At 48.3% G+C, this 72089-nt stretch overlaps 2 protein-coding genes across 2 annotated transcripts; one reads left to right on the forward strand and one right to left on the reverse strand.

The window, feature by feature from the left end:
- Positions 1-19222: 19222 nt before the first annotated feature.
- On the forward strand, positions 19223-23222 carry LOC125545649 (BTB/POZ and TAZ domain-containing protein 2-like). Its single transcript, XM_048709666.1, has 5 exons — positions 19223-19461; positions 19692-19843; positions 21142-21457; positions 22148-22455; positions 22555-23222. Exons 1-5 carry the CDS (start codon positions 19357-19359, stop codon positions 22709-22711), a joined length of 1038 nt encoding a protein of 345 aa, XP_048565623.1. The 5' UTR covers positions 19223-19356; the 3' UTR covers positions 22712-23222.
- An 8410-nt stretch (positions 23223-31632) lies between these two features.
- On the reverse strand, positions 31633-35407 carry LOC125545650 (BTB/POZ and TAZ domain-containing protein 2-like). Its single transcript, XM_048709667.1, has 5 exons — positions 35161-35407; positions 34812-34963; positions 33218-33533; positions 32281-32588; positions 31633-32181 (listed from the first exon to the last, which is right to left on the reverse strand). The coding sequence occupies exons 1-5, from the start codon at positions 35275-35277 to the stop codon at positions 32010-32012; spliced, it is 1065 nt and encodes a 354-aa protein (XP_048565624.1). The 5' UTR covers positions 35278-35407; the 3' UTR covers positions 31633-32009.
- Between the last annotated feature and the right edge of the window lie 36682 nt (positions 35408-72089).

Here is a 72089-nt window from a genome sequence, read left to right on the forward strand (position 1 = left end):
CAAATCATCTGTGAAGTTCAGAAAATAACAATACTTGCCGTGAGCCTTAACACTCATCGGACCGCATACATCAGTATGTATTATTTTCAGTAAGTCAGTTGCTCGATCCGGAGAACGGAGTCTTAGTCATCTTGCCCATGAGGCATGGTTCGCAAGCATCAAGTGATTCCAAAATCCCATCAGCATGGAGTTTCTTCATGCGCTTTACACCAATATGACCTAAACGGCAGTGCTACAAATAAGTTGCACTATCATTATTAACTTTGCATCTTTTGGTTTCAATATTATGATTATGTGTATCACTACGATCGAGATCCAACGAACTATTTTCATTGGGTGTGTAACCATATAAGGTTTTATTCATGTAAACAGAACAACAATTTATTCTCTTACTTAAATGAATAATCGTATTACAATAAACATGATCAAATCATATTCATGCTTAACGCAAACACCAAATAACACTTATTTAGGTTCAACACTAATCCCGAAAGTATAGGGAGTGTGTGATGATGATCATATCAATCTTGGAACCACTTCCAACACACATCGTCACTTCACCCTTAACTAGTCTCTGTTTATTCTGCAACTCCCGTTTCGAGTTACTAATCTTAGCAACTGAACTAGTATCAAATACTGAGGGGTTGCTATAAACACTAGTAAAGTACACATCAATAACATGTATATCAAATATACTTATGTTCACTTTGCCATCCTTCTTATCTGCCAATCACTTGGGGTAGTTCCGCTTCCAGTGACCAGTCCCTTTGCAGTAGAAACACTTAGTCTCAGGCTTAGGACCAGACTTGGGCTTCTTCACTTGAGCAGCAACTTGCTTGCTGTTCTTCTTGAAGTTCCCCTTCTTCCCTCTGCCCTTTTCTTGAAACTAGTGGTCTTGTCTATCATCAACACTTGATGTTTTTCTTGATTTCTACCTTCGTCAATTTCCGCATTACGAAGAGCTTGGGAATCGTTTCCGTTATCCCTTGCATATCATAGTTCATCATGAAGTTCTACTAACTTGGTGATGGTGACTAGAGAATTCTGTCAATCACTATCTTATCTGGAAGATTAACTCCCACTTGATTCAAGCGATTGTAGTACTCAGACAATCTGGGCACATGCTCACTAGTTGAGCGATTCTCCTCCATCTTTTAGCTATAGAACTTGTTGGAGACTTCATATCTCTCAACTCGGGTATTTGCTTGAAATATTAACTTCAACTCCTGGAACATCTCATATGCTCCATGACGTTCAAAACGTCTTTGAAGTCCCGATTCTAAGCCATTAAGCATGGTGCACTAAACTATCAAGTAGTCATCATATTGAGCTAGCCAAACGTTCATAATGTCTGCATCTGCTCCTGCAATAGGTCCTTCACCTAGCGGTGCATCAAGGACATAATTCTTCTGTGCAGCAATGAGGATAAACCTCAGATCACGGATCCAATCCGCATCATTGCTACTAACATCTTTCAACACAATTTTCTCTAGGAACATATCAAAATAAACACAGGGAAGCAACAACGCGAGCTATTGATCTACAACATAATTTGCAAAATACTACCAGGACTAAGTTCATGATAAATTTAAGTTCAATTAATCATATTACTTAAGAACTTCCACTTAGATAGACATCCCTCTAATCCTCTAAGTGATTACGTGATCCAAATCAGCTAAACCATGTCCGATCATCACGTGAGATGGAGTAGTTTCATTGATGAACATCACTATGTTGATCATATCTACTATATGATTCACGCTCGACCTTTCGGTCTCCGTGTTCCGAGGCCATATCTGTATATGCTTGGCTCATCAAGTATAACCTGAGTATTCCGCGTGTGCAACTGTTTTGCACCCGTTGTATTTGAACATAGAGCCTATCACACCCGATCATCACGTGGTGTCTCAGCACGAAGAACTTTCGCAACGGTGCATACTCAGGGAGAACACTTCTTGATAATTAGTGAGAGATCATCTTATAATGCTACCGTCAATCTAAGCAAGATAAGATGCATAAAAGATAAACATCACATGCAATCAATATAAGTGATATGATATGGCCATCATCATCTTGTGCTTGTGATCTCCATCTTCGAAGCACCGTCATGATCACCATCGTCATCGGCGCGACACCTTGATCTCCATCGTAGCATCGTTGTCGTCTCGCCAATCTTATGCTTCCACGACTATCGCTACCGCTTAGTGATAAAGTAAAGCATTACAGCGCGATTGCATTGCATACAATAAAGCGACAACCATATGGCTCCTGCCAGTTGCCGATAACTCGGTTACAAAACATGATCATCTCATACAATAAAATTTAGCATCATGTCTTGACCATATCACATCACAACATGCCCTGCAAAAACAAGTTAGACGTCCTCTACTTTGTTGTTGCAAGTTTTATGTGGCTGCTACGGGCTTAAGCAAGAACCAATCTTACCTACGCATCAAAACCACAATGATAGTTTGTCAAGTTGGTGATGTTTTAACCATCGCAAGGACCGGGCGTAGCCACACTCGATTCAACTAAAGTTGGAGAAACTGTCACCCGCTAGCCACCTTTGTGCAAAGCACGTCGGGAGAACCGGTCTCGCGTAAGCGTACGCGTAATGTCGGTCCGGGCCGCTTCGTCCAACAATACCGCCGAACCAAAGTATGACATGCTGGTAAGCAGTATGACTTATATCGCCCACAACTCACTTGTGTTCTACTCGTTCATATAACATCAACACATAAAACTTAGGCTCGGATGCCACTGTTGGGGAACGTAGTAATTTCAAAATTTTCCTACGCACACGCAAGATCATGGTGATGCATAGCAACGAGAGGGGAGAGTGTGATCTACGTACCCTTGTAGACCGACAGCGGAAGCATTGTGACAATACGGTTGATGTAGTCGTACGTCTTCATGATCCGACCGATCCAAGCACCGTTACTCCGGCACCTCCGAGTTCTTGGCACACGTTCAGCTCGATGACGATCCCCGGGCTCCGATCCAGCAAAGCGTCAGGGAGGAGTTCCGTCAGCACGACGGCGTGGTGACGATTTTGATGTTCTACCGTCGCAGGGCTTCGCCTAAGCACCGCTACAATATGACCGAGGTGGAATATGGTGGAGGGGGGCACCGCACACGGCTAAGGAACGATCACGAAGATCAACTTGTGTGTTTAGAGGTGCCCCCCTGCCCCCGTATATAAAGGAGCAAGGGGGAGGGGGCAGCCGGCCTAGAAGGCGGCGCACCAAGGGGAGTCCTACTCCCACTGGGAGTAGGACTCCTTCCTTCCTTGTTGGAGTAGGAGAAGGGGAAAGAGGGGGAGAGGAAAAAGGAAAAGGGGGCTGCGCCCCTTGTCCAATTCGGACCAGAGGGGGGCGCAGGCCTCCTTCCTTTTGGCCTCTCTCCTCTATTCTCGTATGGCCCAATAAGGCCCATATACTCGCCGGCGAATTCCCGTAACTCTCCGGTACTCCGAAAAATACCCGAATCACTCGGAACCTTTCCGATGTCCGAATATAGTCGTCCAATATATCGATCTTTACGTCTCAACCATTTCGAGACTCCTCGTCATGTCCCCGATCTCATCCGGGACACCAAACTCCTTCGGTACATCAAAACTCATAAACTCATAATATAACTGTCATCGAAACCTTAAGCGTGCGGATCCTACGGTTCGAGAACAATGTAGACATGACCGAGACATGTCTCCGGTCAATAACCAATAGCGGAACCTGGATGCTCATATTGGCTCCTACATATTCTACGAAGATCTTTATCGGTCAGACCGCATAACAACATACGTTGTTCCCTTTGTCATCGGTATGTTACTTGCCCGAGATTCGATCGTCGGTATCTCAATAACTAGTTCAATCTCGTTACTGGAAAGTATCTTTACTCGTTCCGTAATACATCATCTCACAACTAACTCATTAGTTGCAATGCTTGCAAGGCTTTATGTGATGTGCATTACCGAGAGGGCCCAGAGATACCTCTCCGACAATCGGAGTGACAAATCCTAATCTCGAAATACGCCAACCCAACATGTACCTTTGGAGACACCTGTAGAGCACCTTTATAATCACCCAGTTACGTTGTGACGTTTGGTAGCACACAAAGTGTTCCTCCGGCAAACGGGAGTTGCATAATCTCATAGTCATAGGAACATGTATAAGTCATGAAGAAAGCAATAGCAACATACTAAACGATCGGGTGCTAAGCTAACGGAATGGGTCAAGTCAATCAGATCATTCACCTAATGATGTGATCCCGTTAATCAAATAACAACTCTTTGTCCATGGTTAGGAAACATAACCATCTTTGATTAACGAGCTAGTCAAGTAGAGGCATACTAGTGACACTCTGTTTGTCTATGTATTCACACATGTATTATGTTTCCGGTTAATACAATTCTAGTATGAATAATAAACATTTATCATGATATAAGGAAATAAATAATAACTTTATTATTGCCTCTAGGGCATATTTCCTTCAAATACATGTGTGAATACATAGACCACAACACGTCCCTAGTGAGCCTCTAGTTGACTAGCTCGTTGATCAAAAGATAGTCATGGTTTCCTGACTATGGACATTAGATGTCATTGATAAAGGGATCACATCATTAGGAGAATGATGTGATGGACAAGAGCCGATCATAAGCATAGCTCAAAGATCGTGTAGTTCGTTTGCTAGAGCTTTTCCAAATGTCAAGTATCATTTCCTTAGACCATGAGATTGTGCAACTCCCGGATACCGTAGGAGTGCTTTGGGTGTGCCAAATGTCACAATGTAACTGGGTGACTATAAAGGTGCACTACGGGTATCTCCGAAAGTGTCTGATGGGTTGGCATGAATCGAGACTGGGATTTGTCACTCCGTATGACGGAGAGGTATCTCTGGGCCCACTCGGTAATGCATCATCATAATGAGCTCAATGTGACCAAGTGGTTGATCACGGGATCATGCATTACGGTATGAGTAAAGTGACTTGCCGGTAACGAGATTGAACGAGGTATTGGGATACCGACGATCGAGTCTCGGGCAAGTAACGTACCGATTGACAAAGGGAATTGTATACGGGATTGATTGAATCCTCGACATCGTGGTTCATTTGATGAGATCATCGAGGAGCATGTGGGAGCCAACATGGGTATCCAAATCCCGATGTTGGTTATTGACCGGAGAGTCGTCACGGTCATGTCTGCGTGTCTCCCGAACCCGTAGGGTCTACACACTTAAGGTTCGGTGACGCTAGGGTTGTTGAGATATTAGTATACGGTAACCCGAAAGTTGTTTAGAGTTCCGGAATGGTCCGGAGGTGAAGATTTATATATAGGAAGTCGAGTTTCGGCCATCGGGAAAGTTTCGGGGGTAATCGGTATTGTACCGGGACCACCGGAAGGGTCCCGGGGGTCCATCGGGTGGGGCCACCTATCCCGGTGGGCCCCATGGGCTGAAGTGGGAGGGGAACCAGCCCCTAGTGGGCTGGTGCGCCCCTCCTTGGGCCTCCCCCTGCGCCTAGGGTTGGAAACCCTAGGGGTGGGGGCGCCCCACTTGGCTTGGGGGGCACTCCACCCCCCTTGGTCGCCGCCCCCCCTTGGAGATTGCATCTCCTAGGGCCGGCGCCCCCCTAGGGGTCCTATATATAGTGGGGGGAGGAAGGGCAGCCGCACCCTAGCCCCTGGCGCCTCCCTCTCCCTCCCGTGACACTTCTCCCTCTCCCTGAGATTTGCGAAGCCCTGCCGAGATCACCGTTGCTTCCACCACCATGCCGTCGTGTTGCTGGATCTCCATCAACCTCTCCTTCCCATTGCTGGATCAAGAAGGAGGAGATGTCTTCCTAACCGTACGTATGTTGAACGCGGAGGTGCCGTCCGTTCGGCGCTAGGTCATCGGTGATTTGGATCACGACGAGTACGAGTCCATCAACCCCGTTCTCTTGAACGCTTCCGCTCGCGATCTACAAGGGTATGTAGATGCACTCTCCTCTCCCTCGTTGCTAGATGACTCCATAGATTGATCTTGGTGATGTGTAGAAAATTTTAAAATTCTGCTACGTTCCCCAACAGTGGCATCATGAGCTAGGTCTATGCGTAGTTTCTATGCACGAGTAGAACACAAAGCAGTTGTGGGCGTGGATATTGTCAATTTGCTTGCCGTTACTAGTCTTATCTTGATTCGGCGGCATCGTGGGCTGAAGCGGCCCGGACCGACCTTACACGTACGCTTACGTGAGACTAGTTCCACCGACTAACATGCACTAGTTGCATAAGGTGGCTAGCGGGTGTCTGTCTCTCCCACTTTAGTCGGATCGGATTCGATGAAAAGGGTCCTTATGAAGGGTAAATAGAAATTGGCATATCATGTTGTGGTTTTGGCGTAGGTAAGAAACGTTCTTGCTAGAAACCTATAGCAGCCACGTAAAAACTTGCAACAACAATTAGAGGACGTCTAACTTGTTTTTGCAGCATGTGCCATGTGATGTGATATGTCCAAGAGGATGTGACCAATGATATATGTGATGTATGAGATTGATCATGTTCTTGTAATAGGAATCACGACTTGCATGTCGATGAGTATGACAACCGGCAGGAGCCATAGGAGTTGTCTTAATTTATTTATGACCTGCGTGTCAACATAAACGTCATGTAATTACTTTACTTTATTGCTAAAGCGTTAGCCATAGTAGTAGAAGTAATAGATGACGAGACAACTTCAAGAAGACACGATGATGGAGATCATGATGATGGAGATCATGGTTTCATGCCGGTGACAACGATGATCATGAAGCCCCGAAGATGGAGATCAAAAGGAGCAAATGATATTGGCCATATCATATCACTATTTGATTGCATGTGATGTTTATCATGTTTTGCATCTTATTTGCTTAGAACGATGGTAGCTTAAATAAGATGATCCCTCGTAATAATTTCAAGAAAGTGTTCCCCCTAACTATGCACTCTTGCCAAGGTTCATTGTTTCGAAGCACCACGTGATGATCGGGTGTGATAGATTTTAACGTTCGAATACAACGGGTGTAAGCTAGATTTACACACGCAATACACTTAGGTTGACTTGACGAGCCTAGCATGTACAGACATGGTCTCGGTACACGGAAGACCGAAAGGTCGAGCATGAGTCGTATAGAAGATACGATCAACATGAATATGTTCACCGATGTTGACTAGTCCGTCTCACGTGATGATCGGACACGGCCTAGTTGACTCGGATCATGTTTCACTTAGATGACTAGAGGGGTGTCTATCTGAGTGGGAGTTCATTGAATAATTTGATTAGATGAACTTAATTATCATGAACTTAGTCTAAAATCTTTACACTATGTCTTGTAGATCAAATGGCCCATGCTAATGTTGCCCTCAACTTCAACGCGTTCCTAGAGAAAACCAAGCTGAAAGATGATGGCAGCAACTATACGGACTGGGTCCGGAACCTGAGGATCATCCTCATAGCTGCCAAGAAAGATTATGTCCTATAAGCACCGCTAGGTGATGCACCCATCCCAGAGAACCAAGATGTTATGAACGCTTGGCAGTCACGTGCTGATGATTACTCCCTCGTTCAGTGCGGCATGCTTTACAGCTTAGAACCGGGGCTCCAAAAGCGTTTTGAGCCACACGGAGCATATGAGATGTTCGAAGAGCTGAAAATGGTTTTCGAAGCTCATGCCCGGGTCGAGGGATATGAAGTCTCCGACAAGTTCTTCAGTTGTAAGATGGAGGAAAATAGTTCTGTCAGTAGCACATACTCAAAATGTCTGGGTTGCATAACCGCTTGACTCAGCTGGGAGTTAATCTCCCGGATGACGCGGTCATTGATAGAATCCTTCAGTCGCTTCCACCGAGCTACAAGAGCTTTGTGATGAACTTCAATATGCAGGGGATGGAAAAGACCATTCCTGAGGTATATTCAATGATGAAATCAGCGGAGGTGGAAATCAAAAAGGAACATCAAGTGTTGATGGTGAATAAAACCACTAAGTTCAAGAAAGGCAAGGGTAAAAGGAACTTCAAGAAAGACGGCAAGGGAGTTGCCCCGCCCGGTAAGCAAGCTGCCGAGAAGAAGCCAAAGAATGGATCCAAGCCCGAGACTGGGTGTTTTTATTGCAAGGGAAGTGGTCACTGGAAACGGAACTGCCCCAAATACTTAGCGGACAAGAAGGCCGGCAACACTAAAGGTATATGTGATATACATATAATTGATGTGTACCTTACCAGTACTCGTAGTAGCTCTTGGGTATTTGATACTGGTGCGGTTGCTCACATTTGTAACTCAAAGCAGGAGCTGCGGAATAAGCGGAGACTGGCGAAGGACGAGGTGACGATGCGCGTCGGGAATGGTTCCAAGGTCGATGTGATCGCCGTCGGCACGCTGCCTCTACATTTAACTACGGAATTAGTTTTAAACCTCAATAATTGTTATTTAGTACCATCTTTGAGCATGAACATTGTATCAGGATCTCGTTTAATTCGAGATGGCTACTCATTTAAATCTGAGAATAATAGTTGTTCTATTTATATGAGAGATATGTTTTATGGTCATGCCCCGCTGGTGAATGGTTTATTCTTAATGAATCTCGAGCGTAATGTTACACATATTCATAGTGTGAATACCAAAAGATGTAAGGTTGATAATGATAGTCCCACATACTTGTGGCACTGCCGCCTTGGTCACATAGGTGTCAAACGCATGAAGAAGCTCCATGCGGATGGACTTTTGGAGTCTCTTGATTACGAATCATTTGACACGTGCGAACCATGCCTCATGGGTAAAATGACCAAGACTCTGTTCTCAGGAACAATGGAGCGAGCAACCAACTTATTGGAAATCATACATACTGATGTGTGCGGTCCAATGAGCGTTGAGGCTCGCGGTGGCTATCGTTATGTTCTCACCCTCACTGATGACTTGAGTAGATATGGGTATGTCTACTTAATGAAACACAAGTCTGAGACCTTTGAAAAGTTCAAGGAATTTCAGAGTGAGGTTGAGAATCAACGTGACAGGAAAATCAAGTTCTTGCGATCAGATCGTGGGGGAGAATAGTTGAGTCACGAATTTGGCACGCACTTAAGGAAATGTAGAATAGTTTCACAACTCACGCCGCCTGGAACACCTCAGTGTAATGGTGTGTCCGAACGTTGTAATCGCACTCTATTGGATATGGTGCGATCTATAATGTCGCTTACCGATCTACCGCTGTCATTTTGGGGCTATGCTTTAGAGACTGCCGCATTCACTTTAAATAGGGCTCCGTCGAAATCCGTTGAGACGACACCGTATGAATTATGGTTTGGGAAGAAACCTAAGCTGTCGTTTCTAAAAGTTTGGGGACGCGATGCTTATGTCAAGAAACTTCAACCTGAAAAGCTCGAACCCGAGTCGGAAAAATGCGTCTTCATAGGATACCCTAAAGAAACTATTGGGTATACCTTCTACCTCAAATCCGAAGGCAAGATCTTTGTTGCCAAGAATGGATCCTTTCTAGAGAAAGAGTTTCTCTCGAAAGAAATAAGTGGGAGGAAAGTAGAACTTGATGAAGTATTACCTCTTGAACCGGAAAATGGCGCAACCCAAGAAAATGTTCCTGAGGTGCCAGCACCGACTAGAGAGGAAGTTAATGATGATGATCATGAAACTTCAGATCAAGTTGCTACTGAACTTCGTAGGTCCATAAGGACACGTTCCGCACCAAAGTGGTACGGCAACCCTGTCTTGGAAATCATGTTATTAGACAACGGTGAACCTTCGAACTATGAAGAAGCGATGGCGGGCCCAGATTCCGACAAATGGCTGGAGGCCATGAAATCCGAGATAGGATCCATGTATGAAAACGAAGTATGGACTTTGACTGACTTGCCCGATGATCGGCGAGCCATAGAAAATAAATGGATCTTTAAGAAGAAGACAGACGCGGATGGTAATGTGACCATCTATAAAGCTCGGCTTGTCGCTAAGGGTTATCGACAAGTTCAAGGGGTTGAGTACGATGAGACTTTCTCACCCATAGCGAAGCTGAAGTCCGTCCGAATCATGTTAGCAATTGCCGCATTCTATGATTATGAGATATGGCAAATGGACGTCAAAACGGCATTCCTTAATGGTTTCCTTAAGGAAGAATTGTATATGATGCAACCGGAAGGTTTTGTCGATCCTAAGAATGCTGACAAGGTGTGCAAGCTCCAACGCTTGATCTATGGGCTGGTGCGAGCATCTCGGAGTTGGAACATTCATTTTTGATGAGATGATCAAAGCGTTTGGGTTTACGCAGACTTATGGAGAAGCCTGCATTTACAAGAAAGTGAGTGGGAGCTCTGTAGCATTTCTCATATTGTATGTGGATGACATACTGTTGATGGGAAATGATATAGAATTCTTGGAAAGCATAAAGGCCTACTTGAACAAGTGTTTTTCAATGAAGGATCTTGGTGAAGCTGCTTACATATTAGTCATCAAGATTTATAGAGATAGATCGAGACGCCTCATTGGTCTTTCACAGAGTACGTACCTTGACAAGATATTGAAGAAGTTCAATATGGATCAGTCAAAGAAGGGGTTCTTGCCTGTATTGCAAGGTACGAGATTGAGCACGGCTCAATGCCCGACCACGGCAGAAGATAGAGAAAAGATGAGTGTCGTCCCCTATGCCTCGGCCATAGGGTCTATCATGTATGCTATGTTGTGTACCAGACCTAATGTAAACCTTGTCGTAAGTTTGGTAGGAAGGTACCAAAGTAATCCCGGCATGGAACACTGGACAGCGGTCAAGAATATCCTGAAGTACCTGAAGAGGACTAAGCATATGTTTCTCGTTTATGGAGGTGACAAAGAGCTCGTCGTAAAGGGTTACGTCGATGCTAGCTTCGACACAGATCTGGATGACTCTAAGTCACAAACCGAATATGTGTATATTTTGAATGGTGGGGCAGTAAGCTGGTGCAGTTGCAAGCAAAGCATTGTGGCGGGATCTACATGTGAAGCGGAGTACATGGCAGCCTCGGAGGCAGCACAAGAAGCAATCTGGGTGAAGGAGTTCATTACCGACCTAGGAGTCATTCCCAATGCGTCGGGCCCGATGACTCTCTTCTGTGACAACACTGGAGCTATTGCCCTTGCCAAGGAGCCCAGGTTTCACAGGAAGACCAGGCATATCAAGCGTCGCTTCAACTCCATTCGTGTAAGTGTTCAAAATGGAGACATAGATATTTGTAAAGTACATACGGACCTGAATGTAGTAGATCCGTTGACTAAACCTCTCCCTAGAGCAAAACATGATCAACACCAGAACTTTATGGGTGTTCGATTCATCACAATGTAACTAGATTATTGACTCTAGTGCAAGTGGGAGACTGTTGGAAATATGCCCTAGAGGCAATAATAAAATGGTTATTATTATATTTCCTTGTTCATGATAATTGTCTATTGTTCATGCTATAATTGTGTTATCCGGAAATCGTAATACATGTGTGAATACATAGACCACAACACGTCCCTAGTGAGCCTCTAGTTGACTAGCTCGTTGATCAAAAGATAGTCATGGTTTTCTGACTATGGACATTAGATGTCATTGATAACGGGATCACATCATCAGGAGAATGATGTGATGGACAAGACCCAATCCTAAGCATAGCTCAAAGATCGTGTAGTTCATTTGCTAGAGCTTTTCCGAATGTCAAGTATCATTTCCTTAGACCATGAGATTGTGCAACTCCCGGATACCGTAGGAGTGCTTTGGGTGTGCCAAACGTCACAACGTAACGGGGTGACTATAAAGGTGCACTACGGGTATCTCCGAAAGTGTTTCTTGGGTTGGCACGAATCAAGACTGGGATTTGTCACTCCGTATGACGGAGAGGTATCTCTGGGCCCACTAGGTAATGCATCATCATAATGAGCTCAATGTGACCAAGTGGTTGATCACGGGATCATGCATTACGATACGAGTAAAGTGACTTGCCGGTAACGAAATTGAACGAGGTATTGGGATACCGACGATCGAGTCTCGGGCAAGTAACGTACCGATTGGCAAAGGGAATTGTATACAAGATTGATTGAATCCTCGACATCGTGGTTCATCCGATGAGATCATCGAGGAGCATGTGGGAGCCAACATGGGTATCCAGATCCCTCTGTTGGTTATTGACCGGGGAGTCGTCTCGGTCATGTCTGTGTGTCTCCCGAAACCGTAGGGTCTACACACTTAAGGTTCGATGACGCTAGGGTTGTTGAGATATTAGTATATGGTAACCCGAAAGTTGTTTGGAGTCTCGGATGAGATCCCGAACGTCACGAGGAGTTCCGGAATGGTCCGTAGGTGAAGATTTATATATAGGAAGTCGAGTTTCGGCCATCGGGAAAGTTTCGGGGGTAATCGGTATTGTATCGGGACCACCGGAAGGGTCCCGGGGGTCCACCAGGTGGGGCCACCTATCCCGGAGGGCCCCATGGGCTGAAGTGGGAGGGGAACCAACCCCTAGTGGGCTGGTGCGCCCCTCCTTGGGCCTCCCCCTGCGTCTAGGGTTGGAAACCCTAGGGGTGGGGGCGCCCCACTTGGCTCGGGGGGCACTCCACCCCCCTTGGCCGCCACCCCCCCTTGGAGATTGCATCTCCTAGGGCCGGCGCCCCCCTAGGGGTCCTATATATAGTGGGGGAGGGAGGGCAGCCGCACCCTAGCCCCTGGAGCCTCCCTCTCCCTCCCATGACACTTCTCCCTTTCCCTGAGCTTGGCGAAGCCCTGCCGAGATCACCGTTGCTTCCACCACCATGCCGTCGTGCTGCTGGATCTCCATCAACCTCTCCTTCCCCCTTGCTGGATCAACAAGGAGGAGACGTCTTCCCAACCGTACGTGTGTTGAACGCGGAGGTTCCGTCCGTTCGACGCTAGGTCATCGGTGATTTGGATTACGACGAGTACGACTCCATCAACCCCGTTCTCTTGAACGCTTCCGCTCGCGATCTACAAGGGTATGTAGATGCACTCTCCTCTCCCTCGTCGCTAGATGACTCCATAGATTGATCTTGGTGATGCGTATAAAATTTTAAAATTCTGCTACGTTCCCCAACAAATGGCTGCTGGAAGTGCTCCATCCACTTTCAGAGATAGAGGGGGGGGGCATGCTACTGATGTCTTTGTGGCGGGTGTGGCACAACCGAAATGAGGTAACACACAACAAAGAACCACCTCCGATGGAGGCATCGAAACGGTTTCTGATGAGATACTTGGACTCCTTGTTATCACTCAAATATTCAGATGAGGAACTTCTGAAAGGGAAACATTTTGTCGCATACGATCGTTTGCCTGAACCGCAAGTGATACCATATGTAGCTCAAAACATCGCGTGGCTTTTGCCTATGGAGGGTTGGTCAAAGCTCAACATCGACGGCTCTTGGACAGATGATGGGAAAGCAGGAGCTGGTATGGTTCTCCGAGACAGTAAGAGTCAGATCATATATACATCATGCTGGGAGCTCTTTTCCTGCAGGAATGCACTGGAGGCAGAACTAAGCGCATGTATGGAGGGTCTCTCGCTAGCAATTCAGAGAACGGAGGTACCTATTCAGGTAGAGATGGACTCACGAGAGGTCTTGAACATGATCACAAATGATTCAATTGATAGATCAATCTTCTCGTCAATGGCGAAGGAAATCAAGCTTCCGAGGAATCTTCGTAGTACTACTTTCAATTATGTTTATCGTAGTCAAAATATTGTTAGTGATTTTTTGGCAAAATTTGCTAGAACCAAGAGTAGAATAATAGTTTGGCTTAACTCTGGATTAGCAGAGGTCATTGAACTTTGTAATGTAGACTGTGGACTTCCCACTTGAGTAATGCAAAGTTTCACCCGTAAAAAATAAAAACATACAGAGGCAGCAACTCTCAGCTCATCAGACAAAGCACTCTCACGTACAGACATATGCAATTCTTGGTTCCCACGGAATAGAAAAAATAGTGCAATTCTTATATCAGGAACTCGGTCGAGTAAAGTACGCACAACACAACACAACAAGGTTATTAGCACCAGCATATAGCTCTTGCGAGACCCCGAAGGACACGATGCAGGAAAAAAATGGGGGGCTCAAAATCCAGTCAGCAGAAAAAGGGCACAAAAGTGCATGTTAGTTAAGAACAGTAAATGTCCCTCTCCCTCAGAAATATTAGGGTAAATCATCACACTTGATGCTATTCCAGGCCTGTTAACAAACATTACTATCAGCAGCAGCAACCCTTCGGTTAGAAAAGAGCTCAAAATCCAGTCAGCAATGCAAAAAGAACCCTTCAAAGACTCTGGAAGGACACACAATCCAAAAAGAGCTCAACATCGTCAGCAGAAAAGTGCTCAAAAGTGCGATGTTAAGAATAGTAAACGACCCTTCAGTTAGAAAGAGATATATTACATAAATCGTCACACTCGCTGCCAGTGGTGCAACTAATAAGGCTGGTCACAGTGGGAATAACTTAGCGAGTAACATAGCACACTTCAAAAAAATTTTACTTATGTGGCAAGTAGTTAATGAGAAGTAGTAACATAATATGTTACTGTAACATAGCGCTTCCCAATACAAGATGAGTCTACAAACTAATAAATGAAGCCATCTATGACATTACTACTATGTTACTTTACACTATGAAGGTAGTAATTTAGACTAGTGTCATATGCATGACACTAGTATAAGTTATTCCCCACTATGACCAGCCTAAGACCGACTCGATCGGTCAATGGTAGTACTAGTAATAATCAATTAACCCGACATGGTACTTTAAACCCTAATCTAATCGAGGCCACGTCGGACGGATCAAGCGGCCGCTCGATCGATCCCGGCCTTCCCCGGATAGCAACGCGGCGTGAAGCCAAGACTCGGCCATGATCGACGAGCGTGGATCATTAGTAGACGGGGCCGGAGGCTGAGCTGTGACATGACTGTCGAACGAAACCGGAAGGCAGGCGGGCCACGCGTGCGGACCCGGGCGGGTCGGCCGAGCCCGGCGGCCACGTCGAGGCCCATGTGGCGCTTGCTGGTTCCAAGGGCCGTTTCAGCCTCTCGTCGCTCCCCGTCGGCGCGCGGCCCCTGGACGTCACCGCTCACCCGCGTCCGTTTCCAGCTTCGCGCATGGCCCCCCAGAGTACTGAGAAATCCGTAGCAAGGTTTCCTCTGATTTATTTTTCTTCGGTTGGCGTCTGTCTCTAGCGGCCAACAACCTGTTTTTGGCCCTACTAGTCTCGTGTCGGCCACTTGACTGCAGCCGTATCATCACTGGATCTGCGGCTGATGATATCGTTTCCTGCATATGCGCGTGATCATCGAGTTCATGAATTTCGGGAGACGGGTGATGGATATTATAATTAGCGAGCAGCTAATTGGAGAACATGCGCCGGAGCAGCTGCACATGCCTTTCTAGTACCTGAAAGAAAGAAAGAACGATAATAATAAAAAAGGAAAAAGCATTATATTACTTGGTTTCAGTTGGCATAAGCCCAAAGGCAAAGGGTTGGTTTGTTTTGTCACGAATTCCATTCTTCCAGCATGGGGTGAGGGCGCCTACAGCCGCATATGACAAATATGACCTCTCAAACACCCGCAGACAGTGATCGAACACTCCTTAAATTATCACAAACTGCATCCGGACATATTGTATTAGATCCTTAAATCCATACAAAATCTTGCAAACTATAAAAACCTGCGTACTACATAGATGATCTAGTTACTCCTTATCGGAGATGTCGACTATCTCCGTGGCCGGCTCTGGGTACATGGGCGACAGCTGCAACTCCGCTGCCTCCAGCTGCTCCGCTCCGGCCTCCTCCTCCTCCATCTCAGCATCGAGTTCGGCGAAGAGCGCGTCGGACGTCGCCTACTCCTGCCGGTTGGCCTTCACATAGGCCTCATCCTGGATGGACTCCATGATGGCCTGCTGCTCCGCTATCTCCGTAGCTTGGACGGCGGCAAACTCAGCCTCCGCCATGTTGAACCCCGGAGCAAGCTGCTCCGCCTCGTCCTCCTCCGAATCCGCCACCTCCATTGGCTCCGGCAGCTGCTCTCCCTCCTCCTCCTCCTCTGGCTCCTGCAAGTTCAAAGGCAGCCCGACAGCGATGCGAGTAGCGCGCCTCGCCTGGATATCCTCCGCAATCTACCAGTGCTCCGGCGTGAGCATAGCGATGTCGGAGAGTGTGGGAGAGCAAGGGAGAGGAGGCAGACGGGCTCAGGTGGCGGCGTGGAGAGGGAGGAGGTGGATGAGCTAAGGTTGGGGGACACCAGCCAGCTTAAACAATCAGATTTGGCCTCGAGCTGCAAGCTGAAGCGGCGCCACGCGGCGTTCGCACCACGGCGACAGAGAAGGCATCCGTCGGATAGCCGGGTTTTCGGCCGATTTCGCGTGAGACTACATCATCAGCCCTATGTGGCGGACGTGCCTGGGCGTGCCCTCATAACCGTTCCATATTTGGGCTGGATATGAGAGGTACCGGTCAGCCCAGGCATTTGAGTCCCGTTTGAGGCGTAGTCAGATTTTCGTGACCGGACGGGCCGCCCGAGCGTTTGTGGTCGATTTGGGACGCCCGGCTGTAGATGCTCTAAACACCAGGCTTGATCCATTATTTGTTGGAGCAAATATGTGTGATCCATGTGCGTGTATATTAAAATATATTGTTATTTTGGGGAGAAATACTTTTTCAACAAGTAAAGGTCTGCGGCAAGGCGACCTCTTATCTCCCCTCCTTTTTAAATACGGTGGAAAACGTGTTTACCAGGACGCTTAGCTGCCAAACGCAATTTGTTTTATGTTTTTTTCTTTCAAAAATGAGGCTTAACAGTCGACTTACTGCATCATATTAGACGTGGTTTGAACCACCGGCCACCGTCCTCTGATTTGCTAAATCTGCTTTTTGGTTTGTTAGATGCTTTCAGACGTGGAGGTGTTATTAGTCTGTAATGTTTAGGGAATATCCCCATTTCCCTAAAAATAATAATCAAGAGATGGCTTGGAATCTGAAATGGTTGTTGGCATGAAATGAGAATTAGTTTTCACAAGAGTATGATATTAAGTACTTTTGGAATTCCTTTGCATTTTAGCAAGTTGAGGAAAGAAGACCTCAAGCAAGTTTCACAAACTGGTTAACGCTTTATACAATGTTAGGTGTTTAGAGAGGTGTTTAGAAAAATAAACCGGGTTTTTCTGAAGCACCGGTATCTATTTGTACAGGAGAGACGCATAATTAAGCGTCTATCCTGTACAAATAAGCACCGATGCTTAGGAAAAAGTTTGGTTTATTTCTTCAAGCACCTCTTCCAAGTACCTTGCATTGTACACGGCCTAAGAGGCCTACGGTTGGAGAGGAAGACTACTATCTATGGTATGTAGAGTTGTGCTAACTAAATCATTCCTTGCAAGTAACCCATTTTACTTGCTCTTAATTCTTAAATGGTCCACTATATGTGAAAAGATTATGAAGGTAATAGGAAACATCACTTGGCAATCTAAGATTTGGTGAGGATGATGAACTTTTTTGGTGGTTTGGGTATCCCTAACTTTACTGTTACTGAGATAGCTAACCACTCATGCCGAATGATTGGGTATTCCTAACTTGAGAGAATGTCCTTGCTTGCTTCATGGATTCGTAGTATAACCTAAATGACCATAAGGTCGGAAAGAAATCATAATTTTTTAGTAGATTGGCCAAAGTGATTTGTTGTAGAGAGGTCTGGAAGGAGGTCCTTGCATGGCTGCAACTTGATGTAGATGTCATCCACTGGTTGAACTTTGGCACAATAAGGTTTTGGTGGGATGGAGTCCTCGCCAACAATGCGCACTCGAGGGGAGCCTTGGCCTCCGTACTACACCTTGTAAGCTGGGAGCTTTGGAAGGAGCGAAAAGCACACGTGTTCAGTACCAAGGCGGCGCCTGTGGCGGTCATAGTGCGAACTATTAAGGAGGAGGCGTCTATCTGGACAGTGACGGGCGCCAAACATTTGTGTAATTTGATGCCGCGAGAGTAGGCCTTTGCCCTTTTCACTTTGGCGGGGCTGTGATGTACTAAACCATACTCTTCTTCTTATTCAATAAAAATAGCGAATCTTTTGCCTCGTTTAAAAAAAAAAGACAAAGCCTTCCCCTTCTAGTATCTGGGCCATTTGGCTACCTATGGCTGGTGGACAATGGAAGAAGTATATTTATTCGGGAGGACCTTTGGCTTGGTTAACTCTAGTTTATGTGTGTTGGCAATTTGATGTTTTTACTTCATCTAGTTTAGTACCTTCACTTTTCCGTGATGACGAGTTGAAGCCTTTTTGCTGCCTTGTGGGGCATGTATCGTACCGTGTTGTAACTGTGCATACTGTTTCATTCCAAGTAGATAACAGGATGACGAGCCTTTTTATCTAAGAATATTTCTTTTCGTTACTCCTATTTAAACAACTGATGTTTAGTGTCCTAAAAACAGCGGGCGTTTAGGGGTTCACCACAAACTAATTAACATTTTTAAATGCACAAACTAGTCAACATGGTACTCACTCTATTTTTTTATTCCGCATTTCAGATTTGTCCGAAGTCAAACTTTGTAAAGTTTGACCAAATTTATATTAAAATTAAATATATAAAAATTTAAAAAATTAATTTCCTCAATCCGGATATGAATTTCAAATAAATATATAATTTGAAAATATATTTTGTTAAGAATTTTTGTTTGCGAGGATTTCAAGATATTAATTTTGATTGTGAATGGTAATAAGTTTTTTGTACTATCTCCGTCCGAAAATATAAGACGTTTTTGAGCATACAAAAACGTCTTATATTTTGAGACAAAGGTAGTTTTTGTAGGCTAGTTTAGCCTTTAAAACAACATAAATTTTGAGACGGAGGTAATATAAACTTGGTTAAACTTCAAAGAGTTTGACTTCAGATAAATCTTTTACGCGGAGCAAAAAAGAAACCGAGGGAGTATGAAGATTCTTTGTACCACAACCTCAAAAAAAGATCTGTTTGCCGTCAAGTACTGCACCTGACGTTTACTTGTTCGTCCTCAAACCGATCGACATGGTACAAGCAAACGGAGGAATCTTCGGATCTTTTCCAAAAGATCAGCAAACGTGCCCCGGCGCCCTGAAAATACAGTTTCTTTCGGGGGCAATATTACAAAATCACACGTTTCTGCGGGGGTCCCATTCCCCGCCGGCTTCTATATAAGGCCGCGGAGATGAGCCTCCCTCCTCCGAAACCCAGACCACACGCACGCACGCCGCGACGCCTCTGAACATTTCTTCCCCTCTCCTCCCAGATATTTTCCCCATCCTGCGCTTTTCCTCCTTCCTTCCTTTCTTCTCCGCCGCAATCTCTGCCAGTACGACATGCCGGAGGCACCTGCACGGGCCGGCGGCGCCTCCGCCCCCGCCGACGTCGACGTCGTCACCTCCAGCGGCCGCCGCAAGATCGCCGCCCATTCCTCCGTTCTTGTAAGCCATCCTTTCCCCGGCTCCTTCGATTTCTCGCCGCATTACCCTGCTCGCCGAACGCTTCCGGCTGCCGCTCGCCGGCACGCGGCGACGGCTAGGTAGGAGGACTCGGCCCGTGAATTCCGATGGTAGCGATCAGGAGACGACATGTGTATGCTATTCAGTCGTCTGAAAATTTCGGTTCTGAAGGGGATATTTATTCTTGTTTCTTTGTTGGCGTCATCGAGCAGGCGTCGGCGTCGCCGGTGCTGGAGACGATCCTGGAGCGCCGGGTGCAGAGGCTGAGGGAGAGCGGCAAGGGCGGCAGGGCCATCGTCCGGATCCGCGGCGTCACCGACGACGTCGCCGCGGCGTTCGTCCGCCTCCTCTACGCCGGCAGCAGGTACCGTGCGCGCTGTGCTCCTCTGCTGTTACCCCCCGGAATAGCCGCTAGTATTCTTTTTCGCACATGCGTTTCTTGCAACCCTGGGTAAGCCAGAGCCTGATGCTCTGTGGAGACCCAGTAATAGTAGTAGCCATTGAGTATTAGCACGAGGAAACAAAATCATTAGGAGAAAGAGCTAATATTAACGCACGAGGTGGGGGGAAAAGAACATTGACACATGCGTTTGTGCCCCACGCTGTCTGTCAAGCTGGGCGATCGGAGCTGTCTGCTCTGAAATAATGGTTTAGCTGCCATCTCGGTGGTAGTAATGGCCAGCTAAATCATGTTCTGATAATTGAATGAAGTACACCAAACAGCATGACGTTCGAGCTGTTCTAATTTGGTAGTACTATGTTTTGCTGGCATCTTGAAATACTAAGTTCGTCGGTTGGATCGAGAAACCAATCAACAGCCAAATCCAAGGCGAATTCCCCGTCGATAACTTTGAGTTTCAATTCTACGAGTGTTCAACAACCCTTTGCGGAGATGAGCTGCCCAGAGGCAGAGCATTTCCTCTCTAGTCGTCGGATCATATCAATCTGCAGATCTACCTCGTCACATGATCAAGAAGACACGACACAGCCACACGCTCTGTGAGACCCAGAACACCGGAGCCTTGCCCTAGGGCGAGCCACACAATCCTTGCCTGCGACCGGCCCGTCCGTCCGCTAGCCTCTGGAATCTCGCAGATCCAGTGAAGCTCCGCACGGATAGTCCCTGTCTGTCGCGGCGCCTAGCTAGCTCCAACTCGGCCAAGTTGCCAATTTCGCACTTGCCTCGCCACAAGAGCAAGATATACAGTAGACGAGATGACACCGCCACCGCATCATCCAAAGTCGCCACGCCATACAAAACCCCGGCAACTTGGCAGAAAACTTTGCCGCCGGAAAACCCCGGCGGCGGGCTGGAACCGCACGTACGACGGCACAGAGACAAGAAAGAAAGAAAATCAAAGTTTAGTTTGGTCTGGTTGGTGGAACCTGCGCTGTAGGGGTAGCGCCTGCCTAGTTGGAACCTCCCTTCCTGCTCCTCCATGGCCACCCGCATGTGTCGTCGCTGTCGCCGGCACCATCATCCTGCCTGCTGGCTACTACTCGTGGGTGTGGAGACAGGGCCGTCCAATCTCACAGCGCGAACTGTTCTTCTACTACTCCTAGTTGCTTGTTTGTATGTATTTTCGGTGATGGCGAATGGACACGCGGAAAAATCAATCACGAGTATCTAATTTGGTGATGGGAATTCTGGACGGCGTGCAGGCGTGCCGAGGGCGAGGTGGAGGAGGACGTGGAGAGGTACGCGGAGCAGCTGCTGGTGCTGGCGCACGCGTACCGGGTGCCGTGGCTCAAGCGGTGGTGCCAGGAGGCCATCGGGTCGCGGCTCACGCCGGGCACCGTCGTGGACGCGCTGCAGCTGGCCGACCTCTGCGACGCGCCGCAGCTGCACCTCCGCTGCATGCGCCTGCTCGCCAAGGAGTTCCGCGCCGTCGAGCGCACCGAGGCATGGCGCTTCCTCCGCGACAACGACCCCTGGCAGGAGCTCGACGTCCTCAGCCGCCTCCACGACGCCGACATGGTACGTACCTCCCTTGCCTCTGAAAAAATCATGCAGTGAAATTCGATCATGTGGCACGACCGGTGCGGGGCATGCCTGTTGGCACTTGAGGTGTCTCTCTGGCCGGTCTGCCGGTGGCATGATGATGATGCCAAAGTGCAACAAAAAGATGGCCCGCCTTGATGTCTCAATGCGCCGTGCACTGGGGAACATGGTGAGCATGCCGACCCGGACTTCCAAACTTCGGGTTCCGGAGGTGATCGGCATGTCGCGTCTGTGCGCATTAAGAAATGACGGGAGGGCCTGGTTTGGCCGGTGCGCCGAGGCCTCGTCATGGTGCACAGGTCGTTTCGGTCGGTGCGTCCACGTCCACCCCAGAGCACGCCGAGTCGAGGAATGGCCGGTGAATGTTCACATCTCCGAAACAGTCGTGCCAAACGTTGTCGTTTGGGTGGAAATTATCCAGGGGTCATGGTTATTTGCTTATGGCGACAGCATAACCCCACCAAACTTTTGATTGGACAAAAGTTAGAAAAGATATCAAGATCTCTACTAGTACTTAAAAAAAAGTTGGCAAACATGTCAAACACGTTATATTGGTTCATCATGTCAAGATCAATTTGCTCCGATAGTAATAATAAGTTTATGAATACTAGTAGTAGAATGTTAACGAGTATGATGAACTGACGGAAACTTTATTCTGGCGTGCAGCGGCGGCGAAAGTGGCGTCGGAAGCGCGCGGAGCAGAAGGTGTACATGGAGCTGAGCGACGCCATGGACATCCTGCGGCACATCTGCACGGAAGGCTGCACGGAGGTCGGCCCCGTGGGGCAGGCGCCGGCCAACTCGCCGTGCCCGGCGTACGCGACGTGCCGGGGACTGCAGCTGCTCATCCGCCACTTCTCCCGGTGCAAGAGCCGCGCGAGCTGCCCCCGGTGCCAGCGAATGTGGCAGCTGCTCCGCCTCCACGCTGCGCTCTGCCGCGTCCCCGACGGCCACTGCAACACTCCTCTCTGCACGTAAGTTCATTTACCCCAACGCACTGATCTGCTTACTCTCACACCTAAACAAATTGAACTCATGTCTGACGTTGCCATGGACCTTGTGTGATCATGCAGGCAGTTCAAGCTCAAGGAGCAGCAGAAGGAGGCGGTGTCGGCTTCGGCGGCGGCGAAGGCCGGCGACGGCAGGTGGGGGCTTCTTGTGAAGAAGGTGAAGGCTGTCAGCGTCATGTCTTCTCTCGGCAAGAGAAGCCCGCCTCCGTGCCAGTGCTGAGCGAATGGATCCCCTCTCTAGGGTTGTGCTTCAAGTGCGGCGAGCGGTGGGGGCGTGATCACACGTGCTCTACCACGGTCCAGCTCCATGTCGCGGAGTAGCTGCTGCAGCTCTTCGGCATCGACGTGGTGTTCGGCGACCAGCCAGCCGCCATTGCCCACAGCCGCTGTCTGCGACACGGGGATGGCCATCTCCGGTCAAGCTCTCACCGGCGGTGTCTCACCGCATGCATTTCAATTGCGCGCGTGGTTGCAAGGCCACGAGATGACATGCTGCTGGATTCGGCCAGCTCCACGTCTTTCGTCGATCAGCAATTCACTGCCAAGCTTGTGGGTATCGTCCCTCTGCTTCAATCTGGGCGCATCAAAGTTGCAGGCGGAGGATAGATCACATGTTACTCAGTTAGAACCGATCTCCTATAATTTAGAGGAGGATAGAGCCGAGTATCTTTTAGATGAGCATATTTGCCTTTCCACAAAAAAAAAAAGATCAGCATATTTGCCACTTTAAAGAACTGTCATTTCTATTCTAGCCTCAATATTTTTCTCCTTTTTGGCCAAATCTTACTACATAGTATTTGCACGGATATTAAATTCAAACATAATAATTAATATTCACACAATTAACGGATATTATAAATTTAAAGTTTACAAATCAAATTACTCAATTCAATTCAAACACACGAAGGGCTCAAATTTAGTAAATAGCATGATAAACACACAATTGTGAAGTGCTACGAAAATGCCACTATGCTCAACAAGGTCATATGGGAGCGGGATAGAACTTCTCGGTTCTTGATGTTGCGATGTGTTGCTAGAAATCTATGTACCCTATTTTGTATCGTGTTTCGGCTCAACAGGATCTCTATTGAAGATGTATCGAAAGTTCTCTGGCATGCCTCTCTCATCTCTCTCATCTTCAATGATAATGTTATATGCAAGATGATGCAACATGTCATGATCTTCCATAGGACCTTCAAGATCCAATACTCGACATGGCCATGAATTATTTCAAAGCACTTCTGAAACACAACGAAAGCTCTGTCGACAGCCTTCTTTGTCGATTCTTGACGCATTGCAAAGTGAGATTTCTTGTTACCTTTCGGACACGTGATTGTTTTGACAAATGTGGTCCATGAAGGATAGATATCATTTGCACGGTAGTAAGCCATCGTGTACTCACGGCCGTTGACAACATAGTTGCAAGGAGAAGCATTTCCGACAAGTAGCCTGGAGAACAATAGTGATCTCGATAGCACATTTGGGTCATTGTGATTTCTGAGAGCCAGGAAATCCAAAGAATGAATGCAAAATTCACAGTCTCCGGTGTAACAAACTCAAGAATGTTTGTCAGATATTTGAAGTGGCCTTTGTACTGACTTTTTCATCAAGAAGGATAATTCTTCCATTTCTAGTGCATGCACTCAATTGGTTCAAGCATCCTAGGCCATTCTCGTTCTTTACTCAAAGCCAGCAGCCTCTCAGTGTCTTTATTGGTGGGTGCCCTCAAGTATTCCAGCCCAAAGATCTCAATGACGGCGTTTGTGTATTTCGAACGGCCTCCAAGATTGTATCTTCTCCAACACGACGGAACAACCATAGGCGAGCATTAGAACAGTCGTGATACATGATACGGCTTCAACTTATCTACTTTTTCAGACACTTTTGCTCTTGTTTTGGACTCTAATTGCATGATTTGAATGAAACTAGCCCGGACTAACATTGTTTTCAGAAAAAAAAAAACTATTTTGGTGTATTTTTGTGCAGAAATAAAAATTCTTGGACTTGTATGAAACTTTACGAGGATTTTTTCTGAAATATATAAGAAAAACTGACGCTGAGAACTACCAGAGGGGGACCACGAGGGAGCCACAAGCTCAGGTGGCGCACACACCATGAGGCTCGTTGTGTGAGCTTGTGGACCCCACGAGCCTCCGTTTTGTTGGGAAACATAATAGAAAACAAAAAAAATCACGCCTACGATCACCCAAGATCAATATGAAGATGCATAACAGGTTGGGATCACGATCGTTACTGTCACCGAGTTGCAGCGAAAGAAAAATGTGTCGGTGTAGATCGTACTTGAAGTCCCTTGAACCGTCGATGAACGATCCCTCATACTGCTCCTGAACAATCCTTCAAACCGAATATCGAAAGCATGGCCTCTCTACTTGGTTGCAAGCATGCAACATTCACGATACGGCAGCGCTTCGCCGCCCAGAGCTAATTGTCGCCGGAGAATTAGAGGGAGGAGATTAGAACTAGAAGAATTAGAATTAGAACTAGAAGAGGCTCCAAAACTTGTATATACAAAAGAACAAATCATGATTTCCTTAAGCTTGTGACCCCGTAGGTTCGGTAACTCATAGACATGAACGAAATTGTTCATTCTATGACTGAAAGCGGAACTGTGGACGTCCATATCGATCCCTATGAGCACATGAATGATATTCGAGTGAACCTTTGGTTATTATGTGATGTTACCTTTGCTTCGCGATACTTCAAAACAATCGGGATGCATCCGTATCCTCTTGAGTCATCACCATGCTCATTATACCGAAATCCCCGTTATCGGTTTTATTCTTCTATCTTGTTATCGAGTTCTGACATCCCTGTAACGTAGTCACCTGTGTCTGGCCAGACGATGATGGATGCCATCACACCGAGAGGGCCCTAAGAATATCTCTCCATCTTTTGAGGAGCAAATCTCACTCTCGAGCTATCTAGCCCTTGTCGAACTTTCTGATGAACCTGTAAGTTGTCGTTATGATCACCATGTTACAAGTGATGTTTGAGCAACCCCAAAGCCCATCATACGGGAAGAAGTTTATAGCCGGCAAGTACAATAGTTGCATATAAATATGCACTAATTTTTTGATACATGGCCCACCTCACTGTCTCACAACATGTCTAGGAGCACGTGCTGCAGCCGGCTGTTAATCAGTAGCCCGCTTCCCTTCTCTCTCCTCTCTCTCCTCCAACTCATCCAAAATATAATATTTAAAAGCTTATAGCCCGCCTACGCCATCCTATTGTACTTGCTCTAATGACAGAGAAGGTTTTATGGCTATAGTTAAGGAATAGGCCATGAACAGAATGATGAAATATGATCCCAAGTTTGCAACTTCTCCTATTTTCGTTACTGATAAGGATTATGAATTCCCCGTTGATCCTGATCTTATTACTTTGGTAGAATTTGATCATTTTCATGGTTATGAATATGAAACCGTTGTTGCACACCTCACTAAATTGGATGAAATTGCCACCCTATTTACTCAAGAGCCATGTTCAAGAATTCGTCCAATTAACCAATTAACTTGCCATGCCTAGTCGTAGGGTCACTCAGTAGGTGATAAATTGATAAATCATCCAATTAATTCATTAATTGGCCGATTAGCCTATTAATCCCCTACTTGCCAGCCAACCGAGCAGGTACCAGTTAACGATTTCCTCAACAATGTTCAAGAGGAAAAGATTCACTATTACTATATTTTTAAATTGTTTCCTTTTTCATTAAAGGGTGATGCTAAAACTTGGTTTAATAATCTTACTTCGGGTTGTGTGCATAGTCCGCAAGACATGATCTATAACTTCACTAAAAAATATTTTGCTGCTCATAAGAAACAAGCTGACTTACAGGAAATATATAATTTTGGACAATTTGAGGAAGACCAACTCCCTCAAGCTTGGGGAGGCTTATGTAATTATTAAATGCTTTGCATGATCATCCTCTGAAAAAATGGAATACTTGACATCTTTTATAATGGACTAATCGATGCATCTAGGGACTACCTAGATTGTTGTGCTGGTTGTGTTTTTAGGGAAAGAACAATCGAGCAAGCTCACAAATTATTGAATAACTTATTGAGAAATGCTTATGATTGGACACTTTCTAAACCACCTTCGAAGCCAACTCTGAAGAAAAGATGTATTCTATTTCTCAGTCTAAATGTACGTGATGGGACATGAAATCTACATGTTGGGCTCATTATTTCAACATTAATGAGACAATGAAGAAGTTGTATGATGTGTTCTAGCTCTCTATTGTGATCAAATCTCTCCTTCAAGGAGGTCATGTTTCTTTTGAATTCAACTTCATTTCCAAACGAGGCAAAGTGACGGACACTCTCATCCATAAGGACACACCTGTAGTAACCACATGACTTGTTATTGGGCTGTCGCAAGGGGTTCAAATTGAATACATGGGTTAGCTTGGATGCTTTGTTCATCAAGTTTAGGCCTCCTTCGTGATTTTTGAACACGACATAAGCATCGGTCACTATGCTCCTCATTTCAGTGAAGTTTCGGGTGTTTCGTCGCTTCACATTAATCTATGCAGAGGAATCTAAGTAAAAAACTTTGACCCAAGACATGACAATTACTAGAAGGACCTGGTCGTTTCTACATACGCATGAGAAAACAAAGGTCCAGGGTCGTCGGCTCTAGTGCCACACCGGCAAGAGGCCTACCACAAGGGCACAAGCGCTCGCTGAACGCCAGGCCGACGCGCTGCAAGGTGTAGCCATTGCTGGGGAGGAACCTGAAGGAAATATGCCCTAGAGGCAATAATAAAGTTATTTTTTATTTCCTTATTTCATGATAAATGTTTATTATTCATGCTAGAATTGTATTAACCGGAAACTTAGTACATGTGTGAATACATATACAAACAAAGTGTCACTAGTATGCCTCTACTTGACTAGCTCGTTGAATCAAAGATGGTTAAATTTCCTAGCCACAGATATGAGTTGTCATTTGATTAACGGGATCACATCATTAGAGAATGATGTGATTGACTTGACCCATTCCGTTAGTTTAGCATTTGATCGTTTTAGTTTACTGCTATTGCTTTCTTCATGACTTATACATGTTCCTATGACTATGAGATTATGCAACTCCCGATTACCGGAGGAACACTTTGTGTGCTACCAAACGTCACAACGTAACTGGGTGATTATAAAGGTGCTCTACAGGTGTCTCCGATGGTACTTGTTGAGTTGGCATAGATCAAGATTAGGATTTGTCACTCCGATTGTCGGAGAGGTATCTCTGGGCCCTCTCGGTAATGCGCGTCACTATAAGCCTTGCAAGCAATGTGACTAATGAGTTAGTTGCGGGATGTTGTATGACCGAACGAGTAAAGAGACTTGCCGGTAACGAGATTGAGCTAGGTATTGGGATACCGACGATCGAATCTCGGGCAAGTAACATACCGATAACAAAAGGAACAACGTATATTGTTATGCGGTTTGATCGATAAAGATCTTCGTAGAATATGTAGGAACCAATATGAACATCCATGTTCCGCTATTGGTTATTGACCGGAGACATGTCTCGGTCATGTCTACATAGTTCTCGAACCCGTAGGGTCCGCACGCTTAAAGTTTTGTGACGATCAGTATTATGATTTTATATGTTTTGATGTACCGAAGGTAGTTCGGAGTCCCGGATATGATCACGGACATGACGAGGAGTCTCGAATTGGTCGAGATGTAAAGATCGATATATTGGATGACTATGTTCGGATACCAGAAAGGTTCCGGGAGGTTTCAGACATATACCGGAGTACCGGGGTTTATCGGAACCCCCGGGGAGTATATTGGGCCTAATGGGCCTTAGTGGGAGAAGAGGAGGGGCGGCCAAGGGCAGCCGCGCGCCCCCTCCCCCTCTAGTCCGAATTGGACAAGGAGGGGGGCGCCCCCCTTTCCTTCTCTCTTCTCTCCCTTCCTTCTCCTCTCCTACTCCAACTAGGGAAAAAAGGAGTACTCCTGGTGGGAGTAGGACTCTCCCCTTGGCGCGCCCTCCTCCTTGGCCGGCCGTCTCCCCCTTAGCTCCTTTATATACGGGGGCAGGGGACACCCCTATAGACACAACAATTCATTTGTTGATCTCTTAGCCGCGTGCGGTGCCCCCCTCCACCATAATCCACCTCGGTCATACTGTAGCGGTGCTTAGGCGAAGCCCTGCAACGGTAGCTTCATCAACATCGTCACCACGCCGTCGTGCTGACGAAACTCTTCCTCGAGCTCTACTGGATCGTGAGTTCGCGGGGCGTCACCGAGCTGAACGTGTGTTGAACGTGTGCTGAACGCGAAGGTGTCGTACGTTCGGTACTGAGGATCGGTCGATCGTGAAGACGTACGACTACATCAACTGCGTTGTCATAACGCTTCCGCTTAACGGTCTACGAGGGTACGTGGACGACACTCTCCCCTCTCGTTGCTATGCATCACCATGATCTTGCGTGTGCGTAGGATTTTTTTTAAATTACTACGTTCCCCAACAGAACCATCGGAAGCTCACGAAAAAGACATAGCCTTGGATCCATGGCCGCAGATCCGGGGAAGAAATGGTGTCGCTGCTACTTGTGAGCTGTGTTGGGATTTCCTCGGAGAGGGGATGATGATGTAGTGCAATAGTGATAAGTATCTCCCTCGGTTATGAAACTAAGGTTATCAATTCAGTAGGAGAACCAAGCAGCACTATGTAAACAACATCTGCACACAAAGAACAAATACTTGCAACCCAACACGTAGAGGGGTTGTCAATCCCTCAACGGTTACGAGCAAGATTAAATTGTATATGTTTTGATAGATAGATCAAACAAAAATACAAAATAAAATAAATAAAAGAAAAATACAACAAGTTATTTTTAGTTTTAATATATGATAGAAGATAGATCTGAGCCATAGTTTTCACTAGAGGCTTTCTCGAGAAAATAACATCGGTGGTTAAACAAATTACTGTTGGGCAATTGATAGAAAAACATATAATTATGACGATATCAAAGGCAATGATCATACATAGGCATCACGTTCGAGATTAGTAGACCGAAACGATCATGCATGTACTAGTATTAATCCATACTTCGACCGCTATCTAGCATGCATCTAGTGTATTAAGTTCATGGAAAAATGAAGTAATGCTTTAAGCAAGATGATATGATGTAGACAAGATAAACTTACGTAAGATATAAACCCATTTTTTCCCCTTAATTGCAACAATACATACGTGTCCTGTCCCTTTCTGTCACTGGGATTGAGCACCGCAAGATCAAAACCATTACAAAGCACCTCTTCCCATGGCAAGATAAATTAATCTAGTTGGCCAAATCAAATCAACAAATCAGAGAAGAAATACGAGGCTATATAAATCATGCAGAAAAGAGTTCAGAGAAAACGCAAATAATATTCAAGGATAGATTTGATCATAAACTCGCAATTCATCGGATCGCAACAAACACACCGCAAAAAAGAATTACATCAAATAGAACTTCAAGAACATCAAGGAGAACATTGTATTGAATAACATCGAGAGAGAAGACATCTAGCTACTAACTATGGACCTGTAGGTATATGGTAAACTACTCACGCATTATCGGAGGGGCGACAAAGATGATGAAGAACCCCTCCGTGATAGTTTCCCCATCCGATAGAGTGCCAGAAAGGGTCCCCAAATAGAATCTCTCGAGAACGGAGGCTTGCGGCAGCAGAAAAAGTATTTCGTGGACTCCCTGGTAGGTTTCCTGATTTAGAGTATTTATATGTCAAATGGAGGCTTGTGGGCCACTCCTTCGTCTTCTCGTTCCTTCCCGAAGCTTTCAAGGTCACTTATTGCCAGAAAAAAATCTCCAAAAAGTTTCATGACATTTGAACTTTGTTTGGTACTAATATTCTACAGTCAAAAACATGCAAAAACAACAACTGTCACTGAACACTAAGTTAATAGATTAGTCCCAAAAAATGATATAATATAATAATATGAAAAAATAAAAAATTATAGATATGTTGGAGACGTATCAGCCGTCACAGCCGTCACGGCACCACCAAGGGCGTCCCAAACCAGTCGAGGAGCTCTGCCACCCACATCCCGGGATCCAACACCGGTAGGAGCAAGCGACACTGAAGAGAGGGGAACATCGCCAGGATCCTACACCGTCAAAATCTGACACCGGCCATGGGGGCGGAAGAGCCAGGCCGACACCAGGCGCATGCGACAACCAGTGGCAAGGGGGCGGGATTGGGGCCCTAAGATGTGTACAACAACTGGAGGCTAGGCGACATGTGGGAGGATGAGTTGGATGCTCCGTCGGTCGCGAGTTAGGGTTCCCTGCCGCCTCCAGGGAGGGCCATGCAGGGGTCGTAGGGGGGCGGCTCGGACTGAGGACCGGAATTGCAAAACAAAACGAAATCCAGGGAACCGGTACATGAGTTGGGGAGTTGTGGTTGAATGGGAGCTGGTGTTGAACCATGGGGCTCCTCCTCAAGGAGCTGCCTGAAGGGCTTGGACGCGGCGCAAGTGACCAGAAAAGCACCGCAAGAGGATGCGTGCTTGGGTGTTGCGACAGCTTCACCAACGAAAAAGCTCCCAGTCACCGCATGTCCGTCGTCCTGATGGTGGTGTTGCTCCTGCGGCACCACCCTAGGTTCATCCTCCTCAGTGTTGCGGTCGCACGACATGCCTCTCTTGCCGACATGGCCGAAATATCGGATTGGAAGCCGTCGTTGGGTTGGGGTTCGGGAGAGGAAGAGATGGGATGACGGGGTAGATGGAGAAGCGGATGGAATTGGCTAGGAGAACGTCCCCACGATCACATGGGTCTGGGGAATGAGGCTGTGATTTGCGCAGCGATTTAGGAGAAGTTGCGTTCGTTGCAGCGGAGCACAAGTGTTGACACAGCATGACACAGCAAAGAAGATTTTTATTGTAGGACGGAGCAGAAGGACGAAAGGTCGAAGAGATCGAGCGAAACGCATGAGCAACTAGAGAGGACACCTTGTGTCCTTTTTAAGTACTCCCACCGATCAATATTAATTGTGGCTCATTTAGCACATATATGGATCAGAGGGAGTAGTTTATAAAGATATTATTTTGGTTGTCACCGATGCTCTCTTAATGTATAATCAATACGAAAACAAGATGTTTAAACAAAAATAGATACCTTGCAACTTTGTTCCCTGTTCTAGGATTGCAAAGTTTGTTGCTACGTGGACAAATCGCACACATTGCTACTAGTATTACAGATTTACAGTGCAGGCAGTATCTTGCAACAAATTTCCGCCCGTTTCCTCTCTCGCCCCACAAAAGAATAACACTACGACTGATAATATATATAACTAATGTACATTGCTCAATAGAGAGATTATACACTGGAAAGACGGGCCAAAAATAGGCCGCTTTCTCTACACTCGCACACTACATCTAGCTACCTGTCCCAGGCTGATGCAAGCTGCGATTGCACAACATTCGATCAGCTCTGAGAGGGGATCCTCAGTAACATACATTCCATACGCTCAGGCTCAGCAGCACTGAGATTGAGAGGGAGGGCTTCTCTTGCCGAGAGAAGACATGACGCTGACAGCCTTCACCTTCTTCACAAGAAGCCCCCACCTGCCGTCGCTGCCGTCGCCGGCCTTCGCGGCCGCCGAAGCCGACACCGCCTCCTTCTGCTGCTCCTTGAGCTTGAACTGCCTGCATGATCAGATGAGATCCATGGCAACGTCAGACATGAGTTCAATTTGCTTATGCGTGAGAATGAGCAGAGCCGTGCGTTGGGGCAAATGAACTTACGTGCAGAGAGGGGTGTTGCAGTGGCCGTCGGGGACGCGGCAGAGCGCGGCGTGGAGGCGGAGCAGCTGCCACATGCGCTGGCACCGGGGGCAGGTGGCCCGGCTTTGGCACCGGGAGAAGTGGCGGATGAGCAGCTGCAGGCCCCGGCACGTCGCGTACGCCGGGCACGGCGAGTTGGCCGGCGCCTGCCCCACGGGTCCGACCTCCGTGCAGCCGTCCGTGCAGATGTGCCGCAGGATGTCCATGGCGTCGCTCAGCTCCATGTACACTTTCTGCTCCGCGCGCTTCCGACGCCACTTTCGCCGCCGCTGCACGCCAGAATAAAGTTTCCGTCAGTTCATCATACTCGCGAGCATGCATAAAAATTACTACCGGAGTAGATTGATCTCGACATGACGAACCAAAAACGTGTTCGACATTTTTGCAAACTTTTTAAATAGTGGAGTATCTTTGACGCTTTTTCCTAACTTTTGTCAAATCAAAAGTTTGATGGGCATATGCGGTCATAAGCAATAACCGTGACCGCTGGGACGAAAACGTTTGGCACGACCGTTTCGGAGATGTGAACATTCACCGGCCATTCCTCCACCCGGCGTGCTGTCGGGTGGACGTGGACGCACCAACCGAAACGACCTATGCAGGATGACGAGACCTCAAGCACCGGCCAAATCAGGCCCTCGCGTCATTTCTTAATGCCCACGAACGCGACATGGCGAGCACCTCCCGAAGCCGACCGGGCCGGGCGGCATGCATGCTCGCCATGTCTCCCAGTGCACGGCGCACTGAGACGTCGAGGGAGGCGGACCATCGATCTGTCACTGCGCTTTGGAATGCATCATCTCATCTCGCCACCGCCCAAAGTGACACCCCAACACCTCTCGAGTGCCAACAGACATGATTTCACCGCATGAATTTTCAGAGGCAATAAGGTACGTACCATGTCGGCGTCGTGGAGCTGGCGGAGGACGTCGAGCTCCTGCCAGGGGTCGTTGTCGCGGAGGAAGCGCCAGGCCTCGGTGCGCTCGACGGCGCGGAACTCCTTGGCGAGGAGGCGCATGCAGCGGAGGTGCAGCTGCGGCGCGTCGCAGAGGTCGGCCAGCTGCAGCGCGTCCACGACGGTGCCCGGCGTGAGCCGCGACCCGATGGCCTCCTGGCACCACCGCTTGAGCCACGGCACCCGGTACGCGTGCGCCAGCACCAGCAGCTGCTCCGCGTACCTCTCCACGTCCTCCTCCACCTCGCCCTCGGCACGCCTGCACGCCGTCCAGAATTCCCATCACCAAATTAGATACTCGTGATTGATTTTTCCGCGTGTCCATTCGCCATCACCGAAAATACATACAAACAAGCAACTAGGAGTAGTAGAAGAACAGTTCGCGCTGTGAGATTGGACGGCCCTGTCTCCACACCCACGAGTAGTAGCCAGCAGGCAGGATGATGGTGCCGGCGACAGCGACGACACATGCGGGTGGCCATGGAGGAGCAGGAAGGGAGGTTCCAACTAGGCAGGCGCTACCCCTACAGCGCAGGTTCCACCAACCAAGACCAAACAAAACACACAGGGAAAAGAAAGAACTTGCGGTGCTCGACGGCTCGCGCGCGCGCGCGCAAGTTGCCGGGGTTTTGCTTTTGCATGGCCCGGCTTGGGCGCGGCGAGGTTAAGGTTTATCTGTGTGTCGTCTCGCCTATCTTCTGACGAGGCAGAACTGGCGAGTTGGCAAGTTGGAGATAGCTAGGCGCCGCGACAGACAGGGACAGAGATTCTAAGATTCGCCTGTTCGTGTGGAGGTTGATAGAATCTACTCCTTCAGTTCGGAATTGCTTGTCTCAAATATGGATGTATCTAGAACTAAAATACATCTAGATATATCCATTTTTACGACAAGTAATTTCGAACGGAGGGAGTACGATAGATCCCACCGGGCTAGCGGACGGAAGGGTCGATCTCAAGCATGCAAATTGTCGGGGGCGTGTGTGGCTCGGCGTCGGCCGGCGACCGGCGAGGCAAAGGGTTGCGAAACACTAGTATAGAAGAACTGGAATTCAAAGTTGTAGATGGGGAATTCGCATTGGTTTTCGTTGTTGGTTGGTTTCTCGGTCCTACAGATGAACTCGGTCTTTCAAGATGCCAGCAAAACATACAAAAAATACTAGAACAATTCTAGAAAGAAAAAAGAAACAGCGTGTACTATTTGGTGTATTCATTCAATTATGGGAACATAATTTGGCTGGCAATTACTAGGACCGAGATGATGATTGTGAACGAAAACATGAAAAAGAAAGTTCTTTTTTTGGCAGCTATAGACCATGTGAGAGGCTATGCTGACAGCGTGGGGCACACACGCATGTGGCGTGTTTGTTACCCCTCCTATTCCTAGTGATCTTTTCTCCTCGTGCTAATACTTAATGCCTACTACTATTACTGGGTCTGACCAGAGCATCAAGCTCTGGCTTACCCAGGGTCGCAAGAAACGCATGTGCGAAAAATAATAGCAGCAGCAATTCCAGGGAGGAAACAGCAGAGGCGGTACCTGCTGCCGGCGTAGAGGAGGCGGACGAACGCCGCCGCGACGTGGTCGGTGACGCCGCGGACCCGGACGACGGCCCTGCCGCCCTTGCCGCTCTCCCTCAGCCTCTGCAGCCGGCGCTCCAGGGTCGTCTCCAGCACCGGCGACGCCGACGCCTGCTCGATGACGCCAACAAAGAAACAAGAATAAATATCCCCCCTTCAGAACTGAAATTTTCAGACGACCGAATCGCATACACACACCGTCTCCTGAATCCTGATCGCTAGCATCGGAATTCACGGACCGCGTCCGCGTGCCAGCGGGCGGGGTAATGCGGCGAGAAATCAAAGGGGACGGAGAAAGGATGGCTTACAAGAACGGAGGAATGGGCGGCGATCTTGCGGCGGCCGCTGGAGGTGACGACGTCGACGTCGGCGGGGGCGGAGGCGCCGCCGCCGCCGCCGGCTGCCCGTGCAGGTGCCTCCGGCATGTCGCGCTAGGGATAACTAGGAGAAATTGCGGCGGAGGAGGAAGAAAAGCGCAGGGGCGAAATATCTGGGAAATGTCGCGGCGTGCGTGTGGTGTTGGTTTCGGGGGAGGGAGGCTCAACTCTGCGCCCGTTCGAGCGCTTATATAGAAGAGCCGGCGGGGAACGGAATTATGGGACCCGCTGCAAAACGTGCGGTTTTGTAATATTGCCCTCTAGAGAAACCGTATTCTCAGGGATGTCATGGGCACGGTCGCTGTTCTTTGTTTGGAAGATCGGGGAAAGATCGGAAGATTTCTGCGGCTCGGTTGTACCATGTCGATCAGGTTGTGGACGAACACGTAGGCGACAGGTGTGTCAGTGCTGACCGAAGAAAGAATTTGCCATGGAGAAATAAAACTCGCTGCATGTGAGCCTCATATGAACATTATTTCAAGGGGAAATTATATCGGCCTCTGCACGGTACTCACTTATTATTTTTCGAGTATTGTTTATAGTCGTGGACTTAAACCCCCCATTTCTTTAACCGGCAAGTTATTGGAACCATTATGTGATGCAGATTGATTTGTGCCTATAAGTTTTTTGTTTACTTTGTGAAGAAGCACTAAACGCCAGGTGTATCTTTGCTAGCGGAAGAAAATAGATTGTGTCCAGATGATAGAGCATTTTTGTACACCCACATGGATCGGAGGATCTCCACATATTTGCTCCGAAAAATAATAAGCAAAGCTGTGTTTTTCTTCAACGAAGAAAATAGAAGTATATTCTTTCTAGGAGATTGTTAGTTTTGTTCCATAGTAATAATAGGATTACTTACCACTAGTACATACTCAAAACAAGCAATATAAACACGCGGCACAACCAACAAGCTGCGCTACCATCAAAACGATCATTATCTAGCCTATGGGCAACCCTATTAGGACCACCGGATCCCTCCTCTGCAACCACCGCCATCGCCGCACCTTCCTCCCGTCGCCGCCGCCCGAGGCACCCACCGGCAAAGTCTGGATAGCTCCAGGGAAGGTGGTGGCGGGGCCCTTTTCTGGCTGCTCGGCGTTGGTATAGCAGCCGCGATCCATGGATCCGGTGTCGTGGCTCCCTGGTGAGGACTCCTCGTCCGATGGCCGCGTCGTGGAGGACGGGTCGATTGCAGGCGTGGTCTCTCCTCCGGTCAAATCTGATTTGGCCGAAGTGGCCTGCTCGCCGCGTGGTGGCGGAGATCGGTGGCGGTTCCGTGGAAACGGTGTGGGATGGAGGCACATCGAGCAGATCCAAGTGAAAACCCTACTCTCGACTAGTTTCCAAGGTCGGCGATTGCGGCGTCTTCTGTGTCGTCCCCTCTTGAAGGCATCATAGTGGAGAAGCTCCACACCTATATCAGATACCTTCGAGGAAACTCTAGATCGGTCGATCGGATGACAGCGGCGCTCTTGTGTCGTTCCTCCCTTGATGGCGTCATTCTTGAAGGTGTGTATTGGCTCCAGGAACTAGTGGCCGATTTCAACGGTGGAGCGGTGTTTCATGTGACGCATTGACGAAGTGGAGTCTCGACGGTGTGGCGCGGTATGGTCTCGGCGACAGATGTGTGGTGATGGACACGCGCAGGGAAGTGGCGCCGTCTGGCGCTGGTGGTGGCATCGATGGCAGGCCTGACAAAGTCGACGCGTCAGTACCTTCTCTTAAGATGGATTGGTGGAAGACGGGGGCGACGACTCTGCAGCGTGCGCATGCGAGTTTCGCTGAGAGTGGGCCGAACCGGTGTGTGACCCAGACTCGGCAATCCGTCTTGATTAGCGCATCCGTTTTTAGATGTGTGGACTTTGGTGTGAGGTCTGGGTTTACGGTCCCGACAATATGCACCCCTTCATCCAGTGGATAGGAGTAGCGGTAGTTGTTGCACAAGATGGTTGCTTCAGACTTATTGATGTATTACTTTGTAAGGTCTTTATGAATAATCAATAAAATTGTTGTATGCATCGTCCTGATGCAGAGGCCGAGGTCATCCTTCTTTTCAAAAAAATGTGCAACCCTATTATGGTGACGATCATTTTTTTTCCACGAAGACTATGGCGGGCAAAAGCTGGCCTGAACCATTTTCATATATATTCTATAAAGAACATGATACCACGTCTATAGCATGTAGGGCTCGGCATCCACAATAAGGAACATGAAAAAAAAGAGAACCAGAAAACTTAGAATCATCACTAGGTGAATCGAGAAGAACGGACACTAGCAGTGTTATATCTTTCGAAAGGAGATCCGACACAAGAAGGCGTAGAGAATTAGTGTTCCGCTACCCCTGAGACCCATGTGCGCCTTCAAGAATTAGGAGAGTTACAAACCACCATCAAACGGCTTGGCGCTACCTAGCCACGACACGACAAAAGAGAGTTGTAGACCGTGGCGAGGAGCATTGTTCCACCGATATAACCCTGCATCTCCTCTAGGACACACCACAACCACCATCACAAATAGAGAGAACCATAGCACTATGTGAGGCAACAAAACCTCAAACGACGTCGAAGGGAGCCGAACTTTGACACCTCGCCGCCACCACCATACACTCCAACATATCGACCATGCTCCAACTGAGATATCAAGCAATCAACAACGGATACACAACACCCCTGGGGGTAAATCCAATCCAGAGAAGGATTTGAGGCTTTCGCCCGAGGCACACCATTGATCGGGGTGTGGAAGCTCCACTATGATGCTTCCAAGAAGGGAAGGGACGCCGGAAGGCTTCGCCATAATCGATGTCGACAAGGGTGGGAGAAGGCTTTCGCCTGAAGCATCGCATCCCGGACCTTATTGGTTAAGTACAATTTTACTCCATTTTTTGTTCTTTGTTTCCCTTGTTTCGAACATGACATGAGTGATTTTGATTTCCCCTCTCCCTCCGTTTGCCTCCCTGTCATGGTTTGGTTGCTTATCCTTTAGTACAAAGAACTTTCATACCATGTTGATGGATTAACGCTTGTGAAAAAAAAATTGCTTGATTGATTTGCGGAGAACCACTAAAGGTGAGGTGTATCATTGCCACGAAAGGCTAAATTATTTTTGTGTAGATGTACATGGACGGTGGATCTCAACATATTTGCTTCAGAAAATTGAAGAACAATGGAAGTGTTGACAAAACAAACCAAAGCCTTTTACCTTTCCGCCGCTCATACCAACCGAAAACCATGTAACATAATGGTTCTTTCTCTTCTTCTTCTTTTGCGCGGGTGGAGGTGTTCTCTCTCTCTCTCTTTCTATACAGTTTCCTTTCTTTCGCTCAGGTAGAAAGCATCAGCTTCGGCGCATGCACCGGTAAGCTGGCCACTGACTATAATAGCCCACCGTTACCCGTCCCAAAGTACACGAACGGAATGATCACGCGCACATGCAAGAAACGGCATCATCGGCCGCAGATCCAGTGATGATACGGGTGCAGTTGAGTGGCCGACACGAGCAGGGCCAAAACCAGGGCTGCTGGCCGCTAGAGAGTACAGACAGACGGAGAGAACGCCAACAGGAAGGAAAAAAAAATCAAACGAAACCTGAGTGCATATTTGTTCAGTACTCCGAGGGGCCAAACGCGAAGTGAGCAAGCTGACGCGAGTGGTGACGTCCAGGGGCCGCGCGCCGACGAGGAGCGACGAGAGGCTGAAACGGCCCTTGGAACCAGCAAGCGCCACATGGGCCTCGACGTGGAGGCCGCCCATGGGCCCCGCGAGTCGGCAGGCCCGTCCTCATCCGCGTCTGGGGCCCAACCGCCGGACGAGACTTGCCTGCTTCCCTCTCACGTGTTCATCCGTACTCCCGCATACGTGGCTTGATTTGATTGGAACAAAATAAGACCTGAACCCACCCCTTTAAAATCAGGGAGGAGATGATTAGATTAGAAAGAAAAAAAAGACAGTCGTTGGATGAAGTGGGAGCACGGATGGGAGCACGGAAAGGGAGCAGGCAAGCCCGATCCCCAACCGCCTGCGACGGAAAGGCCCGACAGCCATGTCACGGCTCAGCTTCAGGCACACGCAAAAAAAAACAAAAAAAAACTCAGCCTCAGGCCCCGTCTACCGATCCGAGCTAGGTACGCTCGTCGTCGTCGATCATGGGCATGGCCGAGTCTTGGCTTCACGCCGCGTTGCTATCCAGGGAAGGCTTGATCCGTCCGACGTGGCTGCGATTAGATTATGTCGGTTAATTAGTGGTGCTACCGGTGACAGATCGAGCTGGCGTGGCAGTACATGGTCACCGATCAGAGAGCGGCTCTGTTGTCGGAGCCTGGGGGGAGGACGTGGCGAGTAGGGTCGGGGTTATCTGCTGCTAATTACCATGTTTGTCTGTTGCACCACTAGCATCTAGTACTAGTGTCTGTTTACATGGCGCTTTAGTTGCAGGTGTGACAATTTATGTAGTCTTTCTGACCGAAGGGTCGTTTACTAGTCTTAACATTGCACTTTTGAGCACTTTTCTGCTGAGTGATGTCCTTTCGGGGTCTCGGAAGAACTATACGCTGGTGCTAGTGATATACGTTAACAGGCCTGACATGGAATCAAGTGTGAAAATCTACTGTAATCTTGTCGAGGGAGAGGGACATTTGCTGTTCTTAGCATGCACTTTTGTGCACTTTTCTGCTGACTAGATTTTGAGCCCCCTTTTTGCATGGTGCCCTTGGGGGTCTCCGAAGAGCTATATGCTGCTCTTGGTGATTTTGTTCCCTTGTGCGTACTTTACTCGATCCAGTGCCTAATATAAGAATCGCAGTTCTTTTTCTTTTTCTAGTGGGAACGAAGAATTGATGTGTCAGTACGTGAGAGTGGTTTTGTCGGATGAGGCGACAGTTGCTGCCTCCGGTCCTTTTTACTCTGCATATTAGGTTTGTCCGAAGTCAATCTCATTCAAGCTTGACCAAGTTTATATAAAAAATTATAAACATTCACATAACAAGACCAATATCTTTAGATTCATCTTGAAATATATTTTCATATTATATTTATTAGATATTATAGATGTTAATGATTTTTAATATAAATTTGGCCAAACTTAGTAAAGTTTGACTTTCGGCAAAATCAATGTGCAGAGTAAAAAGGACCGAAGGGAGTATGCATTAATTTCACATAGATGTATGAATGCACACACGAAGCGGAAATTCAGGGGCCAGTGAGTTGGGGGGTGAAAATGAAGTGTAAGGCATACAGAGAAAGCATCTTCAATGTACCGTAAAAGAACTCTAAATATAGTGTTTTTGACTGTTAGAGCATCTACAACCAACATTGCGAATATGACCCCTTAATCATCCGCGACGCGCCCAGTCAGTGACCGGACGTGTCTGTTTTGAGCCCCTATTTATCCCTCTGCGTAAGCACACTTCTTATTTTTCTTCTCATATGTCCATCACTTGCACGTGATTGATGGAGATGAATAGAGAGAAAGAAAAGAATAAAAAAAAGGTGGTCCGAGATGGGGCCGCGTCCTATGTGGCAGAATGCCCGGGCGCGTTCGCGAGCCCTCGTATCCTCCTCCTAATTGAGATGGATATGAGGGGTCCGGTTAGGTCACGTTTTTTCTTTCTCTCCTGTCCGGTCATTGACCGGGCACGTCACGGGCGTATGAGAATGCTTTGAGGGATCCGACTGTAGATACTAGCTCTTAGCTGTACTTAACATATATAAGCATGAATTTAATGGATATTGACAAACCATTTGCTAGTTTCTTTTTGTATTTCTGTTTAACTTCTTCATCTATGAAATTATCGTAGTTTTTAGTATTTCATGTGCAACATTTTACATTTAGTAGTTTTGATTTATTAATTTTCTCAAGTTTCCAGATTCTATTCTTTTAAGAGAAAGGTAGGAGCACTACCCAATTCATTATGATAGAAAAAGTGAACGAAGGTTATTCACAAGAGATAACTGAAAAAAATGAAGAAAATGGTTATTCCCCAATTACATCCTGAGAGGGGGAAGCATCTAAGTATGCGGTGCGAAGGCCAGCCTTACGTGATTAATACCATCCATGACAAGGTACGCAACGCCAAGCACAATGAGAGAGGGGCCATTGAAGATACAATGACATGTGAACCACCGCCATGCCGTAAAAATAGCCTTCTTTTTTTCGAGAAAACTCTCGGTCTATTTATCTTCAATCATGGCAATACAACGAACATCGAAAATAATAAAAATTACATCCAGATTTATATAATGTACCTATGAAACTCTTTTGAATCAAAGGGGTCCTCACTATATAATGTAATGTGTTCTTCATCCTTTGTCGCCGTATGTGGTTAACTACGTAAGAGTGTCTAGTCACGTTCGAGTAAACATAACAAGGGGTGGGAAAGCAAACCCTCTTGGCGCGCGCGTCTCTGTCGGAAAAAAGATCTAGGTGCATGAATTTAGATATTTCTTGTTTTTGTTTTCCATCAATGAAAGTGTTTGTAGCTCATCTAGATTGATCACGAAGCGTTTGTTTCCCTCAAGTGGGTAAAAGCACTGGCGCTTGAGAAGGATGGGTGGAGATTGCTTCCATTTACCGAACAAACGCCTAGTTTGACCGTTCAAACACGCCATTTTTTTGCCCCTGCAGGAGGCTAACCCGCCCCTTGCCGCTTGCGACCGAGCAGCGTCGACTGCCGGATAGTATACTGCTCATGCTTGCAGCTTAATCATGCATGCTTGTAGTTGTACTCCATGACGATGGGGGAGTTTACTGTTTAGCAACATGCATGCAGCATGACACACGTATGCCTGATCGATCGTCTCACGCTTCACAAGTTTGGACTTTTCTCCCGGAGAAATAATTGACCAGCTGAAGAAGAAAAATAGTTATTGCTTGGTCTGTTTTGCCAGCTGCAACAACTCAACATTCCTGAATTGTGCGTGTACACTTACGCATATGACCATCCGAATTTTAAACCCAGAAACATCGTTGGTCTTATGTTTTTCTTATTGTCATTTCCCAGGTCATTCTTATCCATAATCCAGCTAGTCACTTTGACAAAAGCCGTACTCGATAAGCAAAAGAATATCCATTTTTCTGTTGATGCTATCGTTGTCGCCATTTACTTCATCCGTCTTAATATAAAAATATTTTTAACATTACACTAGTATCAGAAATGCTTTCATATTACTCCTTCCGTTTCGAAATAGATGACTCAACTTTGTACTAAAGTCTATTTTGAAACGGAGGGAATACAATTCTTTTGGACGGTGGTGGGGTGGGGGTGCATCGAAGGATCATGCATCTTTTGGTTCATAGGATAGGATTATCGTAGGAATAGGAATTTTGTAGGAAATGAGATGGCATGTATCTCAAATCCTATGAGTAGGAATATGAAACGAGATGTCATTTGGTTGACATCAAAGAAATTTTTTCATTAAGTTTAGGCTCATTTTTATTTTCCTACGAAACATGGAGGATAGGAACCAATCCTATGTAAAAGTAGGAATCTATTTCTATGAACCAAATGGCTTTAAAGGAAAAAATTCTATAAGAATTCTGGCCTCAGGAGTTCCGGGCCGGCCAGTCAGCTACAACTACAAGTATACAATATACTAGTGCTCATACGTAGGCTCGTAGCCGCGTCTTGGCTTCACGCAGGCCGGTTGCTATCCCGGGCAGGCAAGACTTAATCCGTCCGACGTGGATGCGACTAGTCTAGGGATTAAAAGACATGTCGGGTTAATCAGTAACCATGTAGAGATGGCAAATAAGTACTAGCAAGTGAGTGTTGTTCGTTGAGGGGCTTGTGGTCTAGGGAGGATGGGCGAGCCACATGCATGCATGTACATGGACGGAGTACGTGGCCAGTAGGGTCAGGGTTATCCGTTAAGTGTTAGCCATGTTTGTTTTGTTGCACCACTAGTGCCTAGTGTGCTGATTTTATTATATATGCTGCCGTCGAATTGACATTTGGGCCATTTTGTACTGCCGTATAATCTTTACTAGTCACTTCATCAAGTGATCAAGTGTCTCGGTTCTATATGCATTAGTGCTTAATGATTAGCGCAGTAGCTAACAGGTACTTTCCCGGGAACAAGATTAATTTTCAGCGCTTTTCCGAGGTCCTTTGGCTGTGCCAGAGGATATATGCCGCTGGTAATATATATTTTTTGAAAGATCCAGCTTGGCTGGCTTTGATTGATTTAGAAGAGAGCATATGGAAGACAGGGTTTGATCAAGTGATCAGAGTGGAAAAAGAAAGAACAACAGAAGGGGGCCTATGGCCTCCAGCTCCGAGCAAAACTTTAGGAATCTATCTCACACCTAAATCCCCAAACGGGGGCTCGATAGATCTTCTCCGGCTAGCCGTCAATGCTCCATCATGTGTCGGATGGCGTCGATGACATTCTTCAAAGCGGCGATCTTTTTTCTGGAGGTACAGTTGTTGCTTTCCATCCAAATTGTTCAAGTGGTGGTCATGATCATAGTATTCACTCCCCTCCTGTTTTCTGCTCTTGTTGCATCCACAATGGCCTTGACCGCTGAGGGTGTGCATCGCCGATCATGTAGAGGTGGGGCGAGCGACGAACATCCTTTTCATTCCGCCACCTTTGCACAAACTGCTCGCGAGAATGAGCAGTTCCAGAAGAGATGAGCGGAGGACTCAAGGTTTTTGAGGCAGAGTTGACAGAAGTATGAGTTTAGCCATCGTTGACGTTGCAGCCGGTCGTTACACCACACTCTGTCCCAATGAATCAGCCAAGAGAAGATTTTAATCTTGCCAGGGGCCCAAACCTTCCAAATGGACGATTTCATTCCATTGTTGGGTAGGTTTTCGAACTGGGCATTGTAAGCAGAGCTCGTGGAGTAGGATCCTTTTCCGTCTCCTGTCCAAATGATCGCATCTTCCCGCTGCTCATTGATCAATCCTCCATACTCCCTGATCTTGTGTGCCAACATGACCACATCTTGGACAATCTCTTCATATCGCCCATTGCCAAGGCTGCGGATCCAGTTGTCGTTTTGTAGAGCCTCGGCCACAGTTTTAAGCTTGCTTCTAGATCGCTTGAACAACATTGGGAAGGTTTGATAGAGTGGTTCATCTCCCAACCAGTGGCAATTCCAAAATTTCGCCGTCTTGCCATCTCCGATGGCAATCTTCGTGACTCGAGTGAAGTGGGCCCTGTCATTGCTGTCACACGGGATTGGGAAAGCTTTCCATGGCCTGTCCGGTTGCCTCCATTCCAGCCAAAGCCATCGGAGACGTAGTGCTCTGCCAAATAGATGAAGGTCCTGAATGCCTAGCCCGCCCTTTTGGGTGGGAGAGCAAACAGTTTTCCAGTTTATTTTGCACTTTCCGCTCGACAATTCTTCATCCTGTGCCCAGAGGAAACGCCGTCTGGCCTTGTCAATATCCTTCAGAAGCTTATTTGGGAGCCGCATCACCGTCATCGCAAATGTTGGTAGCGCTGACAACACACTACGGACTAGGATTCGGCGACCAGCAAGATTCATAAGCCTACCCTTCCAACCCGCAAGGCGAGCCCTAATTCTATCAAGGAGGAATTGAAGGTGCACTAAACGAATTCTACGAGTGGAAACCGGGAGGCCTAGGTATGTCATTGGAAAATCCACTATGGAGCCGCCAAAACTATGCAGCACGTCGGCGATGTCTATATTGTTGCATCTAATCATGGCCACCGAGGATTTACTTTGGTTGAGTCGAAGACCAAAGGCATCCCCGAACAGATTAAGCAGATGCAGCAGCGAGTCTACCTCCTCTTTAATCGGGTTGGCAAAGATCACAACATCGTCAACGTAGAGACTAATCCTCGTGCTGGCACCTCTTCCTGGCAGAGGAGAGAAGATGCCAAGATTTACAACGGCATCAGGAGGCGGTAGAGTGGGTCTATGGCGATGATGAATAGCAGTGGAGAGAGTGGATCGCCTTGCCTCAGGCCCTGCAAGTGGCCAATGGCCTGCCCTGCATCACCATTCAACAGACAGGAGGATGTCATCGTGGAGAGGAGAAGGAAGATCCAGTTTCTCCATCTTGCAGGGAAGCACAAACGTTGTAGAAATTCTAGGAGGTAATCCCAAGAAATGGAATCGAACGCTTTTTCTATGTCTAATTTGAAAAGCAGAGCATGCTTGTTTCTTTTGTGTAGGGATTTTACACATCCTTGGACGTAGAGATAATTGTCGTGAATACATTTTCCTTTTTGGAAAGCTGATTGCGCAAGGGATATGATCTGAGGGATGACCGCGGCCAGCCTCATAGATAGGACCTTGGCAATCAGCTTCGCCACCGAGCTCATCAAACTGATAGGTCTGAATTGCTTCACTTCCCGTGCACCCTCTTTTTTAGGGATCAGCGTGATGAAGGCCTTGTTCAGCTCAGTAAAATTTGTGTTGATCACACGGTAGAATTTTGAGAAGACAGCCATGATGTTATATTTGATGATGCTCCATCATGAACGGAAGAATTGTCCGATGTACCCATCGGGGCCTGGGGCTTTTTCATCCGGAGAACTCACAACTGCTGCCCAAACCTCCCCTTCTAAAAACGGGTTATCTAATCCCACATCTGTCACCAGAGGTAATTGAAGCTGGTCCCAGTTTACAATGAGAGGCCGGTTTTTTCTTGTCCCCAACTGATTTGAAAAGTGTCTGAAAATCTCTTGGGCCTTCTCCTGATGCTGGGTTAAGAGCTCCCCTCCTTCAGTTTGCAAAGAGTGTATGAAGTTTTTCCTCCTTCTGCTGTTGCACTTGGCGTGGAAGAATTTTGTGTTTGCATCTCCGGCCCTAATCCATAGCACCCGGGAGGCATGTCTTCTTCTAGCTCTCTCAATTGCTGCAAGGCCGAGCACTCTGGCTTTGAGCATTTTTCTTAGTGTAAATTCTTCCTGGGTGAGCTGCCTGTTTTCCTGGGCGATGTCCAATCTTAAAATGACTTCATTTGCTATATGAAACTGCATCTTGGCCTTGCTGAATAGTGATTTACTCCAGATCCTTAAATCCTTCGCAACTCGCTGCAACTTCACCTTCAGTCTGATGTAAGGACAGTCATGGGAGACAGGTATGTTCCATGCATGCATCACCGTTTCTTGGAAATGTGGGAACTTGGGCCAGTGGTTTTCAAACTTGAATCTTGCTGGTCTTGGCGGGCTAGCACAAGGGGAGAGGAGCAGCGGGCAGTGATCCGAGAAGGATGTTGATGCTGCGTTCAACATGAAACCATTATGTAGAGTCTCCCAGTCTACATTACAGAAGAACTTATCGATGCTACAGAAGGTTGGGTTCTCTCTTTCATTGCTCCAAGTGAATCTTCTGTTGTGGCATTTGATGTCTTTTAAGCCAGCAAAATCTAAAGCTTTCCTGAATCTGCCCATAAGCCTCCTGTTCAGGTTCGAGTTGCTCTTGTCTCTAGCTTCATAGATCATGTTGAAATCTCCTGTGACCAGCCATGGCTCTCCCACTGGGGGTGCAATGCTGACCATCTCGAGAAAAAACTCCTCTCTAATGGCTTCATCAGTTGGCCCATATACCGTCGTCAACCAGTACTGAACATTGTTGCTACGTTTAGTGACCTTAACCATGATGGTGAATCTACCTATGGAGTGTGATTCAATGGAAACCACTTCTTTGTTCCAGAAAATTACAGCGCCACCCCTCGCCCCCAGGGCCGGGAGAACCACACAACCCCGCAGGAGCTGTCCCCTACCTCACACGCGATTTCTGAAGACCAGGCATCGATCTTTGTTTCTTGAAGCGTCAGAATGGCTGTCTTGAGAGCAGCTGCAGTTTCTCGAATGGCCTCATGTTTGGCCGGCGCATTCAGTCCTCTAACGTTCCAAGACATTATGTTGCAATGGTTTCTAATCATTTGGACACGATGATTTGCTCCGTCGACTAACATTACTAAAGCATGGGATACAACACACCACCGATCGATCCGGGGGGCGACGACGGCCACCAACAGGCCCAAAACCCCATCGTCGTCTAACTCGCATCATGACCCTAGTACTACACATGAACAATAAACCTAGCTCGAACTGGCATAAGGCCAGCTGTCGACGAAGCCTACAAACTACATAACACATGGAGAACTACTGGGCCACATTGGCCGCACCATCAGGGCCAAGCATGTTGGAAATATGCCCTAGAGGCAATAATAAAAGCATTATTATTATATTTCCTTGTTCATGATAATTGTCTTTATTCATGCTATAATTGTGTTATCCGGAAATCGTAATACATGTGTGAATAACAGACACCAACATGTCCCTAGTAAGCCTCTAGTTGACTAGCTCGTTGATCAACATATAGTCATGGTTTCCTGACTATGGACATTGGATGTCATTGATAACGAGATCACATCATTAGCAGAATGATGTGATGGACAAGACCCAATCCTAAACATAGCACAAGATCGTATAGTTCGTTTTGCTAGAGTTTTCCAATGTCAAGTATCCTTTCCTTAGACCACGAGATCGTGTAACTCCCGGATACTGTAGGAGTGCTTTGGGTGTACCAAACGTCACAACGTAACTGGGTGACTATAAAGGTATACTACGGGTATCTCCGAAAGTGTCTGTTGGGTTGACACGGATCAAGACTGGGATTTGTCACTCCGTATGACGGAGAGGTATCACTGGGCCCACTCGGTAATGCATCATCATAATGAGCTCAAAGTGACCAAGTGTCTGGTCATGGGATCATGCATTACGGTACGAGTAAAGTGACTTGCCGGTAACGAGATTGAATGAGGTATTGGGATACCGACGATCGAATCTCGGGCAAGTAACATATCGATTGACAAAGGGAATTGCATACGGGGTTGCTTGAATCCTCGACATCGTGGTTCATCCGATGAGATCATCGTGGAGCATGTGGGAGCCAACATGGGTATCCAGATCCCGCTGTTGGTTATTGACCGGAGAGCCGTCTCGGTCATGTCTGCCTGTCTCCCGAACCCGTAGGGTCTACACACTTAAGGTTCGGTGATGCTAGGGTTGTAGGGATATGTATATGCAGTAACCCGAATGTTGTTCGGAGTCCCGGATGAGATCCCGGACGTCACGAGGAGTTCAGGAATGGTCCGGAGGTAAAGAATTATATATAGGAAGTGCTGTTTCGGCCATCGGGACAAGTTTCGGGGTCACCGGTATTGTACCGGGACCATCGGAAGGGTCCCGGGGGCCCACCGGGTGGGGCCACCTGCCCCGGGGGGCCACATGGGCTGTAGGGGGTGCGCCTTGCTACATGGGCCAAGGGCACCAGCCCCAAGAGGCCCATGCGCCTAGGGTTTCAAAAGGGGAAGAGTCCCACAAGTGGGAAGGCACCCCCTAGGTGCCTTGGGGGGGAGGGAACCTCCCTTGGCCGCCGCCCCCCTAGGAGATTGGATCTCCTAGGGCCGGCGCCCCCCCTCCCTCCTATATATAGTGGGGGAAGGAGGGCTTTTTGATCCACGCCTTTGGTTGCCTCCTTCTCCCTCTCCAACACCTCCTCCTCCTCCATAGTGCTTAGCGAAGCCCTGCCGGAGTACTGCAGCTCCATCACCACCACGCCGTCGTGCTGCTACTGGAGCCATCTTCCCTCAACCTCTCCTTCCCCCTTGCTGGATCAAGAAGAAGGAGACGTTACGTTGACCGTACGTGTGTTGAACGCGGAGGTGCCGTCCGTTCGGCGCTAGGATCTCCGGTGATTTGGATCACGTCGAGTACGCCTTCCTCATCCCCGTTCTTTGAACGCTTCCGCGTGTGATCTACAAAGGTATGTAGATGCAATCCAATCACTCGTTGCTAGATGAACTCCTAGATGGATCTTGGTGAAACCGTAGGAAGATTTTTGTTTTCTGCAACGTTCCCCAACAGTGGCATTATGAGCTAGGTCTACGCGTAGTTCTTCTTGCGCGAGTAGAACACAATTTGTTGTGGGCGTAGATGTTGTCAACTTTCTTGCCGTTACTAGTCTTATCTTGCTTCAACGGTATTGTGGGATGAAGCGGCCCGGACCAACCTTACACGTACGCTTACGTGAGACCGGTTCCACCGACTAACATGCACTAGTTGCATAAGGTGGCTGGCGGGTGTCTGTCTCTCCTACTTTAGTTGGAGCGGATTCGATTAAAAGGGTCCTTATGAAGGGTAAATAGAAGTTGACAAATCACGTTGTGGCTTTCACTTAGGTAAGAAAACGTTCTTACTAGAACCCTACTTCAGCCACGTAAAACTTGCAACAACAATTAGAGGACGTCTAACTTGTTTTTGCAGCAAGTGCTTTGTGATATGATATGGCCAAAGTTGTGATGAATGATGAATGATCTATATGTGATGTATGAGATGTTCATGCTATTGTAATAGGAATCACGACTTGCATGTCGATGAGTATGACAACCGGCAGGAGCCATAGGAGTTATCTTTATTTTTTGTATGACCAGCGTGTCATTGAGAAACGCCATGTAAATTACTTTACTTTATTGCTAAACGCGTTAGCCATAGTAGTAGAAGTAATAGTTGGCGAGCAACTTCATGGAGACACAATGATGGAGATCATGATGATGGAGATCATGGTGTCATGCCGGTGACAAGATGATCATGGAGCCCCAAGATGGAGATCAAAGGAGCTATGTGATATTGGCCATATCATGTCACTATTATTATTTTGATTGCATGTGATGTTTATCATGTTTTTCATCTTGTTTGCTTAGAACGATGATAGTAAATAAGATGATCCCTCATAATAATTTCAAGAAAGTGTTCCCCCTAACTGTGCACCGTTGCGACAGTTCGTTGTTTCGAAGCACCACGTGATGATCGGGTGTGATAGATTCTAACGTTCACATACAACGGGTGGAAGACAGATTTACACATGCAAACACTTAGGTTGACTTGACGAGCCTAGCATGTACAGACATGGCCTCGGAACACAGAAGACCGAAAGGTCGAGCATGAGTCGTATAGAAGATACGATCAACATGAAGATGTTCACCGACGTTGACTAGTCCGTCTTACGTGATGATCGGACACAGCCTAGCTAACTCGGATCATGTTATACTTAGATGACTAGAAGAGGGATGTCTATCTAAGTGGGAGTTCATTATAATTTGATTAGATGAACTTATTTATCATGAACTTAGTCTAAAATATTTACAATATGTCTTGTAGATCAAATGGCCAACGTAGTCCTCAACTTCAACGCGTTCCTAGAGAAAACCAAGCCGAAAGACGATGGCAGCAACTACACGGACTGGGTCCGGAACCTGAGGATCATCCTCATAGCTGCCAAGAAAGATTATGTCCTACAAGCACCGCTGGGTGACGCACCTGTTCTCCCTGCAGAACAAGACGTTATGAACGCTTGGCAGGCACGTACCGATGACTACTCCCTCGTTCAGTGCGGCATGCTTTACAGCTTAGAGCCGGGGCTCCAAAAGCGTTTTGAGAGACACGGAGCATATGAGATGTTCGAAGAGCTGAAAATGGTTTTCCAAGCTCATGCCCGGGTCGAGAGATATCAAGTCTCCGACAAATTCTTCAGCTGTAAGATGGAGGAAAACAGTTCTGTCAGTGAGCACATACTCACTATGTCTGGGTAGCATAACCGCTTGACTCAGCTGGGAGTTAATCTCCCGGATGATGCGGTCATTGACAGAATCCTCCAGTCGCTTCCACCAAGCTACAAGAGCTTTGTGATGAACTTCAATATGCAGGGGATGGAAAAGACCATTCCTGAAGTATTTGCTATGCTGAAATCAGCAGAGGTAGAAGTCAAGAAGGAACATCAAGTGTTGATGGTGAATAAAACCACTAAGTTCAAGAAGGGCAAGGGTAAAAAGAACTTCAAGAAGGACGGCAAGGAAGTTGCCGCGCCCGGCAAGAAAGCTGCCAGGAAGAAGCCAAAGAATGGACCCAAGCCCGAGACTAAGTGCTTTTATTGCAAGGAAAGTGGTCACTGGAAGCGGAACTGCCCCAAATACTTAGCGGACAAGAAGGCCGGCAAAACAAAAGGTATATGTGATATACATGTAATTGATGTGTACCTTACCAGTACTCATAGTAGCTCTTGGGTATTTGATACCGGTGTAGTTGCTCACATTTGTAACTCAAAGCAGGAGCTGCGGAATAAGCGGAGACTGGCGAAGGACGAGGTGACGATGCGCGTCGGGAATGGTTCCAAAGTCGATGTGATCGCCGTCGGCACGCTGCCTCTACATTTACCTACGGGATTAGTTTTAAACCTCAATAATTGTTATTTAGTGCCAGCTTTGAGCATGAACATTGTATCGGGATCTCGTTTAATTCGAGATGGCTACTCATTTAAATCCGAGAATAATGGTTGTTCTATATCGATTGACAAAGGGAATTGCATACGGGGTTGCTTGAATCCTCGACATCGTGGTTCATCCGATGAGATCATCGTGGAGCATGTGGGAGCCAACATGGGTATCCAGATCCCGCTGTTGGTTATTGACCGGAGAGCCATCTCGGTCATGTCTGCCTGTCTCCCGAACCCGTAGGGTCTACACACTTAAGGTTCGGTGACGCTAGGGTTGTAGGGATATGTATATGCAGTAACCCGAATGTTGTTCGGAGTCCCGGATGAGATCCCGGACGTCACGAGGAGTTCAGGAATGGTCCGGAGGTAAAGAATTATATACAGGAAGTGCTGTTTCGGCCATCGGGACAAGTTTCGGGGTCACCGGTATTGTACCGGGACCACCGGAAGGGTCCCGGGGGCCCACCGGGTGGGGCCACCTGCCCCGGGGGGCCACATGGGCTGTAGGGGGTGCGCCTTGGCCTACATGGGCCAAGGGCACCAGCCCCAAGAGGCCCATGCACCTAGGGTTCCAAAAGGGGAAGAGTCCCACAAGTGGAAGGCACCCCCTAGGTGCCTTGGGGGGGAGGGAAACCTCCCTTGGCCGCCGCCCCCTAGGAGATTGGATCTCCTAGGCCGGCGCCCTCCCCTTGGCCCTCCTATATATAGTGGGGGAAGGAGGGCTTTTTGATCCACGCCTTTGGTTGCCTCCTTCTCCCTCTCCAACACCTCCTCCTCCTCCATAGTGCTTAGCGAAGCCCTGCCGGAGTACTGCAGCTCCATCACCACCACGCCGTCGTGCTGCTGCTGGAGCCATCTTCCCTCAACCTCTCCTTCCCCCTTACTGGATCAAGAAGAAGGAGACGTTACGCTGACCGTACGTGTGTTGAACGCGGAGGTGCCGTCCGTTCGGCGCTAGGATCTCCGGTGATTTGGATCACGTCGAGTACGCCTTCCTCATCCCCGTTCTTTGAACGCTTCCGCGCGTGATCTACAAAGGTATGTAGATGCAATCCGATCACTCGTTGCTAGATGAACTCCTAGATGGATCTTGGTGAAACCGTAGGAAAATTTTTGTTTTCTGCAACGTTCCCCAACAAAGCATGCCAGCCGCGATCTTCAGAGCATTAGCATTCAAGTTAGTCAGGCGAGAAATGGTAGCTATGTCTTCCTCAGTCAGTGGCTCGCTGAGCTTCTTAATCAGAGCAGCCGCAACATCCGGGGTCATCTTGTCCTTTGGTCCCATCTTGCCGAGTTCTTGCACCAGCCTCAGCGCCGCCCTCTGCGAGACCGACATGGAGGAGGCAGCCGATGCCTGTCGTGCGTTACGCCTTGAAGGTGCAGAAGTAGCTCTTGACTTGGGCGGGCGGAGGTGCAGGCAGGCTTTGGGGTGGGGAGAGCAGGAGCTTGCACCGTCTTGAAGAGCTGTTGCACATCATCTTCAGAGGCTGGCTGGGGTTGTATTGCATTGCCCTCTGGACTTGCCTTCAGCTGCAGGTGGTTGACCTTCTGCGTGACAGCCTCGACCTGGAATTGAATTGCTGCAGGAGTGGGTTGGTTGATGCAGGGCAAAACATCAGGCAGCAGGGCAAGCGGCAGGTGGTCGTCCTTCGTCTTCTGCTTGATCGATTCTTCGTTATCGCTGAAGGAGACTGGGGTGGCCAGCGCCTCCAACATAGCATTCTCAAACTCCGGTTGCATGCAGTCTGACCGGGGTGGTGGGGAGAAGGCGCGTCCCAAGTCGGAGAGGGAGAAGACTGCAGTGATCGGGTCAGTCTCCGGCTGCGGGGGGTGGGGGGCATGGCTGCAGCGGCAGGGGGGAGTCGCACGCAGCACCGTCTTCGGGGATGGTGGCAGGGCAGCGCGCTCCACAGAGCAGCCGCGTCACCCCTGGAGACGACGCGAGGAAGGGGTCCTGCTCCTCCGGTGCGGCACCTCCGTGGCCGGGGCCTTGGCGCTGGGCTGCCGACCACGACCGAGGAACGTGTCCTTCCAGGACCGGCCGCGGTTGCCCCGGTCGTCGTTGCCATGGTCGCGGCGCTCTCCGAGGGAGGGGAAGCTGCTGCTGCCAGAGGAGGACACGCGGGGCGCAGAGCATCTGGCCCTGCTCTGCCCGTCCTTCACGCCGGACGCCCAGGTGCCCGGCTCCGAGCGGGGGAGGGGGCGGGTGTCTTTTGTTGGAAATATGCCCTAGAGGCAATAATAAAAGCATTATTATTATATTTCCTTGTTCATGATAATTGTCTTTATTCATGCTATAATTGTGTTATCCGGAAATCGTAATACATGTGTGAATAACAGACTCCAACATGTCCCTAGTAAGCCTCTAGTTGACTAGCCCGTTGATCAACAGATAGTCATGGTTTCCTGACTATGGACATTGGATGTCATTGATAACGAGATCACATCATTAGGAGAATGATGTGATGGACAAGACCCAATCCTAAACATAGCACAAGATCGTATAGTTCGTTTGCTAGAGTTTTTCCAATGTCAAGAAGGAGGAGACGTCACACTGACCGTACGTGTGTCGAACGCGGAGGTGCCGTCCGTTCGGCGCTAGGATCTCCGGTGATTTGGATCACGTTGTGTACGACTTCCTCATCCCCGTTCTTTGAACGCTTCCGCTCGCGATCTACAAAGGTATGTAGATGCAATCCAATCACTCGTTGCTAGATGAACTCATAGATGGATCTTGGTGAAGCCGTAGGAAAATTTTTGTTTTCTGCAACGTTCCCCAACATCTTTGTCTTCCGAGGAGGGGAGCCCGCTCTGCCCCGAGTGCTAGGAGCGGGGCGAGAGCGGGGTCCAATCTTCCACACGGTCGACATGGATCAGCAAGTCGTAGCGGTGGACGCCCGGCGGGGGAGGAACGTTGCGGTCCGGCGGGGAGAAGCCGATGATGTCATCACGCGGCCAGCACCACGCTTGAGCACCCACAGAGCCCTCTTGGTCGGGATGTGCGCCACGTCCCAGCCCCACAGCTAGCACGCGAACGTCTCTGTGTGGCCACGTTCATACGTGCGGCTGTCGAGCCGGTCGATGCGGCCGAAGTAGCCGAACGCCTCGTCCGCCCCCTCCAAGCTCCATAACTGCATGGGCAGGTTCTTGACGACGATGCGGACATGGAGGGTCAGCTTCAGGATGGCCGCGTGGTCGTCCGGGTGCCAGGCGCAGACGAAGTACTTGCAGCCGTGCACCTTGATGACGCCGCGGCGGACCGCGTTGTCATGGTGCACCGGCAGGTCGAAGTGCACCAGGAAGGCCTTGGGATGGTGGGCAGTGACGCGAAGGTGGTGCGCCGGAGTGCGGAGCTGCTCGTCGATGGCCTTCCCCACCGCCATGGGGCTTGTGGCATGAGCTCGATCCACAGCCGTGAGGGTGACCGCGTGTTGCCGGAGGATGTACTCCACGTGCTCTAGGACCGGCGTGGCGACCACCATCTTGTTGCTCTCCTGAGGCCGCCGCGCCGGATCCACATGGGAGAAGCCAGCCATGGGCGAAGCTTGGTGAAGAGGGGCTGACAGCGGCGGGGGAAGGGGAGGGTCGAAGCAGAGGCGGTCCCGCACCGGCACCCGCGCTGGCACCGGCTTGGATCCAGTGGGGGCGGCCCCTCCTAGGCCGTGGGCGCGGCTGGGACACTCTTTGGCGAAGTGGCCTTGGCGCTCACAGGAGATGCATCGCAGTGGGTCACGGCAATCCTTGCGCCGGTGGTGCTTGCTCAGGCATCGAAAGCACTTCCCACGGAAACGCCTTAAGAAGGCCTCGCGGCCAGGCGAAGGCATGGAGGTGCGCTCGCGGTCCGAGCGAGGAGCCACCGAGAGCGAACTGTTGCCCGCCGGCTCCTTGCTGGCTCGCCGTTTTTTGCGCGACTGGACCAGCACCCAACCACCTGCCTCCTCTAGAGGGGAAGAAATGGTAAGGTTTGATGGCGTGACGATGATGGATTTAAGGCGCTGAGCCCCGGAGGGGGGGCGGAGGCAGCAGATCTACCGGTCCGGAGGGTGGAACAGCGTTGGAGAACTCACCCCGGAGCAGGAGACGCAGCGAAAGGCCTGGATCTGGTAGCCGACCAGTCGGGGAGAGCTCGCTTGCAACCGGGGCACGTGACGGACCGCCGGGCGCGGGGGTGCAGGAGTCGGGCGCAGGGGGGGACATCGGGCTGGCGCTCCTACTACAGGAAGGCCTACGGGCCCGAGCCATGAAGGCTGGTGGGTGGCCGCCGCAGCCGGAGTGGCACGCGGCGCGGGGGAGGGGCTGGTGGGTGGCCGCCGCTCTCCTCTCACCACTCCTCAGATCCTCAAGGGCTGATAGAAATCTATACTGTTGTAATTCTCCCGCTGGTAATATTATACTCTTTCTGCATACTATCTTCTATATTATATGCTCGTGTCCTGAGAATTTGCATGCCCATGCCAGTTCGGGTGAGAAACATTCGTCACGTATTCGCGTTGGTCAAGAGGCGCCGTTGCCTCCAAAACTGTACGTGCCCTAGGTCCTCAGAAAGGTTCGACGTTTCTGGGTCAAGGCACTGGGCTTGAGACAACACTATTTATAGCTTCCGTTGGGCAAGCAATTGCCATGTCGTTTGAACTTTCAGTCTCCCCATTTTTGGCCCTGATCGAGCTAGGAGGTTTGTTTGGCCCTTGCAACGCAGGAGGGGCAGCGTTTCTTGAATAGTGTAGTACTACTAACAACAAGAAATCGAGTAGTTGGGGCAGGATATCACGACTCAATCATGATTGAATTTATGGTGATGATTTGAGATTTGAGGATGCATGTCACTGTAGTGTGGTGGTGTCGTTCTCACGGTTGTTGAGCGGCACATTTTATATATCTGCGTGACCAATATCGGCATATCACAGTTATGCTCCCAAATGTACTTATCCCCGCATGAAAATTTACATGTTTGACATTTTGTTGCAAATTTATCTCTTAAAACCAGGTAATTAAGCTTCACTGCATTGAGTTTATTGACCGCCACATGTTGACTTTATTTTATTCTTCAAAAACAATATTATAACATAGTGACCCTTTCGAAGCATGGTTTGCACCCATAACTTCACGTCAAATGGTTTTTGAATTATTCAGGTGATCATGACTGGTAGGTCCCACATGTCTAGAAGGCGTGGCGCCCAAACTTGACCTCAACATTGGCAGTTGGATAGAATTTGGAAACAGATCGTGAGGCTTAATCATGAAAGAGATTTATACGGGTTATCTGTTATTCGATATGCATATGCTATTTGCAATGTTGTTATTGTAATTGTTGAGCGGCAAATTTCTATTTGTGTGTGCCAAATATCCACATATAGTAATTATGCATCAAATTGTACTTACCCCCACATGGAAATTATATGTACGACTTCTTTTTTTGCATACATTGAGGGGAGGGGGAGGGTACTCTCTTGTATCTCAAGCCAAAAGTTTAGCAACATTTTATTCGAGTTCACAAACCAACACATTGGATTAATGTACGTAAGAGTTTATTCCTGTTTGAATAATGAGAAATAATGAGACCTGAAACCACATTTTGCACCAACAATTCCTCTTTAAACCACATTTTAGCGATTTAGGTGATCCTGGTTTTTTGATCCCACATGCGAGCGTGACATTGCACCAAACTTCGCGATATTGATTACTCCATTACACTTCCGACTTGGCATATGTTAGTAGATATGGAATGGAGCACATGCAGAGACAAATGTGTCCGCAATGGGTGGCGTGCAATGAGACCATGCACACTTGATTGGGCTAGACTATGACAACCAAGTGTCACCTATGCATGTGTGGACGCTACATAGTGTTGATGATCTGGACCGATGCATCGGGACCTCCTAAAAATAGTCTAGGATGAAAACGCGGCTGCAAAATGTGATTTAAAGTAAACACATGATGCAGATTAAAATAAACTACTCTACAATTAGACCAATTCACTCAGTTGCCACCTACCACAGCCTGATTCATACCATGTGTATCCACCACGGTTAAGAATTTCAGGGAAATTTCGCATATTTCGGCGGGATCCAAACTATTTTTAATCCTGAAATTTTGAACCAGATTCAAACTAATTTTAAAATAAATTTAAATTAGGTTAAAATCCAATAAAATTTGAAATCTCAAATCCGAAAAAACTGAAATTTCGCATATTTCGGTGAGATCCGAAATTGTTTTGTTTACAAAATTACAAACCTGGTTACCTACACTTGTTTGTCCTTACAAGAGCAAATAAAATTAAATTAACCGCTGATTCGTACAGTACGTGTATGGCTGCACTCAAGCGTGTGCACATAGGCATGGCGACGTGAGCTACCACTTAGTTGCATCGTTGGTCTTATGTATATACTAATCCTTTCCTTGCAGGCCCTATCCATCGTTCCATCTTGTTGCACTGACTAGATGATTTTGACAGAGATTGTACGCCATCAAGACATTAACATGACAATTTCTATGGTATTTCTGTCGCTGTCGTTGCCGTCTCATGGCCTCACGGGAAGCGCATGCATAAGTTTTGGTATATCATGTGATTTAGGAGTTCCCATTTGCCAACTCCCGCTTGCAGCTGCGGCTGGCATGGACATTGACAGGTTAGAGCGGCTTGGTCATGCATGCCTGTAGTTGTGCTCCATGTCTCCATGACAATGGGGGCGTTTACTGTTTAGCAACATGCATGCACATGATACACACCGTGTACATATACCCTGACGGCAATGTCAGGTCGATCATGGCCGAGTCTTGGCTTCACGCCGCGTTGCTATCCGGGGAAGGCCGGGATCGATCAAGCGGCGGCTTGATCCGTCCGACGTGGCCGCGGTTAGTTTACGGCTTAAAGTACCATGCCAGGTTGTACCAGCGACAGAGCTGCCGTGACAGTACCTAGTCAGCGGGTGCCTCTGTTGTTGGAGCCTGGGGGGCTGGTTGAGCCACATATGACATATCCATGCCATGCATATGAACCGATGTAGTAGTACGTACGTATACTTAGGAGGAGGAGGAGGACGTGGCGAGTAGGGTCGGGGTTATCTGCTGCTAATTACCATGTTTGTCTGTTGCACCACTAGCATCTACTACTAGTGTCTGTTTACACTATCCTGACCTCCAACTCCCTCCCACGCGTGCTTCTTGCCCGACACCAGCTGTTCGTATTCATGCCGCTGTAGAGCATATCACTCCACATTGAAGGCGGCTCGGACTGGACGCGACCTCTCACTGCCACATATCCATGCAGTAGGTGTAGATAGGACGAGGAGGAGGACGTGGCGAGTAGGGTCGAGATTATCTGCTACTAATTACCATGTTTGTCTGTTGCACCACCAGCATCTACTAGTGGCGCCACTGGCAGCAGGTGTGACAATTTATGTACACAGTCTTTCGGACTGAAGGGTCGTTTCCTATTCTTAACATTGCACTTTTGAGCACTTTTGTGCTGACTGGATTCTGAGTGCCTTTTGCATGGTGTCTTCCCGAGTCTCGGAAGAGCTACATGCTGCTGCTAGTAATAGTAGTAGTGTATTTGTTGACAGGCCTGGCATGGCAACAAGTGTGAAGATCTACTGTAATCTTGTTGAGGGAGAGGGACATTTGCTATTATTAACATGCACTTTTCTGCTGACTGGAATTTGAGCCCTTTTTGCATGGTGCCCTTGGGAGTCTCTGAAGAGCTATATGCTGCTCTTGGTAATCTTGTTGTCTTCTGCGTACTTTACTCGACCGAGTGCCTAATATAAAAACTGCACTTGTTTTTCTGTTTCGTCGGAACAAAGAATTGAATACGTCAGGACGTGAGAGTGGTCTGTCAGATGAGGTGAGAGTTGCTGCCTCTGTATTTTTCTCTTGAAATGGATGTACAAATTGTTGTCACATGGTTGTACTCCCTCTCTCTCAGTTTATAGGGCGTGCGCGTATCTCTAGATTGTCAATTTGACCAACCTAATACAAGCCATATATTACAAAAAATATATATCAATATAGACTTCAGATGTTCTATTTTCAAACGGTATAATTTTTGTATTTTATATTTATATTAGGATGATAAAATTGGCAACTTAGGTATACACGCAGGACTTGTAAACTGAAACGGAGGGGGTAAGAATGTGCACACGAGGGAAATGGAGAGAAAAGTAAGTGTCAGGCATGAAGAGAAATCATCCTCTATGCCGAATATATGCTTTTGACCGTTAGTTGCACTTAACATATAAAGAAGAATTTATGAATATTCACGGGCTATTTTTTGCAGGGTTTTCACGGACTATTTGTTACTTTTCTTTCTTGTAATTTTGTTTATAGAAATTATCATAATTTGTAGTACTTTCTGCTTAGTATTTACATTTACTAGTTTTGATTTCCCCCACCCCCTAAATTTATGGGTCATAGAAAAATTATGTTTTCTTACTTTATTTTAGAAACACAGTGCGGACACAGAGAATGACGAAGCTAGTGAGGGCGAGGGGGAGCCATGCCCCCCTCCATGTATAATGTAACGGTCAACTAACGGTGTTGGCCGTTTTATGCCATGTCAGCGCTGATAGGTGGGCCTAACTTATGCAAAATGTCATTAAAATAGGATAATGTGTGGTTAGTGTTTATTGAGAAAAATTAGTAAGGAAACCGGCAGATTTTTGGTGCAGATAAGAAATGTGGTAGCTTCCAAACTTAAACTTCGAATGCGGCGGTTTTTTGAATTCGCTCGGGAAATCTCCACCCGCGCATGTCATTGTCATGATAAAGATCTAGGTGCATGAATTTAGATATTTCTTTTTGCTTCCGATTAATTCAAGTGTTTTTAGCTCATCTAGATTCATCGCAAAGCATTGATTTCTCTCAAGTGGGTAAAGGCACTGGCGCTTGAGAAAGATGGGTGGATATTGCTTCCATTTACGTACCAAACAAACACCTGGTTTGACCTTTCAAACACGACATGTTTTGCCCCTTGCCGCACGCGACCGAGATCTTCTGCCAGCACTTGCTACTTGCTAGTACTACTATACTGCTCCTGTTTGGAATGTCAAAAAAAAAAAACTCCTGCTTGCAAGGACGTTGACGTGTTTACTGTTTAGCAACATGACGATGGGTGAGTTTACTGTTTAGCAACATCCATGCACAGCATGACACACACCGTGACCGTCTACGTATGGCCTGAGGACAATGTCTGGTCGATCTTTCCTACAACCACGTTTCACAAAGAAGAAAATAGTTATTGCTGGGTCTGTTACTGTTATGCCAGCTGCAAGTCTGCAACTCTGTACGTATTGCTGAATAGTCCGTGTGCGTGTACACTTACGCGTATGACCATCGATCTGGATTCTGAACTCATTTACATCGTCGGACTCAGCGCTTTTCTCCCCTTGTCATTTCCCAGCAGGTCATTCTTATCCATATTCCAGCTCGTCACTTTGACAAAATTCTTATCCATATTCGGTCCAGCTTTCCAAGTTGACAAAGATTGTCCGCGATCGGCAAGAGAATATCCGTGTTTCAGTTAACGCTGTCGTTATCATCTTGCCATTTACTACTCCTTTGTGTGGTGGTGGGATAAATGAGCCAAATAGTTATAAAAGATAATATATATATATATACCACATCTGAATCATAGCCAGGACGAGAGCCGACGGGGACGGATGCCAAAACCATCGCACTATATAATAATATGCAATAATGAAAATAAGAAAATTAGACACGTATCTATCTAAAGTAAGAATTTTTTTTTCTTTCAGAAGAAGATAAGAGGCTCGCCACGGTGGTGCCGGCGACGAGATCGGCGCGGGCGATCGGCGGCGGTGAGACTGGGACGGGGCGTGACGGAACGCTCAACCTAGACAAATCTCGGGGAAAATGGAGCTTGGAGGTCGATCTTCGAGAGGAGAAAGCTTAACTAGCGTGGCTTGGGCATTTCATCGAACACCTCGTGTGCATAGGAGATGAGCTAGAGCACTCAAATGCCCTCTCCTCGCCGGCCAGAAAAAACGGAGCACTGTGGAGTGCTCCGCTGTGGCGACGGGGTATATATAGACAACTCATTTGTCCCGGTTCGTGGCTGGAACCGGGACTCAAGCCCAGCCTTCTGTTCCGGTTCGAGCCAAGAACCAGGACTAATGTTTGTGGGCCAAAAACGAGGCCCATTGGTCCTGATTCATGCTGAGTCCATACGAACCGGAATCAATACCCACGAGGCTCCGACCGACCCCCTGAGCTCACGAACAGAAACGAATGCATTCATTGATCCCAATTCATGAAAGAACTGGGACTAATAGGCTGGCCAGGTTCAAACGAAAGCCCTTTTTAGGGAGCATCGAGGGATATAGGAGCCCCCGGCCGGCCAGCCAGCTACTTGTACTCCTGCTCATACGTAGGCTCGTAGCCGCGTCTTGGCTTCAAGCTGGCGGGTTGCAATCGCGGGCAGGCAGGAGTTAATCCGTCCGACGTGGACGCGATTAGTTTAGAGATTAAAGGACCATGTCTGGTTAAGCACTAACAATGAAGGGGTGGTAAGTTATTAGCAAGTGGATGTTGTTGTTGATGAGGGGGGAATGGGTGAAGCCACATGCATGCATGGACATGGACGGAGGACGTGGCGAGTTGGGTCAGGGTTATCTGCTCCTGATTAGTTGTCCCCTCATATTTTGGGTGATATTTTGACCAGAACTTTAACTAATAAAATATAAATTATATCTAGCAAAAATGATATCATTGAAAACTACATTCAAATACAAATCAAACAATACAATTTTTTGTCAACGCATCAACATTTTGCTAGTCAAATACGTGGTCAAATTTTGACAAAAATACGATGTGGACAAATAAACCCGGGCGGAGGCAGTAAGCGTTAACCATATTAGTTTTGTTGCACCACTAGACTTCTTAATGTGTCACTGCCTCCGTATGAGTTTATTAGTCCTAATCATACTTTGGATCAAAATTTGACCATATATTTAACTAGCAAAATGTTAATACATGTATGCCATCAGAAATTATGTTGCTATATTAGTATTTGAATGTAGTTTTCAATAATATTATTTTTGTTACCTATAACTTATATTTTATTAGTTAAAATAATGGTTAAAATATGACCTAAAATATAAGGAGGGGGTGTATTAAAGCAGGACGGAGCTAGAACCCCCTCCGATCCAAAATACGAGTAAGTGACATAGTTTTGTTAGTTCAAAACTACTCAATAACTACGACACTTATTTTGGATCAGAGGGAGTTGTGTATACTGCATACTATACTCTTTAGTTCATGCAGCACTTTTTTTAGGGGAAGTAGTTCACGTACACTTCTGTTGCACCACTCATTGGCTCATTGCATCAAGTGCCTTGGTTCTATATGCATTGCTGCAGTAGTTCGCAAACACATTTCCAGGGATGAGATTAATTTTCAGAGTCTTTTGGCTGTGCCAGAGGATATATGCTGCCGGTAATATTTATAATCTTTCTGCACACTATATTATTTTGAAGGGCTACACATAATCTTATCTATACCCTCGGCCTAAGAAATGTTAATACATGTATGCCATCAGAAATTATGTTGCTATATTAGTATTTGAATGTAGTTTTCAATAATATTATTTTTGTTACCTATAACTTATATTTTATTAGTTAAAATAATGGTTAAAATATGACCTAAAATATAAGGAGGGGGTGTATTAAAGCAGGACGGAGCTAGAACCCCCTCCGATCCAAAATACGAGTAAGTGACGTAGTTTTGTTAGTTCAAAACTACTCAATAACTACGACGCTTATTTTGGATCAGAGGGAGTTGTGTATACTGCATACTATACTCTTTAGTTCATGCGGCACTTTTTTTAGGGGAAGTAGTTCAGGTACACTTCTGTTGCACCACTCATTGGCTCATTGCATCAAGTGCCTTGGTTCTATATGCATTGCTGCAGTAGTTCGCAAACACATTTCCAGGGATGAGATTAATTTTCAGAGTCTTTTGGCTGTGCCAGAGGATATATGCTGCCGGTAATATTTATAATCTTTCTGCACACTATATTATTTTGAAGGGCTACACATAATCTTATCTATACCCTCGGCCTAAGAATTTGCACATCCATGCCAGTTCGGGTGAGAAACATTTGTCACGTGTTCACGAGGGTCAAGAGCCGTTGCCTTCAAAGTCCAAACCGTAGGAAAGGTTCGTCTCATCTTGGTCAAGGCTTCAAGGCAGACTGACGGTCAGGCTAGCTTGAGATAAACAACGGAGACAATTGCCATATCCTTCATTGGTTTAATTTGATAGCATGATCGTTTGAACTTTCAGACACGCCATGATTGCCCTTGATCCAGCCAGGAGGCTTGTCTGGCCCTTGCTGTGCAGCAGGGGCAGCGTTTCCCCAACAGTGTAGTACTAACAACAAGACATCGACGGGCTGGGACCAGATCACCTGGCTCAATCATGATTGAATTTATGGAGAGGGTTTGAGATTTGAGGTTGCATGCCGCTGCAGTGTGGTGTGGCTGTGTCGTTCTCGGGGTTGTTGAGGGGCAAATTTCACCCACCCGGCTAATATCCGCATATCGCAGTATGCTTACACATTGGAATTTATATGTTTGTAATTTTGTTGGAGATTTATTTCTTAAACCAAGTAATTAAGCTTCATTCCATCGAGTTTATTGACCTACACATGGGATTCATATACTCCCTCCATTCCACAATGTAGTGCTTCCTTTATCCCCGTGCTTCAACTTTGACCGTAAATTTAATTACCAAGACCGATTGCGGCGGAAGCAAAAATTATATCAGTTAATTCGTATTTGAAAGAAGTTTTCGATTATATAATTTTTTCTTCCGCCGCAATTGGTCTCATTGGTTAAATTTATGGTCAAAGTTGGACCTCGAGAAGCGCGGGCGCACTATATTTTGGAAATGGAGGGAGTATGAGTTTATTACCGAAAAAGGCTTTCGCCCCGCTTTATATATAAAGCAATGATCAACCACAACCAGGTACAAACGCACGCCACCACAACACACGCACACACCCAAGGCAGGATACATAGGCGCTGAGCGCAGCAACACCACCCCTAGCACTACAAGAGCAACACGGGGTCCTCCACCGCGAACACGCCATCGTGAAGAGATGAGGCCACATATGACGAACCGATGGCTCTAAGGCGGCGTCTTCAGAAAGGTTACGACACCATAGCACCGCCACCGCCCGACCCGAGGGTCAGGGTTTCCCCTGGAGCAACACGATGGGCAATGAGAGCCGCAACAACGCCTTCAAAAAGAGAACGAGCTTCGCCTTCGCTGGTCCGTCCGAGGAAAGATCGGGTTTTCACGCCGGCCAACACTCACCGCCATCGAACGCCACACCCCGACGACCACGCCGCCCACACGGCCATGGCCACTGAGTAGCACCAAGCCGCAGGCTCCGCCCATGAGCACCGCGGTACCACCACCAGGGTCGCCGCCCCGGAATCCAAGACCTTCACACCATCTCCCCCGACACTTGGCGCTACCCCAACCAAAGATACGAGCGGAAAGGACCCGCCTTTCGCATCCCTGGGCGGCCACCAGTGCCGTGACCCAATAAGCCTGTCAAAACTGGCCTCCGTTGACTCGTCTTGCACCGGGCGCGAGATGAGCTCGGTCCTGCCGCCAGGCGTGAGACGAGCATAGTCCTGATGCCAGGTGCGAGACGAGCTCGGTCCTGCTGCCGGGCGCGAGACAAGGTCAATCCTACTGCAGGGCGCGAGACGAGCTCGATCCTACAGCACCGGGCACGAGACGAGAGATGGACCGCAACTCGGATCGGACCGACCCCTCCGACAGATATAGCGCCCAGACGAAGGGGGAAGGGGTCGAAGGCCGACACAGACCGTCTACAAACGGGCTGACGCCGGAAAAAACTAGCAACCGATCTGCCACCACCACAACACAAGCGCATCCACGCCCTGGCCAGATTCGCCCGGAGCCCCGCCACCTCGCCCGGAGCAGCGGAGACACTAGCCGCATCACCACCAACTTATCAGGGCCGCCGGCCACCCCTGCCAACACCAACCCTCACCATCCACCAGATCTGGGCATGGAATCCCAGATCCGCAGCCCCCACCAACCACCACCATCCAGAACAGGGTAGGGGGCCAGATCCGCCACCAGCCCGCACCTAGGCACCGGGGCGCCGGGCTGCGCCCGAGCCGAGCCGGAGGGAGGGGAGGAGGCGGCGCCAGCGGCCGAAGGACGCCGGGAGGGGGATAAGGATCCGGGGCAGGGCCGGCCCGACGCCCGGCACCACCAGGCAGAGGGAAGGCGCCCTGCGGAGCCCCCAATTGCGTGCAGGAGAGAGCCGCCCCGCCGCTGCCAACGCCCCAGGGGGGGGGGGGGGGGGGGGTTGGGGCGGGGGGGGGGGGGGGGGGGGGGCGCTAGAGTTTCCTCCAGGAGGCGCCCGCGGGAGCGGCTCGGGGAGCTTTGCCTGTATTTCCCCAAAAGAAATATATGAGTTTATTGTATTCTTCAAAAGAAAAATTGGTAATATAGTAACACTTTTGAAGCATGTTTTGCACTCAGAATTTTACTTTAAATGATTTTTTTTAATGATTGAGGTGATCGTGACTAGTTGATCCCACATGTCTACAAGGCGTGGCACCCAAACTTGACGTCAACATCCATAGTTTGGATAGGAGTTGGAACCAGATTGTGAGGCTTAATGATGAAGATATTTATGGGGGTGATCTGATATTGATATGCATATGCTATTTGCGGTGTTGTTCTTGGAATTGTTGAGCAGCAAATTTCTATTTGTGTGTGCTGGATATCCAGATATCACAATTATGCTTCATATTGTAACTACCCCCATATGGAAACTATATGTTGGGGGAGGGTGGCGGTACTCTTTTGTATCTCAAGCCAAGTAATTTAGCAACATTTTATTTGAATTCCCAAATCAACACATGAGATTAATGTAAGAGTTTATAACAGTTTGAATCATGAGAAACAGTGAGACCTTAAACCACATTTTGCACCCATAATTTCTCTTTAAACCGGATTTAGCGATTCAGGTAATCCTGGTTGGTCAATCCCACACATTGGTATGACATTGCACCAAACTTCGCATTGTGGATTTCTCCATTACACTTTCAGCATAGCTTATGTTAGTAGATATGCAATGGATCACATGCTGAGACACTTGTGCACACACCGGGGTTCGTGCAACGAGACCAAGCACACATGATTGGGTTGACGGTCGCCTATGCTACATCAAAGTCTTAGCGAAGAATGGCACATCCATGTGTGAATACCACAGTGTTGATGATCGGGGCCGGTCTATCAGGACCTCCTCAATGGCCAAAATATGGTTTGCGATGGAAATGTGTGTGTAAAATGTGATTCAAAGTAAATACTTGGTTCAAATTAAAATAGACTAGTCTAGTTATACTTAGACCATTTCGCTCCTTTGCCACCTACCACTGCCAGACTCATACCATGTGTACGCACACTTGTCCATCCTTTGAAGAGCAGATAAAAGTAAATCGCTGATTAGTCTAGTACGTGTATGGCTGCTGTCGAACGTGTGCACATAGGAATGTCAATGACTTAGTTGCATCGTTGCTCATACGTATGTACTAATCCTTTTCTTGCAGGGTATTCCTATCCATTGTTCCAACTTGTTGCACTGACTAGATGGTTTTGACAAAGATTACACGCCATCACGACATTAACATGACAATACCTATGGTATTGTTGTCGCTGTCATTATCATTTCATGGCTTCAATGGAAGCCGCATGCATATTTTTTAAGGCATCATATTATTTAGGAGTTCCCATTTGCCAACAAGCACAGGTGTTTTTCTTCTTCTTGGTGCATGGTTGATCAGCAATGGGACAAGAGGATGTTGTCATTTGTTTAGATCCTTGCTACTCCTATTAGTGTTTGCTTCACTCTCTATCAAAGATCTATTAATGATATGCAACTATGCCATGAAAATAGTCTGTTCAAGCTTCGTCTTCCATTTTCCATTGTTTGCCAAGGGCATGCCTTATCTCCAAAAAAGAATTGAAACAATCATGCATACGACAGTCTTGGTCCGATATTGGTACGATATTAATTATGAGCCACACAAACTAAAAAGATGTGAGGATCCAACAGGGCAGCTGAGAGATCGCACTGAAATCAGACGGAAATGGCCGTACGGATAGCATTACTCTTTTTTTAGGACTCTCATTTCTATATTTGGCACCATGGCATTAATATGTATGGTATTGTTATCGCCATCGCCATCATCTCATGGCCTCATGGGTAACCTCATGGGCAAACTTTTTAAGGCATCACAGAATTAGGAGTTCACATTTGCCAACCAACATAAGTACTGAATTGTTTTTGTTTTCCTACGGCGTGGTTGATCTGGACCGGGAAGAGAGGAGTATGTTGTCATTCATGTAGAGGAATAGGATGTAAACCACAATGTATTGATGGGTGCATATGCACAAGTATATATAGTACATAGGGCAAGTCATATCCTCAACTATACACAATGAGGAGACTTGGAGTACAAGAATACATGTGCTAGATACATATCTCAACACCCCCCGCAGTCGAAGCGACACCAGGACTGACGCAGAGACTGGACCGGAACTCCTCAAAAAACGTCGTAGGCAAGCCTTTGGTCATAATATCGGCAAATTGTTGGGAGGTGGGAACGTGTAGAACACGAACGTGACCGAGAGCCACCTGATCCCGAACAAAATGGATATCAAGCTCAATGTGCTTGGTGCGACGATGATGAACCGGGTTGGCGGAGAGGTAGACGGCGGAGACGTTGTCGCAGTAGACTACCATGGCCTTATCAACAGGACACGAGAGCTCATGAAGAAGCTGACGAAGCCAGGAACACTCAGCAACAACGTTGGCCACAGCGCGGTACTCAGCCTCAGCGCTAGACCGCGAGACAGTGGGCTGCCGCTTGGACGACCACGACACTAGGGACGGTCCAAGGAAGATGCAGTAACCCGAAGTAGAGCGACGGGTGTCGGGGCAGCCAGCCCAGTCGGCGTCGGAATAGGCGACCAGATCAGTGGCAGTGGAGGCGCGCAGAGTAAGACCAAGATCCATAGCACCATGGATGTAGCGGAGAATCTGCTTAACAGCAGTCCAGTGAACGTCTCGAGGAGCATGCATATGTAGGCAGACCTGCTGAACAGCATACTGGAGCTCCGGTCGTGTGAGGGTGAGGTACTGAAGAGCACCAACAATGGACCGGTAGAAAGCAGCATCCGAGGCAGGAGTACCATCAGTAACAGAGAGCTTGGCCTTCGTGTCGACAGGAGTGGCGGCCGGTTTGCAATTAAGCATTCCGGCACGGTCGAGGAGCTCATGAGCGTACTTCCGTTGATGAAGGAAGAAACCATCAGGACGACGCACCACCTCAACACCAAGGAAGTAGTGCAAGGGTCCCAAATCCTTGATGGCAAACTCAGCACGGAGACGATCAGTAAGCTGGCGAAGGAGCTCAGAAGTGCATGCTGTCAGGATGATGTCGTCAACATAAAGAAGCAAGTACGCCGTGTCGGTGCCCTGGTGATAAACAAACAGTGAAGCATCGGAGCGTGTAGAGCGGAAGCCGAGTTGATGAAGAAACGCAGCGATACACTGGTACCAGGCACGAGGAGCCTGCTTGAGCCCATATAATGAGCGGGAAAGCAGGCACACGTGATCGGGACACGCCGGATCAACAAACCCAGTGGGCTGCTGACAGAAGACCTGCTCCTCGAGATGACCATGAAGAAAGGCGTTGGAGACGTCCATCTGGTGAACCGGCCAGGCACGAGAGACCGCAAGCTGTAGAACAGTGCGGATCTTCCCGGGCTTAACGACCGGAGCGAAAGTGTCGGTGAAGTCCACGCCGGCGCGTTGCCGGAAGCCACGAACAACCCACCGCGCCTTATAGCGGTCAAGAGTGCCATCGGGACGAAGCTTGTGCTTGAAGACCCACTTCCCGGTGATCACGTTAGCGTGCCGGGGCCGGGGAACAAGCTGCCAAGTCCGGTTCCGCTGCAAAGCGTCGAACTCCTCCTGCATCGCGGCCATCCAGAGGGGATCGCGAAGAGCGGCCCGAACAGAAGAAGGCAACGGAGAAGGGCGGACGTCGAGGCGGTGCAGACGTATTCATCTGCAGAGTAACGCGAGCTCGGGCGGAAAATACCGGCACGCGAGCGCGTCACGGGGCCGGCCGCAGGTGGCGGTGAAGCGGCACGTGCACCCCCGGGGGAGACCGACCCATCCGACAGGGCCGGTGCAGCGGGGGAGGGCGGCGAGGCCGCCGTAGCCGGAGACAAGGTCGCGGCGTCGGGGGACCGAAGCGGCGTCGGTGCAGCGCCAGGCGAGGCTGGAGCGTCGGAGGACCGAGGCGACGTCGGTGCAGCGCCAGGCGAGGCCGGCCCAGCATGCGGCCTGGCAGGCGGCCCAGCATGGGGCCCTGCATGCGGCCCAGCATGCATGGATGGAGAGCGAGGGGGCGTCGACGCGGCTCCGGGCGAGGCCGACCCATCAAGCAGGGGCGATGGGGGCGTCAGGCCAGAGGGAGCTGCGGACGTCTCCGATCCAGAGGAAGGCACTGCGGGTTGAGGCACCGGAGCACCCAGGGCCGGCGGCTGGCGACGGCGCGGAGGAGGGCCCGTCGCAAGAGATGGAGAGGGCGCCACCTGTTCCTGTGCAAAAGGAAAAACAAGCTCATCAAAGTACACGTGCCAGGAGGTGATGACACGGTGAGACACGGGGTCATAGCAGCGATAACCCTTAGTGTTGGCCAGGTAACCAAGGAAGACACATGGAACGGAGCGAGGAGCGAGTTTATGAGGTGCGGTGGCGGTGGTGTTAGGGTAGCAACGACAACCGAAAATACGGAGGCCGTCGTAAGAGGGAGGAGTGTCATAAAGAAGATGGTGTGGCGCATAGTTCCAGCGCGGACGACATGGTCGGAGGTTGATGAGGAGGGTGGCGGTGGCGAGGGCATCATGCCAAAACTGAGAAGGCATATAGGCATGAAAAAGAAGGGTACGCACACACTCATTGAGGGTGCGTAGGATGCGCTCGGCACGGCCATTCTGCTGAGAGGTGTATGGACACGTGAGACGAAACACGGTGCCATGAGAGGAGAGAAGGTGGCGAATGGTGAGGTTGTCGAATTCTTTCCCGTTGTCGGTCTGAAGTGCGAGTATGGGCCGCCCAAACTGTGTGGAGACATAAGCATAAAATGCAATGAGGGCGGCAGGAACATCGGATTTTCTACGAAGAGGAAACGTCCACACAAAATGAGAGTAATCATCCAGTATAACGAGATAGTAAAGATAACCAGAATTACTGGGTACTGGAGAGGTCCATACATCGCTGTGATTAACTCAAACGGAAAAGAAGCAACTGTGGAGGATGAACTAAAAGGGAGGCGAACATGTTTGCCTAACCGGCAGGCTTCACATGAGTGAGCGGCCGTTTTATCACATGAAAAAGAAAATCCTCGCATTATTTGACGAAGGGAAGAAGTGCTAGGATGCCCAAGACGAACATGCCAAAGGTCGACGCCAGCAGAGAGAGCTCGAGGATCACCCGGAGATGACAACGACTGAACTGGATAGAGATCGCCGGGACTATCACAGCGGTGAAGAATCATCCTGGTGCGAGCGTCCTTAACAGAAACCAACTTCGTCAAATTCCACAGTTACAGAATTGTCACGAGAAAGGTTACGAACAGAAACAAGGTTCTGAATTAGATCAGGGGAGACAATGACATTGTTGAGAGAAAGAGGTCGAGATGTAGAGGGAAAACTGGCAGAACCAACATGCGATATAGGAAGACCAACACCGTTTCCGATGATGATCCGGGATGAAGTAGAAGTAGGATAGACGGATGAGAGGTTACCCGGATGAGCGGACATATGAGCTGTGGCGCCGGAGTCCATAAACCAATCGCCGCCGCCACCGGAGTAGGGAGGCGGCTGCTGCAGTGCTGCTAGGAGCGCAGGATCCCACGCGCCCGGAGAAGGCTGCAGGCTGTACACACCGTAGCCAGGGGCGCTGTACGTGGCGCCGTAGGCGCCATATGGAGAGGCAGCGGGTGGGGCGGATGGCCCGCCGTAGGCGCCCAGAGCACCCGGCTGGGGCGCGTTTAGAAGGGCCTGGTGAGAGGCGAGGCGCGGGCCGAGGATCCCCGGGACGGGGGGTCGCTGCACAGGCATGCTGTAGGCATGCACGACCCCCGTCCAGGGGTTGTAGCCACCGGCCCAGGGGGGAGGGGGCTGCTGCTAGCCGCGAGGCTGGCCACCACCGCCACCGCCTTGTCGCTGACCGCCGCCGCCTTGCCGCTGACCGCCGCGACCGCGGCGCTGGTTCCCGCCGTTCCCACCGGTGCGCGCCGGTTGGGGTGGCTGCGGTGTCGGGGGAGGCAGCGGGTGAGGCGTGGCAGGCTGAGGACGAGGCGCCGATGGTGGTGTAGGGGCACCATTGGAGAGGCTGGCGGCGAGGGCGGTGTGGGTAGCACGGAGGCGGAGATGCTTCATCCGCCGCTCCTCAAGGTGAAGATAGGCCACCGCCCGCTCATAGGAGGGGTTGGCCATGAGAGTGAGGTTGGAGG

This window comes from Triticum urartu, chromosome 3 (genome assembly GCF_003073215.2).
Source record: "Triticum urartu cultivar G1812 chromosome 3, Tu2.1, whole genome shotgun sequence".
In the NCBI taxonomy this organism is placed as follows: domain Eukaryota; kingdom Viridiplantae; phylum Streptophyta; class Magnoliopsida; order Poales; family Poaceae; genus Triticum; species Triticum urartu.

Bases quoted from the DNA above. Each gene is read 5' to 3' on its own strand.
- LOC125545650 (XM_048709667.1), bottom strand. From the start codon at position 35,277: ATGCCGGAGGCACCTGCACGGGCAGCCGGCGGCGGCGGCGGCGCCTCC. The intron at 34,964-35,160 runs GTAAGCCATCCT...GTCATCGAGCAG, and splicing joins CCGCCCATTCCTCCGTTCTT to GCGTCGGCGTCGCCGGTGCT. The intron at 32,182-32,280 runs GTAAGTTCATTT...CTGATCATGCAG, and splicing joins TGCAACACCCCTCTCTGCAC to GCAGTTCAAGCTCAAGGAGC.
- LOC125545649 (XM_048709666.1), top strand. From the start codon at position 19,357: ATGCCGGAGGCACCTGCACGGGCCGGCGGCGCCTCCGCCCCCGCCGAC. The intron at 19,844-21,141 runs GTACCGTGCGCG...GACGGCGTGCAG, and splicing joins CTCCTCTACGCCGGCAGCAG to GCGTGCCGAGGGCGAGGTGG. The intron at 22,456-22,554 runs GTAAGTTCATTT...GTGATCATGCAG, and splicing joins TGCAACACTCCTCTCTGCAC to GCAGTTCAAGCTCAAGGAGC.